At 40.4% G+C, this 71,750-nt stretch overlaps 2 protein-coding genes and 1 long non-coding RNA gene across 4 annotated transcripts; 1 reads left to right on the top strand and 2 right to left on the bottom strand.

Annotated features, from left to right (window-relative positions):
• Nucleotides 1–6,336: 6,336 nt before the first annotated feature.
• LOC135457824 (uncharacterized) lies at nucleotides 6,337–17,232 on the bottom strand. 2 transcript variants are annotated; one of them, XR_010442776.1, is made up of 3 exons: nucleotides 17,189–17,232; nucleotides 7,147–7,294; nucleotides 6,337–6,473 (listed from the first exon to the last, which is right to left on the bottom strand). It is a non-coding gene; the product is annotated as an uncharacterized LOC135457824 (long non-coding RNA). The 2 variants fall into 2 exon arrangements; XR_010442778.1 differs by lacking the exon at nucleotides 17,189–17,232 and adding an exon at nucleotides 9,131–9,216.
• Nucleotides 17,233–26,100: 8,868 nt separating this feature from the next.
• Nucleotides 26,101–53,585, top strand: FAM3C (FAM3 metabolism regulating signaling molecule C). Its single transcript, XM_064702714.1, has 10 exons — nucleotides 26,101–26,257; nucleotides 38,154–38,216; nucleotides 42,428–42,532; nucleotides 43,631–43,660; nucleotides 44,056–44,179; nucleotides 46,675–46,733; nucleotides 48,266–48,316; nucleotides 48,802–48,886; nucleotides 50,827–50,953; nucleotides 51,962–53,585. The coding sequence occupies exons 2-10, from the start codon at nucleotides 38,204–38,206 to the stop codon at nucleotides 52,049–52,051; spliced, it is 684 nt and encodes a 227-aa protein (XP_064558784.1). The 5' UTR covers nucleotides 26,101–26,257; nucleotides 38,154–38,203; the 3' UTR covers nucleotides 52,052–53,585.
• Nucleotides 53,586–56,477: 2,892 nt separating this feature from the next.
• On the bottom strand, nucleotides 56,478–69,340 carry WNT16 (Wnt family member 16). The gene is made up of 4 exons (XM_064702713.1): nucleotides 69,122–69,340; nucleotides 68,784–69,031; nucleotides 66,040–66,320; nucleotides 56,478–59,549 (listed from the first exon to the last, which is right to left on the bottom strand). Exons 1-4 carry the CDS (start codon nucleotides 69,205–69,207, stop codon nucleotides 59,085–59,087), a joined length of 1,080 nt encoding a protein of 359 aa, XP_064558783.1. The 5' UTR covers nucleotides 69,208–69,340; the 3' UTR covers nucleotides 56,478–59,084.
• Nucleotides 69,341–71,750: the final 2,410 nt, after the last annotated feature.

The following is a 71,750-nucleotide window of genomic DNA, read 5'->3' as shown; positions in this document are numbered from 1 at the left end:
TCTTTCCCAGAGCTCTAAGCTTGTTACAGTCTCTGGCATGGGCATTTGAAACTCTTTTAAATCATATATAGCTGTCCTCACTGCACATTCAAAAAGCATCCCATATTTTCATTTGGGTTTTCTGGGAATAAAAGACATGCGTGCACACAAGGAATAGTGCCCATCATGGTTATTCATACACAGTTAAACTTACAGCTGAACTAAGTTAGATGTTCACTATCTGTCAGGAGACAAACTTGTCAGAAAGCTAACTCTGCAAATGAAAAGGGTGCAGTTTTTCATTGGATTAAGAAATTTAATCATGATCCAAGACCATCGGGCTGTGAGGCATGCTAGAGCAAGAGAGCTGTGCAGCTGCAAGCCTGGGAAGCAAGGGCATGAGCAGCTCTGGGAGGCAATGAGCCGTGGCCAGACCACACCTGGCCTGCACCCTGACTCACCAAAGGTGGGACACAGGCAGTCACAGACTGACTGCAGGCTTGAGCTGGATGAATGCTGCAGCCTGGTGCATTTTGGACAAGCTGGGTTTACTGCACACTTGCACAGCAGCTGTATTGAATTTTTGTGCCCTGGTGCCAGCCCTGGGGGCTGTAAGGGTGGCCTTTATGAGATGAAACCAGGATCTGTCCCTGCATTGGACAGAGACAGTTCCAAATTTCTCCAAAACTGAGGCACCACATGACAGACAGCTGAGCCAGCTCACTATGCTGGTGGCACACCTACAAAAACATATTTAAAAGGGGGTTAGAAACCTGCAGAGCAGCAGAAAGAGAGAGGATTGAGAAAATGTGAGAGAAACAGCCCTGGAGACATCTGGCTCAGAAAAGGAGAGGAAGGAGGTGCAGAGACTCCCCTACAGCCCCTAGAATACAGTGGAGCAGATATTCACTGTGCAGCCTATGGAGTTCCCTGTGCCACAGCTCCTGGATGCACCCTTGGAGAAACCTGCAGCTCATGGAGAGCCCACATGGGAGCAGATTTCCAGGAAGGAGCTGCAGCACCCACGATGGAGCAGTCTGTTTTTTAAGGATTATACTCTAGTGGAAGCACTCTTGCTGGAGCAGCAGGAAAGTGTGAGGAGGAAGGAGCAGAGAGAGAAGCAAGTCCTGCACAGTCTGCAAACCTCCTGTTCTCCATCTTCTTCACCCACCTGCCCTACTTGGGTAGGAGGAAGCAGAAGAGTTAGAAGACTGGGAAAAAAGGATTGAAGTTGAAGCTGGGAAGAAGGTCTGGAGTGGAGGGGAAGGTGCTTTGGTTTTGTCTTTCTTTCTCATTACTTTACTTTTCTTCTTTCTTTTTTTTAACAGGCAATATATGAAATCAACCATCTCTAAATCAAGACTGTTTTGCCTGTGACAGTAACTGCAAAGGATCTCCCTGTCTTTATCCATGAGCTTTCTTACATTTTCTCCTTCTGTCATGTTGAGGAGAGAGAGCAAGAGAGCACCTGGGCAGGTGTCTGGCAGCCAGCTGAGGTAAAATTATTCAGTTGCAGTTATGATATTCCATTAATTCAGTTGATAAAAAGTTCAAAATTAGCTGGCAGTGCATGCTTGCAGCCCAGAAGGGCTCTTGTACTCTGGGGTGCATCAAAGGAAGTGTGGCCACCAGGTCAAGAAAGGTGATTCTCCCACTCCAGCAACCTGGTCTAGGAGAAGGTGGGCCTTCCTAATGCAGAGAGATTGAAATGAGATCTTTAATGATCACTTCCAACCCAAACCATTCTATGATTCTGTGATTTCTCACTGCTTCCCAGTGTCTGGGAAACAAGCAGGGCAGTAGGATCTAGTCACATTTTTAGAAATCTGACAATCATCAAAAAATATGGTGTAAAAAGCACAGAAAAATGCAGCAAGAAATTATAAGAAATATAGAGTTGGTCAGTCTGTACCAGATAATAAACAAGACACAAGATTTCATTTAGGAAAGAGGTGATGTAAAGTATCATGGACATGGGAACTGCCAGCAGCAGCCCTGTGCACTGCCTCTCTTCCACTCCTAACATTCACAGCTGCAGTCAGAGTCATCTGCTGGGGCACCCACCCTGCAGCAGGAATGGACAGGTTTCCCTGGGGAGAACGAGGAATGGGCTGGAGAGTTCCTAGGGGTCTGCATGGAGGGATGGGAGCCCTGGGATGCAGTGTATCCTTGTTCCTGCACATTGACTGAACACCTCTGCGGGTGTTCAGAGCAGAGTGTATCACAAAGAGTCCACATGGCCCTGATAACACAGAGTAGGAATGTTTGAGAAAGAGGTGGGTGTTTCTTGACCTTACAGAGTTCTTTATTCAAGTAATAACTTTATTATTGCATAGTTTGCAGAAACTTTGGACTCAGTCCAAGCATTTGGCATTTTTCCAGCAGGAGGGTTTGTTGCAGATGCACTTTCCTTGCAGCTGAGGTTATTGTAGGGGCGTGTTAGTTATAAATCTGTGCTGTTTCCCTCTCTTTCTAATTTTCTGTGTACAGGTGTAGTAAGAACAATAACAAACTCCTTGAAAAGCTGCAGTTAGGTAGGGACATTCTCTTCACATTTCTGCAGAGTCTGTTCTTTGGTTCAGCAACTACACGACATAGGCTTAAAAATACATGACAATAAAACAACTGCAAAGCATCACTTCAAACAAACGAAAGAATTATTTAGCTCTGTGAAACTACTGTGTTTAGGACAACAATAATATGAAACTGCAGGTGCTGAATCTGCATTGTTCAGGTGAAATGCCAAAAAACCTTACAGCCATCTAGAGATACGGTTGCACTCACTGAAGTTGGAAAAAATTTTCATGCATTTCAGTATGAAGAAAGTTAGACTTGCCATGTCCAATATGACAGGTAATTATCAGAACATGTGAAAAAATGAATTTGCAGCCTACTATCCTGTAGCATTAAAAAGATGCACTGTGCTTTGAAAATTTTAATTACTTCTTTCCTTTTTACTCATTTGAACAGCTGAGTATGCAGCAGTTACTGTAAGATTATTTTAATTGATAATTCCTTTTATACTAACTATACTGAAGATCAGTGCAACTCCAGTATTCTGCTGATCATGCTCTCTCTGGAAACCTGTTTCAAATCAGCTTCCTTCTCTCTTACATAACCATTAAAAAAAATGAGATAGTAAATCCCAGCATTCGTATGCCTGTAATATGTCCCATTGAGGGCTCCCTATTCAATCTCAGATTGTTCTTCCTTGTGTGTGTTACGATATCATGTTTCATTTTAAGTAAATGGCAAAATATTCCAGATTCACAAAGGGAATGGATGATACTCTGGGACAAATCTGGAGCCCCTAAGAGTAGAGACTATAGGCTGCTTCCTTCAGACATGGATAGACATGCATTGGGTAAGCCAGGGAAAAGCAGGATGGCAAGTGATGGCCTTAAGACTACGTGGTTGAGTGCTTTTCTGGGGAACTGAACCTTCCTCAGCCACAGACTGCTTTTATGATTCTAGACTTTCTTACATTTAACCTGCTGTCTTGGCCAATAAATGATCTTCATGCTTTGAAAATTTAGGGCCCTGATGTAATTATTGTTAATAGAAATTGGAATATATTGTGTGTTGATAATTTTGGTTCTCATTTCTCTGCCTCTGCTTATAGAATGAGAATAATGATACCACATAATGAAATAGTCAGAGTAATTAATGGAGGTAACTATGATAATGCTTTTGAATTACTTAGCTTCTTCTGTTAACAGCAATCATGAAAACTCTGTAAAGAAAATGCAATTTCTTTTTAATCCAAACCATGGTCTGAGGTAGGGAAACACCAAAAAATGTAGGTAGAGTTTCATATTATTAAAGGCAATCACAATGTCTGTACATTGAAAGAGCAAATTAAAATTGCACAGAGATCCTCAATTCTATCATCCTATAGGTTCCAAATGTGAATTATATTTTTTCTTTTTTTTTAATTCTCCAATTCTAGACCTGATATTTAACTTTCATTCCTAGTGCTCATTCAATCATGTGAAGGTCTGGAAAAGCAGATGGTAATTATAAGAGGCTATGCGAGAAAGAAACACAAATTTGGAAGTTTTTTTCTGATACCAAGATATATATGTTAGTTATTACAGTGTCTTTCCTTCTAATTTTTTCCATCCTCCCAATGCTTTTCTGCCTTTCAGATTACTAATCTGCTACTTCCTAATTCCCTTCTAGCTTCCAAAGCCTCTCAATGAATTTACACACAGCAGTATTTTGTTTTGCTGTACTGCAGAAAATAGGGTGCTTGCAGAGCTAAGAATATTCTTCTCTTACAGAGATTTAAAATGCAGTCAATCTTTGTCAAGCATGGCAAATGGTGCTTTCCCAACTCTAATTAACTTCTGTATCAGATTCTTCCCTCATCTAGCCATGTTTCTCAACAAATTCAACCATTATAGGCCCTGAGCATATAAAATTTAAGAAATAAAATACTGAAAAAAACAGTAAAAAATCTATATAATCTACCTAGATAATGCTAGCAGCCATGCCTGAGGTCACATGGGATGGCACAAACTGCAGAGGATGCAGAGTCCTGCCAAGTTTCTGTCCCCACCACAGAAGGGAGGATCCCTCTCTGCACCTGCACAATCCCTGATCTGCTGATGTGCCTGCACCTTTGTTCCCCCTGTCACGCTGCACTAAAGGCACCTGAAAGGTTTTGGTCTGAAAGAGGGAGGCAGTGAAATTTTACATGAGAAACCTTTGCTTTGGACTTCCTTTGGGACTGGTAACTCATGAAACCATAATGTTATTCTAGATAATCAGGCTCAAAATATTCTTGAAAAAGAAGCATTTTTATGTAATACTGCTAATCCACTCATCCTACGCAGCTAGCCAAAATTGGTGGAGTTACAAGTTACTCTTTGTAGAAGCAAAAGTGGCTGGCAATGGGTTTCTTTTTTATTGTTCTCATTATTTCCAAACAGGCATCAAGCCCATACCTTTGCATTGAGGAAAAGGAAAGAAATAAAAATCGGTTATTCATTAATTATGAGTTTTCTTTTGGTCTATACACCCCCCTAAACCCCATTCATTTATTGCTAGCTGAAGTCATGCCCTAGAGCTGGAATCAACCTTTGGCCTCTCTCAACCTCATTGTTCCACTACGTTCCTCCTTCTCTTGAAAGATCACAGCTCTACCAATGACAGCACTCACATGAAGTCCTTCCACTTTCTGCAGTCAGATTTTTGCATTCTAATAAATAAAAGTGATGCCAGAAAACCTGGTTTTGACTGAGAGCTGACAGAGATAAATCCCCACATCACATAAATTAGCATAAGCTATCTAAAAAGTTTCAAAATATGATATGACAAGCTTGCACTTATCTTACAGTAAATGTAGAAATCATAGCACCAAAAATAAACTTCACCAGCATGGAGGTTTCACTTTTATCATAGTCATTAGATCATAAAGACACCTCAGTTCCCAAATAGCATTACTTTTAAGTTGCAGTATCACAGAAGTAACCATTTTTAAAAGACAGTCAAGTAAAAAAAAAGAAAAAAATCAGAGTAATTAGCCAAGCAGCTGTGTCTGAGCTGAGAGATTCAATTAGAAATTTAATTATGCAGAGCTTGTTTATACTGATATGAAAAAAAATTCAGTCCAACCTTGGAAGCCTGTGGCTTTTGTTAACATTCCTATCAAGACAACTTAGAGAATAAAGGCTTTCTCTCAGCAAACAAAATCTTTTTCTGAGTAATTATTACCACACTTCGCTTGTAAGCCATGATTCTGCATGCCAAGTGACTGATAGAGATATAGAAGTAGCCTTCAGAAATGCTCTGCTGGGAGTGCTGCTTGATTTTGAAATCAATTAAGGAGCAGTAATTAAGAGCAAGAACAGGAATTTTTTTTAGCTATCTGAGGAGGTGAAATGGTATCAGAAGACATCCCTTTTTAATCTGCCTGTGAAATGATTACAGTCCCAGTATTTGTTATCTCTTGAGAAAGTGATCAGCTCTGTTCCAGCAGGGCAGAATTGGGCACCCCTGCTAGTACAACTTCTGCAACCACAGAAGGATACAGAACAAAAAGAATAAAATGCCCTTTTCAAGTGTAACAGTGCAAATATTTTCATGGATGTTACAAAATTTGGATGGTCACTTGCACATTTCATCTCAGCCATTTTAGTCTCCTAACTGAAGTGCCTGTTGCTTAGGGCCTTATTTTACAGCAAGAGAGAAATGTGTTTAAAAATGATTCAGGCAAACCAACAGCAAGCCCATATCTATTTATTGATTGGAGAATGTTTGTTGGACAATTCATTTAAGGGTCCAAAGCTTTTTATGAACACATTTATTATTTCCAGAACTGTCACGGGACAGTTCCATCAGCCATATGGAATTTCTTCATTCATATTGTTCATACAGATATAGGAGTGCTTTGTAAGTACATTGAGCCCTCAAATAATCAGATCACACCTCTTCTTGTTATTTGGCATAGTAGCACTTTTCCAGGGATGTAGGACAGTCTATACTTGGTCCTGAAGCAATATTACAAAAAAAATTTTACATTATATTTTGTTAATATTATGTAAGACAGATTGACTGTAGATTTGCTATTCTATCCTATTTCATCCAGTCCAATAATATTAAGCATTACTCTTTTAGATGATGCAACTCTGTGTTAGCCATTTTGCCTAGCAAGTCATATACCCAGAAATTTCAGATGCATGTAGAATACTGACATTTTACTTTAAACTAAAGACAGAAACTGCTGTGTAAGTTTAGTTATCTAAAATTTACTCCAGTGTCATGCACTGTACTGAACATTTAGAAAGTGGCTTGATATTTTCTGGCCATCTGTACAGGACCAAATGTACCACTGGTACAGAAGGTCCAGCTCTGATTGTTTCATAAGCATTCCATTCATTTGGTTGAAGAATCATAAATGTAGTCAAGGAATTTCAAAGGGCTAAGAGACCATCAGCAAAGTGGGACATGAACACATATTTTCTCAAAACCCTATTATGTATGAAAAATTTACTGTTTTCCATAATACAGTTATGACACTTCATGGTATGTTTATAACTTACTGTGCATAAAAATTGCCAGTAAAAAGTCTTTCTTCATTTGTAGCTGCTGTTCAATATAATCTCAGATACCATAATATCTCCCTCTATTTCAAGGGACAAATTCAAGTGCAGAGGCACTTACTGTGGAAATGAGGTCTTCTTTATTCTGAACGTTTTGTTATTTTCCTCCTATTGACTGTGCAGCACAGAAACCTTTTGCACATCTGGAGGTTTTCTTGTTGTTCACCATGGCTCTCTTGGCAGGCTAACAGCCTTAACCACTCTAGTTCCTAAGATAATAAGATGACTTAGGAGACAACACTGTAATTACAGAACTTCATATCAACTTTGATGTGAAACAAGAAGGGCAGACCACAAGTTAAACTTTCTGTGGTGACCGTATATGGAGGAACACAAAGAGAACACACTCACCCAAAATCAATCCCAACTCATCCAAAGAGCAATGGAGAGATGGGCAAATTAACTTTTGACTCACACAGGCTGCTTTGTGACTGTGCCCATTATCAGTGACATGCTGGACAGTCAAGGGCAAGGCAGAATTGATTGCTTGGTCCTTCCCAGTACATTGATAGACATGGGTCTAATAAAAATGTCTAATAAAAGCATCTCATACACCATTAAATTTTGGGTCTCAGGGAATTAAATTAGGCAGCTAGCTGTTAAAAATCTCTATGACTCAGAAACAGTGCTAATAAAGTACAGAAATATACCCATAAAAATAGGAATAGATATGGCAATGCAACTTCAGGAGTGCAGATAAATTCCTCTTTGTTATCTGAATCTCTTTGCTCATCTGAGTCAAGTAAGGCTCACAGTGACTGAAACAGGTTGTAATACAGTCTGCTGAAATTAGTTCTGCAAAATAAGTTACATGGATTTCATCCAGCTTCCAAGAGAGACGTGTCTTCATCCCAAAATAAATCATCACTGCTTCTGCCACTAACAGGCATCTGTGCTGGTATTTTCAACAGAAGAGCTGAAGGCACTGCCAGCAGATAGGGAATGGAATCTTCACTGCTCCTTAGGGCTGTCATTTGGGACAGGCACAAGACATGTGCAGTGGTAGGGAGCAAAGAGTGCCTGCATGTACTGCCTGAGAGCCTGCAGCTCCCACTGACTCTGCCTCATGGCCATCATCTGTCCTTCCACAGCTTTCATCTCTCACGTGCTTTGAGCAGTGTGTGTGTGTGTGTATGTGCATGTGCGTGTCCTTGCTTCGCAGTTTTTAAAGTACCAAAGCATTCCTTCCCTTTTTCTTTCAAATGGATTACAAAATGAGCTGAACCTGCTAAATGATTTACCAGCACATATATAAAAGCTATTCTTGCTTCCACTATTGTCACTGGGCACAAAGCCAGATTCTTGAGCCTTGTTTCAGGAATGGTGGACTTCCATCTGGAGTCAACTGTGTTTTTCTAATTACTGACCTGTTGGTGTGATATGTTTTATAGATTTGATATTCTGTATGTATTAATTTTGAAGAAAGAATTAGGGTATAAAGTGCTTAGTATATTCTAGGTATGTATGCAGGAACCTTATTCTACTATTTAAATACAACAATACCAATTATGTTGTATTGCTGTCATTATTTGTGATCAGTATATTGTTCATCCACTTTTTGTGCTTTTGAGATTTCATTCAAGATTACTACAGTCCTATTAATCAGCTTTTAAATTGGTATTTCTGCCAACCTTTACTAGGAAAATTCACGTGATCTCTAATTCAAGGGATTGAATATACTGAACAGAAAATAATTAACTGCTGTCCTCAGAAACAGATAGAGATAGACTTGTGTTAGCCTTCTCTGAGAAGCAGTCCCTGCCAAGGTTCCTCTTCAGCAGCTTAGAGCATTCCTATCCCAAAACCTAGGTGTTTTGGGGTAGGCCTTGCTACAATCAAAATTTAAATGCTACCATATGCTGCAGTAAAATATGGTTAAGTGCAGTGTATAGTAAACACAAAATAAAGAAGAGCTGAAGATTCTTAGGCAAATTACTTATTTTATCATATAATAATAATAATAATAATAATAATAATAATATTGTAGTAGTAGTAGTAGTAGTAGCTCTTTATTACAAGAACCAGAGGAATAATTCTTAATTTACCAAGTTTCATCTGGTTGTCAGGGAAAAATTTCTACAGAGGCTTTGATCAGCACCAGCTTTTAACTCTCAAATGCATATAGTATCACTGCAAAAAAAAAAAATACTGAGGTCATGTATGAAGGACAAAAGTTTTGGTATCTGTGAGGTTCTCCATCTTTTCATCTGTTTGCCGTTTTTAGACCACCATCTTTCAAAAGTAGTCTGCTTTACCAACACAAGGAGTGTTTTACATACAATCTGAAAGAAAACCCCAAACCAAACCAGTCTGTGAATTAAATGCACTTGTTTTAGTGAGTCTACAAACTTTTGGCCCCATAGGAAAAATATGCATCCAAATAAATATCAAAAAAATAAAAATCTTTTCTCAGAGATAAAAAAATGGACAACTTTATAATATTTATTTTATCCATATCCTCATCCTTATTTTTACAGTATCAACCTTGTGTTCTCAAAAACAGGTTTCATTTTCACAGATACTTCTCAAGTATACCATTTCCAGCAGTTAAATATTTAATAAGAAAAGTCAAGGCTACAGTGTTAACTGCTGAAACCTGCTACCACCATATTAATATTCCTTTCATCAAGCAACAGTTGCAAAAAATTAATTAGATTTTTTTTCCACGGTCTTATATTGAAGATCTAAAAGGCATAGTACAATTGGAACTAATGAATTTTTTAATCTGGAGTTTAAGTGAAAACTGAGACAGTTATCTCTCACAGGCCTAGGTTTACATCACAATAATCATCAGGGCTGACAGTTTCAGTTTTGCCTGTGCTGGGGATCAGAACAGCTTACAAGCTCTTCATCCTGACTGGAGTGCTTTTGCAAACCAAAGTGGAAAAGCCTGTATCTGCACAGACTTTCATACCTCAAGCCACTGCAGTTCAGGTTGAACTGATATTGCTTCACAGTATTCTTTATCAGTCTAGTGGGGAAAATCATATGGTAGTTCCTGGTGTTGCAACAGCTATGTTTTGCAACAGAAGTTATCTCCAACTAGCAGTGTGCGTCAGCAAAAAGGAAGAAGAAGCAATAATTATATTAGTTTCTCAAAGGACCCTCTGAGGGACTTTTTACAGGAACGAGTAGGGATAGGAGTAGAAAGAGTGTAGGTTTAGATTAAATATTAGGAAGAAGCCCTTCACTTTAGAGGTGGTAAGATACTGGAACAGGTTGTCCAGACAAGTCTTGCATGTCCAATCACTGCAATTGGCCAGGTGGAACAGGACTTTGAACCTGTTCTAGTGGAGGGTGTCCTTGCCAGCGACAGGGGGCTTAGAAGTGAATGAATTTTAAAGGTCCCTTTTAACCCAAACCATTCCATGATTCTACTATTGCTCATCTTACTCAAAACTAGCCCTTCTACACAATGGAAATGATTACAGTAGAAATATTCTGTACCATGCCTATATGTGTGCAGCCTGCTCAAACTCAGGAAGCTCTGTGGGCAGGTGCGGTGGTTTGCTTGCATATGAAGGAAACAAAATTAGTTTTTAGCAGCTACTGCATCACCAACTGTTTCAGTATTGAAGCCTAATGGTTTGGTTTTGTCTGATATACAGGTTTACATTTTATTCCTTGCTTTGTGTTGTGGGAGAGAGCTCTCAAAGCATTGGGACAAAATTACAGCATTGTGTCCTTATAGGAAGGTGGGAAAGTTTCCAACACACTGGCTATCAAGCATGTAAGGCAAGTAGCCACAGTGATGTCTCTTCATATGACACATTTTCTATTCTGATCATGTGGCAAATGCCCATCTTGGTCACAGGGGTTTGAGGGGGAGGTCATGTTGTTCTACCTCAGGTCTTAAAGAAGTAACAATTTATGGATAGCCATTTATTCTGAATGTTGATTGTGAAGTTTTACAAGGGTTTTACCAGGGTATGAGACTGAGATGAGAATACTTGTTTTCTTCCTTAGTGTTGAGCACCCTGACCCTCTGATTTCAAACTATCTTGCAGCCTTTGGGAAAGGATCTACACTGCCAGAAACCAGTGATATTGCAGGCATGTGTTGAGCAGCATGTCATTCTGCTGGTGAACTCAATGGAGTCAGAGGAAGACTGTCATCTGTTCAACCCTGCCTACACCCCTGCAATCTTCTGTCAGACCGACATGGATCATCTGTGTTTGCATATGCATGGAGCCTGATGGACCCCACAACAGAGCTCGTGCAGACTGAGCTTCAATGCATGTGCTGCAAAACCAGTGTTCAAAATGAGTCTTCCAGTGCATGTACAAATCAGTTGCACAGTGGATCCCACATGCTATAAACCTCTCAGGCTGTGCCTGCACATACAGCACAAGTAGGCACTAGAGAGGCGGCTGTATGTCCTGGACTTGTGGACATGCAGACTCTGAGATACTTAGAAATCCTTGACAAAGGGCAAAACCCCAGTGGTTCAGAAGGTGATTCCTGAAAGCAGTAACCAGCTGCTGAACTGGGTAAAGCAGGAGTGTGCAATGCCTGGCAGAGCTGTGCTGCTGACTAGGTTTTTTTATGGTCCCAATGCAAGCTCAGGTGTAATGCCAGACTGCAATGTAATTGGGGAAGGATGACCTCTTACATTTCAACTAAACCAATTTAGATTCTTAGATATTTTCAAAAAGCTTGGAAACTATTTAAACATTATATACACTAGACTGAGACTAGGAAGTCTGAGGGGATGTATTGGACTGGAAAGAAATTATGTAAGAATGTAAGAAATGATGAGGATAGGTGTTAACTAAACTTCCGCTGATATCTCTGACTCATCTGGGTGGAGTTCTTCACTCTATGCCAAACTGACCTGAACCTAACTTTATACCTCTTAAATGCCTTTTCGGCTGCGTTTTTCTGACTGACCAGGTAGTCACCTGATTGAAACAGTTGACTCAGGAAAAATAACTCCCTGTCTTGCTCTTGAACCCAATATTTACTTTTTCTATCCTGGAGAAGTTTTAAATTCTAAGACTGAAAAATCCTATCCAAGAGCAAGAAAAGTCACCAGTGGAATTCCCAAGCACTGCAACATACAGAGAAATGAGACCTATCAAAGCAAGCCAAGAAAAATACTAGCAGGAGCCTAAAGATACATAGATTCCAGATTAAGTCAAAACCACACAGAGGTTTTGCTTAACAAAAAACCCTAGAGTTTTATTTAAAAACAGATCATTAAACACAAATGTTGCAACAGAGTACATGAAAATGTATCCACAGAGGGACTAATTCAGCTTAGCTTGAAGTCAAAGAGAGGAAAATTGGAGACCGGGTATTTTGGAAAGAAAATCAAGAAACAAGATCACACTTGAGGCAAGAAATTTGAAGGGTAGGTTAGCCTAGGAATGCTGTAACAGGGAGAAAAGCCTCAGTTTTGAGGTAGGCTCAGACACCAGCCTTTCATCTGCCTCCCAGTCACTCTGTATTTTCCATCTATGGCACAGCAGTTATTATCCCATAACATGACTGGATGTTTGCTTAAGCAAGAAATAAAGTTTAATCACCACATAACAGATAGCTTGATACTAGATAGAACTCTGCCAGCAGCTCTTGTTCACATTTGTTAAACTTTTGCCTCATGGGGTTCATAGAGTCGTGTTCATACAAGGTGTTGGCCAATAAAGGTGACAGGAAGTTTTCCATGATTTCAAAGGAGGCAGGATCTCCATGATAGTGATCACATGGCAGTGTATTCAGCATGACAGTGAAAGTGAGGATACTTTAAAACTCAGTATGTGCAAGGACTATTAAGTTACTAGTCAATAGTGAATGCACTCAATGCCTTGTCTTTGCCAAAACACATCTATCCTTCAAAAGGCACACTCTTTTGCATAGTTTGGTCCCTAAAATGCTCATATTCTCTATTTTTGTCATGTGACTGGTAAATTAGCACTATTTTACAATTTCTTGAATGGACAAATTAAAACTATATACTTGAATGCTGTTCCACTGAAATTGATATGAAAACTTTCCTGGATGTTGCATAATACTGTGATTTCATTCCACCTCAGAGGCAGTATCTGAACATACTCTGTCTATCAGTTGTGACTGTTGACTGGAAGACAGTCAGATTTTTATTACCTTCAGCAAATATTTACATTCTACAAATGCATAAGGGCCATTGTTACTTCCATTAGGAACCTAGAACCAATCTTTTTCTTAATAGATGAGTCAATGATCCCTTTAGTTCTGTATTTGACAATGGCTAATACTATATATTTGGAGAAAAAAGGTCAGGAAAAACCATGAACAGAACATATTTTTTCATGGTATAGGCTAACATAATATCCTGCTTATTTGCAATAAAGGAACTTCCAGGGTCTTGGTTTCAGTTAGACAATTGTTGAATGTTAATCAAATAAAATTTTCGAAAAGACAGTTTTAATTAAATCATAAAAATGTAGAGGTTGACTTGCTCAAAGGAGGACTATAACTTGTCTTACTTTAAGTCCTCCCTCATTATACAGGTTAAAACAGCAATTCCATTATTCTCTCAGCTTTTTCTTCAGGCTGGACAAACTCCCTGACATGCTCCTACCCCATCACCATGTTAGTGGCTCATACTCAACTTCACATTCACTGTGACCACCATGAGCCCTTCAATCAGTGCTGCTACTCAGCCAGTTAATTCTCAGTGTGTGGGGTAATCCTGCTCCAGGTGCAGAGCTCTGCACCTCTGCTCTTATAACTGTATGAAGTTTCTGTTGGTCCTATCATCAAGTTTCCAAAAGTCATCCTGGACTGAATCTCTACTCTTTGGCAGGCCACCATTACCCTGATTTTGTGGATTGTTAGTAGTTTTCATCACAATTAGTAATTATAATCGTATATTGACATTCTGCATCACAAAAGGGGTGTTGGAGCTTTTCCCAAAACATTTCAGTGTGAAAATACCTAACAACTGTGAAACATATCAAGAGCAGGTAGCCTTTTTTTCAAAAAAATCTGGTGTGGCTTTGAAGTCACTGCCATCTCCATAGCTGCTTTCTACTCTCCTGTTTGTGTAGATCATCAGTTCAAAGAAGCATCAGTACACAGGTCCTGTTGCTTCGTTAGGCTAAGTTTGAGACAGGAGCAAGAGCATCCCATAGGACTGGAGAAGAAACAGACACGTACTCACTCTGCGAGCTGAGCTGTAAGGGCTGTAGTTCCCTTGACTGCAAGACTAGCACATGGGAAGTGAAAAGTATAAAGAACAGGCAATGAAGTTGTTATTTTCTTTGGCTGAAGACAGAATTGGAGGATCATCTAAGGCACAGAAGAAGGCGTTTAATTTTAACTAAGACTATTAATAGAAAATGCTGGACTTTGAAATAGGAAAACAGATTATATTATTATTTTTTGTGGTTCTAAAAAACCAGTAACATTTCCATATCAGTTTTTTTGCTTCTAAAATGCAATATCATGTATTAGTACTTGAAAGGTATATTGAAAGAAGTAGTCAGTTATTAAGTACTGTGAAGAAAGGGTTTGCAATAGCAATAGCTATATGCCCATATCAACATGGGAACTACTGACTTGTCTTATGTTAGGGTATGGCCTTTGCACATCTGAGTATAGTCAGCCTGTCAGAACTTCATTAATAACAGTGTAATTTTATACAACAGCTTGTGATAAATAGATATGCACATGCTTACAGGATTAGGCTCTGATCTGGAATAAAGACTCATTAGAGCATCTGGAAGAAATGCAATTTTGCTTTATACAATAGAGGATTTTAATATTTCAAAATTTGGCATGAAACCAAGAAGTGTTAAGTCTTTTCATGGCAGGATGCCTCGGTTCTGGGGAAGCCTGTTAGCCTCACCCCCACATGTCTGGGGAACTGGGATTGCCAAGAAGCCATGAAGTGGAGGGTCCTGCCTTCTCAGCTCTCAGCACTCTGTCAAACCCAAGGCAAAGCAGCCTGGAAGCTCAAGATCTCCTAGAACCAGCCAAACTGCTGTTAAGAGAACTGGCAGGCTCATTTGTCTTGGAAACCTGCCTAGATTCCATTGGAAATTGGTCAAAAATGGAAATTCTTTTGTGGAACATTTTGATTTCAATGGGTGGCATACCCTGATGAGGAAATATTTCATCAGAAGTTTTCTAGCCAGATTGTTCTCCGTTGGAAGCAGATAAAGCTATTTTTATGGTGTTGTTTTTTGTTTATTTTTATTTGCAGGGTATTTTTTCCACTCCAGTAGGGTTTGGTAGGATCAGGTTAATGAGCAAAGCACTGAACATTCCATGGCATTTGATTCTGAGGTTTTGCTCCAGGAACTCCTCCCTCGAGCTGAAATCTAAGTTCCAGCTCCATCATTCAAGCTTCAGTTACTGAAATTGTTATCAACTGAAGCTGATACCAGAAGATAACTAATTGATCTCTATTCCACATTTCAGAAATGTCCATAAAAGCTCTTAAGTTTAGAGCAATTAATTGAACTAGAAGCCTGCCTCTGATTAAAGACAGGCATTAATACCAGATTAGTCCTAAATACAGGAAAGGGATATTTCCTATGGAAATCCTGGTATATCTTTCTGTAAGCAGTTTTTATTCACTTAGCTTCTAATAGTGCTACAAGAAATAAAATCTTGTAGTCCCAAAAGCAGATTTAAAAACGTAGGATTTTCTGGTTATTTCAATTCTAAAATGGTACTAAGTATAAAACCATGCCGTGACAGTAAATATATTTTATCAGTAGGTGGTCAAATGTCAGACTAATGTCATTTGTTACTGTGAAATCAATGAGAATTATGTTAATGAAGAATAAATGTTTCTTCAAACACTACAAAGACTAAATATCTTTCCTCAGTTAATCATCAGAGGCCTCATTATGCTAAAGAAAAAATAAAATTATTTAGGTGAGTGATCTAACCAAGTCAACAGGCCATGCAGATAGGAGAAATGTGGTGGCTGTAATATGGTAGGAGGGTTGTGGACTCTGTCCTTTTTGAGATTTTCAGGTGCAATCTTGGCAGATAAGACCTGGATAAAACTTCCATGACACAGGTGCAGTACTGCTGGAAGAAAAAGGCACTCAGCTGTGTAATGCCAAAATTCCTGTGCTGCTCCCAGCAATCTATCCTGTCCTGGTTCTAGTAAAGAACACTGCTCCCACTGGCATTCCTGATGATGGATATTGCATTGCTAAATACGGAGCTACAACCAACCTGTAAGAGCCTGTGAGTGTTCTAGAGAACAGGAATATATTCAAAAAGACCTTGACAGAGAGCAGAAATTATGTAAAAAAATCTACAACTTTGAGTTCAGAAAATCAGCTGCATAAATATAGGACTGGAAACTCTCAGCTGGGTGGCAAATCCAGAGATGAGGATGCAGGGGTCATATACAGCCACAGACAAGCATCAATAAATGAAATTGCTGTGGCAAAAATGGAAGAAAATATCATGTAAGGATACTCTGTGCCATAGATAATTTTATGTTAGTGATGCCTAAATAGGAAAGGTGTATTGAGGTCTGGCTACCATGTTTCAAAGAAATTGCAATCCAGAGGAGACTGAAAGTCTGTAAAACATTTTCTGTAAGGATTAGAGGGAGTGTGACAGTTTTGTTTAGGGAACACTGAGAGAAAACAGAAGAAAAAAAATCTTCAAAGAAGAGTAGCACAAACAAAAACAGCACAGGCAAAGCAAACACATGGTTCTCTGTGTGAGATCACTGTAGATGAGAGGAAGAAATGAACATGCTCTACAACCAGGAAGGTTTAGGTTAAACATTAGGATCATAAACATAGATAGGTAACGGCATGGATGATCCAGAGAGACCAGACTCTTCCTCAGCAGACGGAGTGTGAAGGAAACCTTCATGATTCTGATGGGAAGTAGAATAGTGAATTAGGAGACCCCTTTCAGCTTCTTCCTGGACTCTATGAAAACTATGTGTATCTTTATCTGATCAACTAATCAGTTCTAGCAAATTCTTAAAGGAACAGATTTAGGGATAATTTAAACTGTTTTACTCAGAGAAATATCTTCAGTGAATTGTAACAGAAATACAGCACTAGAAGCAGGAATGTACAAAAAAAGAATACTGTTGTAATCATATTGTTGTATATCATATTTCTAGAGTCTCATACCTTCTGGGCAGTTTTCTCACAGCAGTGTTATTGTTGCTTCTCAGTCAGGGCTCCTCTCCAGCTCTCCCTGAATGCCCCACCCCTTTATCCCAGCTACCTCTACAGGCTACAGCTGCTGCCCATTTACAGTAACTAGAATCAGGGCAGGGTCACTTATACAATACAGAGATCTTTTACTGCAATACATATATTTACTCAGGCCCCTATATTTCCCCCTTTTCTTTTAACACATTTTTCAATTACACAGTTACAATGCGCACATCTGTCCCAGCTCTCAGCTGTACAATACACGTATCTGTCCCAGCCCTCAGACTGCCACAGCTCTCAGCTGTCTTGTGTGGCGAGGGTGTATCTGGCCTTAGAGGTCAGTGTCTGGCTAGCAGAGGAAGGTCGACACCCAGCTGCAATCCTGCCAGCACCCCTCGGCGTCTAATGGCCTCAGGCTGTGCTGGCTGCGGACGGGTCTCGCTGCTGCCAAGACGAGTAGAAAGGAGCTGGACACTTGGACACTCTCTGGGGGTAAAGTCGGGTTTATTGGAGATCCCAAGAAGCCAACCAGGGCGTGACCAAGAGGAGAGGGAGAAGCGAGGTTTTAAAGGAAGGGGGTGTCTCAGGGAGTGGTTTTTACAGAACCAATGAGGGAAAACAGGGGAGTGTATGAGACATAACAGACATTAAGGAAAAACCAATAGTTACTTTGTAGGGGAGGAGCCCTGGGACCACAGCCAATCATCACCCAGAGTGAGTAGAAGCTTCTGGCAAGTAGGGAGGGGTGAGGGTGATTGACTGGGCCCAGGGAGGAGAAACCAGGTTACATATATGGGAATAAGGGGAGGAGGAATTACATAACATAAGGAGTGACAGAACCAATGGCGGGAGTAACTATGGTAACAAAATGAGTGGCAGGGCTATGGCGGGAAAACTGGGGAGGGCAGAACCATTTACATAAAAATAGGGGGAACAATACAGCAAACAGGGAAACAATACAATGAACTTAACAAACACACCACAACAGTCTTGAATACATTGAAGACATACATATCCCTAGATCTTTCTGTCCCAGCTCTCAGCTGTCTTGAATACATACATTTCCCTAGATCTTCTCAGGCTCCTTTCCTCAAAGGCCATGCTTCTCACAGCTCTCTGCTGTCACAGCTCCTTGATTCAAAGCTCCTGCTTCTTTCTTCTACATATCTGTCCCAGCCCTCAGGCTGCCACAGCTCTCAGCTGTCCTATCTTCTATCACGTCGGGGTCACCAATGGTTGTATTCATACTGTTGTATATCATATTTCTAGAGTGTTTGGGTCACCAATTGTTGTTATTCATATTGTTATCATCATATTTCTAGAGTCTCACACCTTCTGGGTGGTTTTGTCACAGCAGCTCATCACAGCAGTGTTGTTGTTACTTCTCAGCCAGGGCTCCTCTCCAGCTCCCCCTGAATCCCCCACCCCCCTTTTATTCCAGCTACCTCCAAGGGCTACAGGTGCTGCCCAATCAAGGACATCACAGCTGCAGCCCATTCACAATAACTAGAATCAGGGCAGGGTCACTTATACAATACAGAGATCTTCTACTGCAATACATATATTTACTCTGGCCCCTATAGAATACTTTGTAATGCAAATCTGTTACAGTAACAATTCTGTCTAGTCTAAGCTGAGTGACTTTTATTTCAGCGTGTCTTGCTTAGAAACTAACTGTGCAACAGCAGAACAGACTTTCACTCCTCCAGTGTTTTCTTTTTCTCTCCCTTTACGCTGTTTGCAAGATAAAAGACTGATTGCAAGAAATAAAAGTTTAGAATTCAAGTAATGCCTAGATTATTTTAAGTAGTTAATAGATTTTCCTTTTAACAAGACTTATTGCTGAAAATTAAAACAAAATAAGAAAAAAACCCCAGAACACCCCTCCCTCTGAAAAAAACCCTAGCCAACCAAACAAAAAACGCTATCCCACAAACCAATGAACAAACAAAGAAAAAAGAAATACAGAAGAAAAAGAAAGACGACGTTCTGGCAAATGCAAATGCTGAAACCCAAAATTGCTGTCTGTTTTGTTTTAGGGGTGTTGCTAGAAGGGACTGTTAGCATTTTATTTCAGAAGTGCAAGACGTTTTGTGCACATACACTGCAAGACACATGAAAGTCACATTGTGTAGAGCTAGTGAGGTTTCCTACAGAGACACAGGGTCAAAAGACAGGCCATGGCCTGCTGTGCAGACCTGATGGAAGAAGTTCATGCTTTGGAGAAGTTCTCCTTCCTCTGGATGTTGTGCACCTCTGCATTTTTAGAGAGGGAAGGAGGGCTACGGGGATCCAGGAGATTTTTCTCTCTGGACAATCTACAAACTAGTATTCAAGTTGAAACTTGAACACAAGTTTAACAAACTGGGTGAATAGACCCAGCAAAAGCAGAGCACAAAACACAACAGCACCAAAGGGTGCCTGCCTTGGAATGACTTACAAGCTGCATCTTCTTGTATTTCACAACATCTTTCCTTCCTTTGATATTTGTACAGCACATTGCTGCAAGTCAAAACAAACATTATTTCAGTGTTATTATTTGAACTAAAATGTAAGTTATCTGTAGTTGCATGAGGTGTCAGTTCTGACAGGGTACTCTGCTTATTGATACCATTATCAAAATAGGCAGGTTCTCATACCATACCTCTTTGGCTATTGAGGTAAGCCTCCTTCAAAGACATCTGAGTTTAAGTGACCTTATCAACTCTGTAGTAGAAGGAAGTAACCATTGAGAAATATTTTTTCATCCTAAACTGCTGAGCTCAGAAAACCACCATGACTGTGGTGAACAGAAAGGCTTCACTGCATTTGTTTTATTGCTCAGAAAGGCTGAACCTATGTTCCAGCCAGAAGAGCTTTTGAGACAGGAGTTGGTTAGCTGCAGGAGAAGCCAGAGTCTGCTTGCATTTCCCTGTGAATGTTATTGTGCCACTTTGAGATGCTCAGCAATGCTCACCATTGCTACACAGATATAGAGGCATGGCCCCAGTGTGAAGATAGCAAGTGAACAGTATCAGAGGGCATATGGGTTAAATGAGGAGCCAGCAACTTCTAAGTCAGCCCAGAAATTCTCATGCTTCTGGTTCTTTTGTCCACAACTGCAAAGCAATGCTTTCTAACCTCAGCATCCAAACTTCCAAAACTGCAGTAATTTAGTCTCAGAGTACTGTGTCTTCTGACCCTTGAAGAGATCACTTTTGCTGGGTGATCTTGTGAGCTCTGCTGCATCACTGTGTATCTGACTCAGTGTCAGATACACAGTGATGGAGTTTTTATTTATTGCTGCAGTTTCCAGGAATCCTTTCATTAGTTTTGAGCTGCCTGTACTAACTTGAGCCTAGTCTGGTCTCTAGATAAACCCCTTTGACCTGAAGCCTTCTGCATTTTGGTCTTCTTGCACCCAAAGCGTGTTTGCTGTCCAAGTTCTCTTTTTCACTTTCAAGGACATTCAGATGCCTCTGGTACCAGTTCTGTAACTCTGTGGTTAGAGCTAGAATCCCCTTTTCAGGGCTGTTCCTATCAATCTAGCTAAGGATGCAATTTCTTTTCTGTGGTCTAGCCAAGCATGACAGTAGAAATGGAATGATCACCAGTGCCTCTGCACTTTTTATCTTACTCATCACTTGAAGCTTAGATGGATGGGTTCTGGTCATTCCATCCTGGTGAAAAATGTGTGAGGTGGCAGAATCCTTCATTATACAGGCTGCTTTCTATTTCTGGATACACAGGATTTGTTTTTATTATAGTAGCACCTAAGGGCCTAACTGAGTACATGCAGATATTTGCTGAGCTGCCCTGTCTTTCTGCCCCATCACCCTGAGAGGTTTCTCAGAGGATGAAATCGTTCCTTGCCACTAGAAAAACACAGATATGGTAACTACTGGCAATGGTTTGTATTTTGGAAGACAGAGGGAGTGGTTATCTTGATTAAGCACTAAGGTATGGGTGGATGTGGAGAGACTGTCCATCAATTCCTCTCTCATCATTTGTGATGTGTTGCAAAAACAGAGCACATTCCTCACACATTCACACAGGTGGGGGGAAAGAAGGCTGAAATCTCGTGGGTTCTGGCAACAGGAGGAAGGCTCCCACTCCTCTCTGCAGATCTGCACTTACAAAATACTGTGTGCCTTGGCAGCAGGCTCCCAGAGCTTGGTCCAGGAAACCAGTTGCACCAGCTAAGCCTGAACCTGCAGCAACACTGGGTGGAATCTGCCAGTGAGAGCAGGGGCAGGGCATTTCTCCGTGCTATGGGTGAGAAGGTGCCCATGGGCTGACCTCACCTGCTGGCAAAAGGCATTTTCTTCTTCCTAGGGCATTTTCTTCTTCTGCAGTATCTCAGATACTGAAGATAGATTTGTGGAGCCTTAGACTATTATCCTGTGCTACTCTTCCACGTGGGCAGCAATAATATCGACCATGGGAAGCTGTGAACATATTAGGCATAGCTCTATGGCTCTGGTAGCAAGGGTCAAGGACATGGTGGGCCAGGTGCTTTTCTGGTTGATCCTGCCAGAGAAAGGAAGAACAGGTCTTGAGGAGGAGCGGACAGACACTGCAGATCATCAAACAGAATCATGCAGCTGGCATCAATAACAGGGATCTGGTTTTCATGGTTCTAAGGTCAGCAAGAGCCAGGAACAAACTAGGTGTTTCTGACAGAGGGGAGCTAAAGCAGCTCTGCCATGTGACTGACAAGAGTGGTAAGAGCTGTAAATTAGGAATGGCAAAACAACAGGGAGAGAGATGGTGGCCTACAGTCAAGTAGGGAAGTGGGTGTGGGATGTGGTGTAATAAACAGAACAGAGTGAAAGAGGTCAGCTCAAGCAAAGAATACACAGCAACAAGAGAGTGCCAGTGGTATGGCATTATGGAAAAAGCTCTCATATATTTTCCTGGGACATCAGCTCAACCTGGTGCCTTGTCTGACATGCTTGTACATGAATGCATACAGCATAGAGAATCCTCAAGGGGGGTAAGAGGTCTGAATGCAGTTTCAGAACTACAACCTCTCATTGGGATCACTGTGATGTCATGGCATAGTTCACACATGAGGGTGGTGCAGCTGATGGAGACAGGATACAGGCAGTTTAGTGAGGGCTGAGAGGGAGGGGAGGAACTGACTTTTTTTGAGAGAGCAGCAGTGATGCATGGAGCTCTGCCATGGGAGATACAGGATCTGGTTGAGGGCCTGTGGATCATGAAAAATATCTTGCTGAAATGAAACATTAATAAACTTGGAAGAAAACACCATATGTTTTCTATGACAAAGAGTTACATTTGGAGGAGGGTTATTGTGTCGAAGAATTCTCATGCTGTCACAAGATGTTCAGAGTGGTGCTCATGACCTTTTACAATGCAGCTCATGAACAATAAAATCTGTAGTCTGTCTTTCTCAGGACAGCTACAATTTCCAGCTGGTGATGCTTGTTCCTGATCTCCATGAGTACAACCTCAGTCGGAAATGTTCCTCAGACGCTTCTCTACTAAAAGGATGTTGGGAATTTAGCTGCTAGAAAATGGAAAAGTACAAAACCATGGCTAATTCCAAGTCCTGCACCTGTGTTGATAGCATGTCCTTGAGGCTTAGCTGTAGTATAATAACAAACAGTGAAAGAGGCATGAGAAAAGAGAGATGTAACCCCTAAGGAATGAGGAAGAGTTGATAGTATAGTTTAACCAATAGATTGCTTAGCTTACAGAATATTCATAAGCTTATTACTCGCTGTATAAGTGTCTGATGCTCTCTTCAATAAAACGGAATTTGCTTATCACTCATATTGAGTGTCTGAGTCTCCCCTCACCGACAAATGGCTCGACCCCGGCAAAGGCCTCATTCTGCGACAAAAGTGGAGCACTGATTTAAGTTCCATACTCACTGTTACCCAGACATCTCATATCAGACTTGCTGTTTTGGCTGCTTGAAAATTAACTTTTGATAACAACAGGGTGGAGTCACAAAAATATATGCTGAATGTATATATTTTAAATTCTACCACATCACTGAACAAACACTAAAGAATACATTCTCTTTCAGACACACACCCATACCATTTATACAAAACTTGATAACACCAATCAGAAAGCCAACACAATGTCATGTTAAGGAAGATCTTTTCATACATGTTCTCACCTGTTTGGAAGTGGTAGGAGAGAACAAAGGAGTGAGCTTAATGTTGTACTTATACATTTTAGTTTCTAATTATGTAAAAGACTCACAACTTGGTGAAAATCATATCTTCCAATTTCTTCAAGTCAAATTGCCTGTAGCATTCTCTAAGGAACTGCTCTTCTTTTTTTTTTTCTTTCCTCTCTATAATATTTAAAAGAGGGCTTAGGGTTGCATCTTACTTATTACAGCACTGTAATACTGGTGCTATCAAATGCAAAGCGTTTCCTATGATTGTGCTACTGTGCTGAGAAAAGTAACTTTTATGCCACAGATATTCCAAATTTTGGAGAGCCCATAATCTGCCCATAATCTGAGTCTGGCTCATTCAAAGTGCCATGGAAAGATTTGCTAGGGCAGAAGTGTTAGTTTATAGCATATGAACATGAAGTTTAGGCTTACAGGGAAACAGTACTTTTAAAAGTCACCAGAAATTGCTTTGATACCAGAACTGAGAATCAAGACTGATGACTAATTAGAAGAACATCTCTTGCCAGAGGCAATAATTAACAGAACAAAGGTAAAGAACCTGAAAGGATTTGCTTCTGTATTTTACTTTATTTTAATTTATCTCAGTTATCTGTAAGATGCTAAATGAGGCTTGCAGTACATCTAGTTTTCCTGTAACTACATAAAGGAAATGTTTTCATTTTCAATAAAGCCTAAAATCATAGTACAATGCCATGATTTCACTTAGTAAAAATATGTAGTTATGAGAGAGACAGGAAAGTTGAGGTCATATGCTAGAGACACTAGCAAAGAAATTTGTCACATATGCAAATAAGGTCAACAAGATCATCTCTGTTCAGGCCCAATGCACCCAAATTCTTAAGGTACTTTGGTTTCTGATGTTTGCAAAATAAATAGGTACAGTATATGTTTTTCCTAGACAGTGTAATTATGAAACCAAGTTATTTCGCTGATTTATCTTTAAATAAATATAAACGTTTTTGAATTAAAAATTGTAAATTTAGAACATATTAGGTCATGGTGAAACATTTAGAATATGTGTGGCTATGAAACACATTCTGTTTCATGATAAACTTAATCTACAGAAGGAAAAATGGTCAGTTCATCACAGACAATAATAAAAAGCGAACTCCTGTAGGTATAGATATTTATACTTCCTATGGAAGACCTCTACTTAATGGGAATAGCAATTTTAATATATGAAAAAAGGGATAATCAGAAGACAAATTAGAAATAAAGAAGGAAAAGAGGAACTGTGTGCCTTCTTGAGACACTGGGAGGGCTGGCATATCCCTTATTCTTTGGTTCTGTCAGCTGCCACGTTTCCAGGGAAGAGTGACTCCACACCTTCTTGTGGCACCTTTTCAGCCAAGTAAATAATCGATGGGATTCAACTGCAGCCATTCTCAAGCCTTAAACTTCTCAAATAAGCCTCAATCTTCTCAAATAAGTTCTCAAATTCATTTCTTTGACTTTGATACAGATGTATTATGAGGTATTGGTTATTGTGCAGATAATATTATTTCTTCTTTAAATAATTTGATATTGCTACTTATGTAATCTTTTTTATATGTTTGTTTCAATTGCAAACATTTGCTTATCAAAGGAGTTAACCTCTGTTAGCACACTGACTTTACTAATCTGCTAATGTAGACAGTGCCACCTAATTATTCATCAGGGGAACATGGTTAAATATAATACATTAAGCACTAACTGCCAAAGTATTATATATCTATATCATCTTTTAGAACTAAAATCTATAAATAGCTCCTTTTTTGTGTAATGCTCCCACTGAGTACTCCTTTGCTTAGAGATTACAGTATGCCTGAAACTTCATTGTTGAGAAAATTTACTAAAGAAATTACTTGACTGATGTTCAAACAACCATTTCATACCAATGACCAGCCTCAAAGCATGCTATTTTAAAACCAATAAAAGAAATATCTATTGTCCAGAAGTCGTTAAAATAAGTCATTGCTTTTGTCTACCTGACACTGATGATGTGCAATATGCCCTACATTTTGGCTGTGGCTTTGTTCTCTGCCAAGAGAAGTGCCACGCTGATTTTGTAAAAATGCTCTCTTGCTGGTTTGACAATAGTGGAATTTACAGGGGCTGGAGCTCTGCTTCCCCAGCACTTTCCATACCATCCCAGCAAAAGTCCAGCTGAGTTAGACCAGTGGAAATCTTCCACAAAATAAAATGCTGTTCTTCCTGCTTTAGTCCCTACCCACTCCAACCACCCCTAACTCCCTACCTACCCCAACTGATGGCGAGGTTAGAGGAAAATCAGGGCCAAAAAAAAAAAGAAAATATAAAGAAGAGACAGGGATTATCTTTTCTTCTTCTGCAATAACACAGATTGCCTCAGTCCTGCTGAGCACAGTGTTTTTGAAAAAAAATGTTGGACTTTATTTTAAAACAGAAAATGCCATTTCTGTTCGGTAGCAGAAGAGAACTTCTGGTGTGTTTGGGGAAAAAAAAAAAAAAAAAAACAAAAAAACTAAAAGGTGTGTAAAATATTAAAGAAAACAAGCAGAAACATCTCGGTGTCCTTGTCGCTCCCAGGCTGGCTGTGGGGCCCGCCAGGCGCGCTGTGTGCGGGGGGCTGCGGGCGCGGCGCTGTGCGCGGAGCGCGGTGCGCAGAGCGCTCTCTCCGCGGCGCTGAGTGCGGGGCGCTCCCGGGCTCCCCGCGCAGCCCCCGCGGCCCGGGGCGGGCGGGGCGGGGCGGGGCGGAGCGGGCCCGGTCCGCCACCGGCAGGGGGCGGGTGCGCCCTCCGCGCCTTCCTCCGGCTGCGCAGCGGCAGCAGCGGCTCCGCTCGGTTCCTGCTCGGGCCGGGGCAGCCTGCGCGGCGCGGCCGCCGAGGGGACGCTGCGCGACCCGTCCGCGCCCCACAGCCCCGGTAGGTGCTCGCGTTCTCTGCGGGGCTGCGCGGGGGCGGCCCCTGCCCGTGTCCTGCCGCCCGGGCGCGCATCGCTCTCCTCTGCGCGGGGCGGCTGCCGGCTGCCCGCCCCTGCCTCCGCTGCTGGCTCTCCCCAGCGGAGCCCCTTCCCCGGGCCGCCCGGCCCTTCCCCCATCCCCTCCCGCCCCGGCAGGGTGAGGTGGGCCGGGGCTGCGAGTCAGAGCCGGGCGAGGCGCAGGCCGGGGGCTCCGTCCCGTCCTCCGCCGTCCCAGCCCAGCGAAGGGCTCAGGGCCAGCTGGGGGGACGGCCGTGGGGCGGGAGGAGAGCGCCCGGAGCTGCCGGCGGGGGCCGTGAGGGAGGAAGAGGCGGCAGCGGGCGGCGGCGGTCGGGTCGGCAGGACGGCCCGGTCCAGGGAAATAAGGGAAACGCTGGCAGCGTGGCAGCCCCTTACCGCCGAATCACAGTCAGCTCGGTGGAAACGCGGTGGTGGTGGTGGTCCCTTGGCTCCCTCTGTGGCGTACGGGGCCGCAGACGCTGCTGGTCCATGAGTTGTAGGGCTCAGCTCTTGCTTAGTTAAAACGCATCGTTACAGAGGGCAGCTCTGAATTCCTAAGGAAGTTAGATGTGGTGTTTGCAGAGAGATACTGTCGAAACAGCCTGTGTGTGCCTTTGGTTACTGGCCTCTGAATTGCTGAAGTAGGAAAACATAAAGAAATTTTTTTTTCCTCTTAGATAAATGCTACCATATGTTAAGTCACGTGTTTGGCTGAACCACTAAGGGGCTATGTAACTCACCTGATTTGTTTATTTTTCTATTTTCTCACATTTAAAAGAGTTTGAATCACAACGTATTAACTCCAGACTTGGGTGAAGTCTTTTGCATATACCAGGTATTTTAATATTCCATGTGGCCTGTTATGCCGTACAGACTTGGAGCCCGTGGTAGCTCTTTGCTGATGAACGCCGCTGACGGCTCCTCTGTTTTACAAAATATTTATTTAATACTAATTGGGGAGTTATTTAGAAAAAGTATCAAAACCACAGACCCGCACCAGAAATAGCTACCTAATGACTGTCATGTTGTTTTCTCTTCTTAAAATCTTTCGAAACTTCTCGAGGTATGAATATCTTCATTAGCACATATTTTCCCTTAGGGTTTCTTTTAAGTATGAAGAAATCTTTTTGAACCGTTGATTTGCATAGTTGTTTATGTGGCAAAACGAGTTTTGTGGCTTGCTTTAAGCCTGCAGGTAGGCTCTTCGCAAGCTAATGGCTTGCTATTGTCATGTAATAGCATCTAATCCCTGCAGCATGGAGGGAGCACCTGTTGGTTTCGGGCCGGCGCTTCCATCGCTTTGCAAAAGCCCTGACCACTTCACCCAGTGAGAGTGCGGAGTAAATAGATAATAATCGTTGTTTCATGGAACCACGAGGTCCTGCCCATCCCCTCTAAGCGCAGTCCGAGTGCTTCAGGTTATGTGTGCTCTACCTAACATGGTTTGGGTTAAAAGGCGCCTTAAAGACAAAATATTTCCAGCCTCCCTGGGCTGGGCACCTTCCCCTAGACCAGGTTGCTTAAAGCCCCATCCAAACTTGGCCTTGAGCATTTCCGGAGATGGATTACCTGCCAGCTCTCTGACAAACCTGTGTCAGTGTCTAATCACCACCCCAAGAGCAACCTCAGAGGCACACTGCTCTAGTCCCTTGGACACTGGGCCACTGACTACAACTGAGAACTATTAGTGCTTGTAGAAGGGAGGGATGATGTACACAGCCTAAAATTTTAGCGGAACTTTGGAAAATTAATATTTAAAAAGTGAATTCCTGAATGTTTGTTTTTCAGGGTTTGGGAGGAAATACTAACATGCAGGAAACAGATTTTTAATTTTTTCAATAAAATCATAAGATTTATTGATGCTGTGCCAAAATACCTGTCTGCTTGCAAATTATATTGCAGCCTGAAGATTAGGTGTCCATAAAATGATTCCACAGCGGACACAGACAACTTGCTCTTAAATATTTAAATTGATCAAAGAGTATTTGTTATTCAAATAGAACTTAGGTTCTGGTTTTTAAACTTGTCGTTCCAGTGAAGTCAGAGAATTGACATTTGAGTGTAATGGCTGCAGGTCTTTCGAGTTACATTGCTAATCAGTATGTCCATGAGTCATTATATAAGTCATATGTGTGTTTGGTTCTGGGTTTTTCACTAAAATTTGCTGAGACTGTGTAGGACTTGAGGCATAATTATTGTAAACCTCCATGTTTCACCTGCCAGTGGCCAGCTGTATTAGGCCTGTGACAATTGTTTTGCTGTCAACGCTATTGGAATTATTGTAATTGTTGTGCAGTTTAGGAGGATCTATCTGAAAAGCCTCAAGTTGTTCTAAAACCAAGATTGTACATAAATTCTCAAAAAAAAAGTAATTTGCATGAGTGTCAGAAACCTAATAGTCTTGCAGTGAGATCATGACATGGGTGAGAAAAACTAGCAGCCCAATGCTGCTGCACTTTGCCTCTAAACAGTCTTGAAAGTTGTCCTCTAATCTATTATTAAAGTTATTAGCTCTTTTACTACATGTAGTTTCCTTAGTGAGCAAAATCACGTGAGCTGGAGCAGCCTGGCAGGTGAGCTCACCTGTCTTATCAATTTTCATGCTTCCTAATGCTATATATGCCTGAGGTCTTGTGGCATGAGTATACAGTAGAGAGGGGTGATGAGGAAGTAACTTTGAACTGGTATTGCAGCTTGAAATCTCATTTCCTAGTATTTCTTAGATTAAGCATCTGTAACCTATAAATAGGTGTGCCTGGCTTCTTGCTTCATCATCTAAAATTCTGTGACTGACCATGAATCCAAGCACAGCCTTCTCATACTTTTGTTAAGGGTATATGCATCCTGAGAGGGCCTTAGGAATTTTTTTGTTAAATAACTGAATTTTTTTCTGGGTAATTTGTAACTCTGATCCCGCCCTGTAATTTGTTTCCATCTGCTTGTGTCTCGGTGTTATCCACAAATTTAAAAATTTTATCCTTCTTCAGTAGTTCATTGATGTTTATAATAAGTGGTGGATAACTATTATTAAATGGTATTTCACCCAAGGTTCCTGAAATTCAATCACACTGAAGTTGTCACATGAACAATAGTTGCTCTTTTGGAATTGTTCAACTATTTTTGCTCCTCATATACAGTACTATATTTTTATAATACAAAAATAGTTTGTATCCTAATCTGCAGACTGAGCTGCACCATAGCATTTTCCAGCCTTGGCCTCACATATCCTCAGTGCCAAGAGAATGTGGAATTGAGGAGAACCTCTGTAAGACTATCAGGAGAGAGGGAGCTGCTGGAATAAACTTTGCCCTGCATTTGATGTTGCTGTTGAGTCAGTATTAGTGGCAGAAAGTTGCACAGTATGTTTACCTGTGCAAATACGTGTTAGCTCTCATGACAGTCCAGTTAAAATTTTAACATTGAAATTCATTACAGCCTCCCCTCTATTCATAAGACTTACTGGCTTGTTTCCTTCCCTTGTCCCACCCAGTCCTCAGCTGTCTTTTGTCTGAGGAGAAGGTAACCATCTCCTCTTAGCGAAGGTTTTTATTTTATTTTTTATTTTGATCTGTTTTGGTATCATCAGTTAGGTGAGTCATGATTTCACAAATGTTGAAGCTGGTATTTGCTAGTATTGCTGCTGCTAGAAAGCTGCTGAGCCTGGCACTTAATTCTGCTTTGGATCAGCCTTCACTTTCTGGGGGAGGTGGTTGATGGAACTGTCATGGCTGCGTGTGTGCTTGCTGGTCAGCTGGGTATTGGTAACATGTGAATGGTTCTGGAACTGCATTTGGGTTGATTCAGGCAGAGGTTTATTAAAGGAGTTCCTGTAACAGATAATTTCTCAAAAGAGCGTGATCCAGAGGGGATTCCATCAGGAGTTGTTAGAGTGTGCAGTGGTTGCATATCAGCATCTTTGTGTCAGCTGTGCATAATCTCAGTGGTAAGGTCACTGTAATAAGCACCTTCTGTCACTGAGCGATGCCATTCCTCAAAGGAGTTTATATGTGCCTAATGTGGTAAATTTCTGCATAGTTAATGACATACAGTGAATTGCTATGCAGCATAATTTTAGATTTCCCCACTCATGATGATGCTTAGATTATAACATCTCAAGGGATAGAAAATGTCTGTGTTGGATTTTAGTTAGCAGATAAATGCCAGTTGTTCAGTAAATATTAAGTGTACAAATTATGCAAATATATAATACATAAAAAGAACACATTGTCCCTAGGTTTGTTTTTTTTTTCCCTGTGAAATTATTCCTCACAGATATGGCTTATGGTTTTGGTAGCGATTGCTGTAAGATTGCAGCTAGCCAGAATGTCGGTTGTGGATCTTAATTTCTCAGAAACCTAGAAACTACAGGTTTTGGGGCTGTTTTGTGTGTCTTCAGTAGGAAGAGGTGAGTCACTCTAGAGCTCTTACGAATCATGTCACTGACTGAGTTCCTCTCCATTTTCAAGTACGTACCAATGACGGCTGATCAGTGCTGCTATGGACCAGGAGCAGAGACCTGCCTGTGCCACAGGAGCACTTTGGTTCGGGGTGCCTCATGCCCATGGAGGTTCTCAGGCACCAGCTGCAGTCTCATGGCATCTCATGCAGTGTGATGCCATAGCAGTGTCCTGTAGGCATAGCATGGTGTGTGGAGCCTGCTGCTGCCCTTCTTCCCAGAGCTGGTGTGCAGGGCTTTCTCCACTCTGTGCTCTCCTCAGCCAGTGACACGCTCTTTTCATCCTGCAAAGGCCAGAACCTGCCCAAATACTACCTCACGTGGGAGATGAGTCAGTGAGAAGGGGCTCCACAGCGGAGCATGGATTCCAGTGTCCCTTAGGACAAGAGGAACTAGAGACACCAACAATGCTGTGGCTGTTATTGGGGAGTACCTTCCCCCAGTTTCCTCGTGAGATCAGCATGTACTTTGCTGGGATGAAGTGGAGAAGTAAGTTGGTAAATGAAGTTCAGCAAGTTGTCCTTGATGACTTTATCTATCTGAACTTCCATATGTGAAATTATCCAACCCCATGAAACACAGAGCTAAGATTCTCTTTAGTAGATAGTCAGCAGCAATGGTATGTTTGTATGATTTACTTCATCACCTATAAATAGTGTGGATTTTAGGGACTGTAAATCACATTCTTAACTATATGGATCAGTAAATTTTTGTAATGATTGAGAAGAGTCTTCAAAGTATGGATTGAGTGCTTATAAGGTTAATTTTTTTGTTGTGTTGCCTTTTTTTTTTTCTTGGATTGGTTTGGGTTTGTTGTTTTAATTGTAGAAGGAATGTGGGTTAAGTTTCATTCTCTGTGGGAAGAATGAATGCCTTAGTACTTTTATCTCAGCTTCTCGGGATTCAGAAGAATTTTTCAGTGTTTGAGACTGTCTAGTTTCTGTGTTGCCTAAGGTGAAAGTACTGGCTTGATGCCACTAGCAAAAAGCTTGTATGGACAGTGATTTGACATGTCATTTGGGAAAGATTTGTTTTGCATGTTAAGTTTCAAAACACTCCAGCACAATGCTGCTTCTCATATGTATTTCCTTTGCTAAAAGTGAAACCACAAAGTGGTAGTCACAACACAGGACATGCAACAGTAGCTGGAGTATCTATTTATAATTTTGGAATAAACTTGGGTTTAATTTCCTACATGTATCTACATTCATTTGTTGTAGATGTATTTTGATAGAAGTAAAATAAAATCTTGTATTTACACGCAAACACTTTGGGTCTGATTCCGTTATCTAGAATACCAAGATAAATCTTGATATGTACATGGAAGAACATGATTCTTATAAGAAGTCTCATTTTTATAAGAGATTCATAATTTTACTTCATAGTACCATTTGTCACAAAGGAAAAAGAAAATATGTATTCCTGAGTCTCTAAATTTTTCTGTGTGGACAAGCGCTTTCCCTATGTGGAGTTCTGCCAGAACCTCAGAGGATTTGTATGGATGTAGGAGTGCTGCCTGTAGGGAGCAGCCACTGGGGTCATAGCCTGTATTTCCAGAAAACACAAATGGTGCATGACTTTACAATAAAACTGAGTTATACTATTTACTTTTTAAAAGATATGATTATTTTCCATGTGTGTCCTTCACTAATCTCAAATTAAATTAATTTTGTAAACATATTGGAAAAACTGTTCATAGCCGAGCAGAAAAGTAAGCAGTCATCTGGGTAAGAAAATGCATCCTGCATTTAAATAAAATAGTTTTAAATGATTTTGAGTGTCTCAGCTCTTTTGTCCATGGCATATAATCCAGATTGTCAGAACCACTGGTTTAAAACCAGAAGTCACATAAGAATGCTAATGCTGTCCTTGACGTATCTAATTCACTGTGTAATATTGAGTAAAAAAAACCCACTGCTCTGAACTGCTTGAACATAACACACTGAAATATCTTATCAACAGAAGCTGGATTAAACACTGTTGTTTCATTGATTATATTTTACCAGTTATGAAAAGCTTATTTTTTTGTTTGTTTGTTTGAAGGATTTTTTGCTGTTCTCTGGCAGGAATAAAATGCACGTGCTAAAAAAAAGCCAAAACCACCAACAAAAGACAATGTCCTAATCTGCTGAAGTTTCTTGGAAATAAAATAAAAGATCAAGTGATTTTTTTTGTTTTGTTTTGTTTTTTGTTGTTGTTGTTGCTTTTTTTTGGGAAGGGGATTTTTTTGAGTATTGGTTTTTTTGGGGTTTTTTTTTTTGGTGCTAAGTAATTTTGAATACTTGTTTGACTGCAGTATAGTGTATGCTGCTCATATTAACAAATAGCAGATACATACAAAACCGGGTATAACATTATTTGACCTAGCTAGAAAGTGTACAAACACTTAAGTCCTGATCTGGGGGAACAATTTCACCCTGAACTGAATGCAAAGCATTTCAGGCTACCACACATTTAATATTATATAACCTGAGTACAGATTTGCATGTAATAGTGTAGAAATGCTGGTTTAACATTGTAGACTTGTATCTGTGTTAAGAAAAATTGACTCTGTTTCTAGACTTTTATAATGATTTACAGCCTCCTTTTAATTTTTATATTTATCCTTGTAACTGTAAGATTGTTTTTTCTTTAATGTTACAAATACAAATAGGTAAGCAGCGCCCAGGGAGTACTGAGAACAGTTATTCTTAGCATTTTTTTTAAGTTATAAAAATAGATATTTAAAGTAATAATGTCTTTAATATTAATTTTAGATTTGCTATAAATATAAGTGTTTTAAAAATATATATATTTATTTCTGTAAAAATTTAGAATTACACCTTGAAGATAAGAGATAAAGATGTCTGATCCTGACTTCTCTTTTTCACAGTTCCTTGCAGAGCAGATTTGATTCTTTTATCCCTTAGTTGGTTTATTTAGGTCATGTAATTCTTATCTAGATTCTTCCATTTGGGGATTATGCATTGAGATAGACTTAGAAAAAAACTGCACATGGGTCCTAGTTAAAAGTCAAGATAGCACATAGAGCAGGGTATTTTTTGTTTATTTAGGCAGAGCAGAGTAATTGCTTTTTGTTCCATACACAGCAGTGCTATCAGTGTAGTTCACAATGAACAGTTACACTTTTGTGGCAGTACAACATTGTTGACCCCAATATTAGAGAGCTGCTATAATCTCTTTTTCCATTGCTGCTGCTTATTTTGCTGCACTTGATGTCAATTTTGGAGTATATTACTTTCTGCTTTATTAAATATCATTGTTGATTTTGGGACCTCCTCCTAATCAGTTAAGGTCAGAATTCAAAATTATCTTGACCTTCTAAATTCTTGCCCCTCATCTTTGCTTGTTTTTGTGTGCTCATTTTGTAAGCATAATCCACTAATTTTACCAGGTTGCCAATGGAAATACTATTATCCTGGGAATTAAATAGGAATTATTTATAGGATCAGGGAAACTGATCTACATGTTTCATTATCATCCTTCAAAACATTAATTATAATTGTATTTGAAATCCCCTTTAAACCAAAGCTTGTGGCAAGTGGCCACAGCTTTCTGCACGGTGAGTAGGGCAGAGGCTGTGCTCCTGCCCCAGTGAAGTGTGTCCCATGGCACCATCTCTGGACAAGAGTTGAGAAAAGCCTGATGAAGAATTAACCAAATTGAATTGCATTCATTTGAGACTGAAATCTGCCTTTCATTCAGTGTTGTGTCAATGAGGCAGGATTAATAGGAACTGTTAATTTGTCAATTATCTCGATGCAGTTTCCTCTTGCACAATGAATATAGGAGAGAAACTTGGATGATGACCGCTCTGTCTGACACATGAATGCATAAAGGACTCAGTCTTGGTGTGTTAGAAACTTTATAACATCTAACAAAATTTGATGATAATTTGCTTAGAAGGATTGTAGGCTTGTAATTTTCCTAAAAAAGTGGTTATAAATTTCCTTCAGGAAGGACTTAGCAGGATTCCCTCAAGAGACACAGGTTACTTTTAAAAGCAAGCATCTGCTGGTCTGCTTATTGAAACTAGTTTTGGTATGAACAAAAATACATGCAGTAGCTCTGTGGAGTTATCTATTAATTTTTTTTGTATTTTTGTTGAGTATGTCATAGCACACAAGTGGAGCAGAATGGGGGAAAGCCCTTTGTTTTTCTCTTCCTTTTTTTTTTTTTTTTTTTACTTGTAAGCTACTGTTTTCTATGCCTTATGGAGAGCATTTTAGACTATCTTGGGGATTATGATACACAAGGATACGGAAAAAAAGCAACCAGTAACCTCAGCTCAGAGCTGTCTTTCCATATATCCTCTCCCTAGTAGTTTCTATTCAGCATAAATAATTTTTTTCTGCATGGATGGATGTGCAACTCCGTGCAGGGAACTGGACAATGGCATGGCCAGCACTCAAGAAGAATTTATAACCTCTAATTTCTTGTCTTCTCCTGTTCAGGTTCTTTTGTGGATAACTTTTTGAGGCACTGCTGCACAAGAGAATTTTTTGGTTTTTCTGCTGTCCAAGCTGTAGACCTTGACTGAAAAACTGCCTTAGTTCTGTGCTAAGAAAACAGTCTGAAGGAAAAGAAAATCCATATTTAAATCACGTAATGCTTCCCAAACCCAGCCATTTTACATTGCAACGTGAAGATGTTGATGTTGTCTGTTGCCTGTTCTGTGGTGTTTTCCTTGGCCCATGCATATCTGTGGGGTTCTGCTGTAGTCATGGGGACTCTGCTGTCAGCCCTGCTGTGAGCTGCACATCCTGCCTCAGGCTCTAATTAGTGGTACAGGGGAGCCTTTTGGTACTGCCTGACACAGAATGGTGCAGTAATAAATGATTATCTGTATTGCTTGGCACTCACAAGTCAGGAGGATACTTAGGTTCTAATTCTGCTGCCTCTGCTTGATGGAATGTTACATCAAAGAAGAGAAAAATAGTGTTTGGGTTATTTTGGCCCATTTCTAAAGCAATCAAAGGAATGTTGTTGGTACTGCTTTTGTGCATCTGAGCTTGCTCAAGCTTAGTTGTGATCCTGTGTTCTTTGTTTTTAAATGATCCTAAAATTTGCACTATTAAAAGTTCCACACAAATTTTCTAATCAGTTCTCCAGTTTGTTGTAATGTATGATACTGAACATGTGGAGTAATGGTCCCTAAGCATTTATAAGGGTTCACAGCTTATCATGTTTTATTCCTATTCTGTCTTGAAATACTTCAAAAAAACAATCAAGATAATAAGTGTAGAAAAGGGCTTGATGTCCATAAATTATTTTCCTGCTGCTGGAAAGTGCTGTGCAACTCTTGTCTGTACTGTAGCACTACTGTATTATTTGGTAAATCAAACCTCATGATTTTTCAGTATGCTGTAATTTAGGAAAAGAATCCCTACATTTTTGAAATTCCTTTCAGGTTGAGGCATAGCATACTCATTTTTCCTTTTTCTAAATCAAAATGCATTCCACACTTAAATAATGCATGTTCTTATTTGTTGATTGCAGCAAATAATGATCCCTGAGACACGTGAAAGGGGATATTGGGATAAAAGCAGTCAGTGTGATCATGTGATTGTTTCGCTTAGACTGTTCTTTCTGGTTTTGTTCATATTTTGTTTTCATGCTTTGAATTCATGATGTGTTTTTGTTCAGAGTAAAACAAAGAAAGAAACTTCTTTTTTTCAGTGCAGACTTAAAACAAGCTTGTAGCTGTTCAAAGTACAGGCGGTGTTTATTGTAACATTGATATATTTCTGGGTGTCTGGAAGAAGAAGCCTAAAATAACTCTTTTCACAGACTTTGAAATGAAATTAGTTTTTCTGCCCCGACAGATTCTTTTTTCCCCTTTTTACAAGACAGATAAATACTAGCTTTCACTGAAGGAAGATATTATATGAGGATATATGTGTGGCTACAGCTGAATGGATATATTATGGTCTATAATATGCTGTGAGATTTCCTTTACAGTACCACGTTAGCACTCAAAAACATTTGTCTGCTTTTAAATTTAGGTGATAAGTATTTTGAAATTCTAATAGAACAGAAATAAATATTTCTGTATTTGCAGGGTTTTTTCCTGCTTATTTCTCTCCTGACCATTTTATTGTAAACTTGAAGGGATAGAGCAAAATGACTGAGTCTTTGGCAAAGACACAAATCACTGACTTGAAGATACTGAAATAAGAGAAGGCAAAAGGTTTTCTGCAGAATACCAATTTTTTTCTCCCTAGTGTAGGCCACAAGAACTATGTGGGTGTTTTGGTGCTTGTCATCAAATAATTTGTATTTCTAATGACAGCAATTTTTGTTATAATTTCTAAAGGAATGTTTTTGATGGTTTTCAAAGTCATGGCATAGGACTGCAGAGGGTTAGGGATGCTGCAGCTTTTGTGATGGGGGTCTGGGACAGCTGCTTGGATTAGAGGGAGAGCTGATGGCGTGTTTGCACATGTGGCCTTAGTGTAGCTGATTCCCCGATTCATGGATCTTGTTGGAAGTCGAGCTGGATGTGCGGGCTCAGTACAGCATAGGCCCACCAGGGCTGAGCCTGAGCACAGAGCAGAGCCAGGGGCAGCTCTGGCTCTGCAGGCAGAGGGCAGGTTTGGTATGGCCTCTGGACCCTGCAGTGCAGGAGGAGGTGGGAGCTTTTGTTCAGAGCCTCTGGAGTTTGTGGCCCACTTTGACTCTGTGTGGTGACATGCTCTTATCAAGAAGCCTGTGGATGCTTAGGCACTGTTTGCTTAGAGTGGTTTTCAGTTTGTTCTGAAATAATTGTAGTAGTAGGGTTGGTGCTTCTGTCATCGTTGACCATAATGTTATTCCTCTGCCTGTACCTTTGAGTGACAAATGTGTTGTTACATTTCTGTAATGCAGAGATTAAAGTGTTGACCTTCTTCAATTCCATTGAATGCAGCTTTTGTAGTATCCTAGAGACCAAAATGCTTAAATCTTTTCTCTCCAAAGCACAGTTTGCTATGCTGTTTGCCAAATAGACACTTGCACCCAGAAGCAGGTAGGCTTTTGAAGGAGTGCAGGTGGAGTTGTTGACTTTTACCACATAGCTTTAGGAAACTAAAGACTGCTTAGCTAGAGCTCTGATAAGTACTTAGGTCACAAATTGAAGGACTGAAAGTTAAACTGAATTTATAGGGGATTAGATGAAATTAGTGTTTTTTCAGAACACTTGTTTTGTGGAGAGACAAATGAAATCAAGACATCAGAAAGCCATCTTAAATCTTCCCTTAACTATGAGTGTTAAGAAATAGGTATTCAGAACAGTCGTCATTAATTATAATGACTATTGGGGTTTTCTGCTCATCACAAAAATGCTTTTTTGGCTGTAATTATGGTGAAGTAGTTTTGAGTTTTGTTTTTTTGTTTGTTTCCCATAGGTGGCTGCTGCTTTAATGCCATAGTGTCATTAGCTTGCTGAACACTAAACATGAGAATAGCAGGTAAGTGTGCTCTGTAAAATCAGACTTTGGTCATTTATGAAACAACTGCTATGGACAACATCAACAAGTTGTGACAATAAGGTTTTAAAGTTATAGAGTCATAGAATACCAGGTTAAAAGGGATCTCAAGGTATGTCTGGTCTGACATTTCTTGTCAGGTGTGTGGTCTAGACAAGATGTCATGTGAAAAGTGGTGATTTCCTCAAACTTTAAGTGTTTGATTAGTCTGTCAGCACACCAGGAAAGGTGAGACCCTTGTGCCTGACTAATCTGTGTCCTGTTATAGGGACCCTTCAATGATATTCCTTTTCATTTGGGTGGATCTTGAGTGACTCTGGTAATGCATACTTTTGTTACTCATTGGTGTAAAATTCTCTTGCTTCACTGTTAGAGATATAATCAATAAAAATATAGAGCTCATGCTCAATGAGGGATGGTCATATATTGAAGGCAGGTAGCTTTGGAATGATGTTGTGAGTTAATATTACAATTAAGTTACAAAGAACCTCAGAAGAGTGATTTGACCACAGTTGCTGGTTTAGCAGAAAGATACCTGCTCCTATCTCCCTTGGCTGACAGGTGCTGTGCAGGTTTATCAGCTACCAAATACCATCTGATTTCAACAGAGGCTGACCAAGGTGTTTCTACTCTGCTTCACCTGTTAGCACATGCTTGAGGTTGCAGATTGTGTATGTATGGAATTGTTGTGGGATAGGTTTTGAGCATACTCACAGCATTCCATCCAGGAAGTAGCAGCTGTATTTTGCCCTATAATTTTCATACTGCTATAACTTCCTCTAATTTGAGCCCTAGCCCAGCACTGTACAGCCAGATTTTAAAATGGCCAGTGCTGGGGAATCCACCACTTCCTGAGGAGATTATTCCAATGGCCGATTGTTCACATTGTGACAAATTTTCAGTGTCTAACTGGAATCTTCCTCACAATAACTTGTACCCGCTATCCCTCTTGTTTTTCATGTGATTCCTTGCAAAAAGGGAGTCTCCCTCCATCTTTTTTGTAGCCACCCTTGAAATACTGGAACATGGTGCTAAATTCTCCTGTCTTTTCTCAAGGCTGAGCAAACCCAGCAGTCTCAGCCTTTCCTTATCTAGCAGGCTTCCCAGTCCTTTGATTATCTTTGTGTTGGACTGCCTCTAGATTGTCCACATCTTTGTCTTTTTTCTTTTTTTTTAATAGCAAGGTCCAACACTGAAAGGGGTGTAACAAGTGCTGCGCAGAGAGGAATAATGACTTTATTTCTGTCTTCTGGTGACACCCCTGTTGATGCAGCCCAGCATCCTCTTGGCTTCTTTGCCAGCACCCTCCGTTTGTATTGAGTTGGTTGTCTACCAGAATCCCCTAGTCCTTTTCCACAGCTGGGTAGCTTCCAGTCTGTTCTTTACTCCTGGATTATGATTTCTGTGGTGGAAGACTTTACACTTGTACTTGTGGAACTTCTCTGGTAGTGTTAGCCCATTCTTCCAGCTTACCCAGGTGCTCCTGCAGGTTCTCCAGGCTCTCCATTTGGACATGCAGGCTCTCCATTTGGACATGCCTCCTGCAGGCTCTCCATTTGGACATGCCTCCTGCAGGCTTTCCATTTGGACATGCCTCCTTCCACTCAGTTTGTTATCCTCATCAGACTTTGTCAGGGGACACTTCACTTGGCTGGCATAACAGGCATTGCTGTTCTACTTTATTGGTGTTTAATGAAACTTTGGAACTGGGATGGTGGAAGAGCAATCACCTTGTTAAAATGCTGTAGCTGATCTGCAGTGACTGCTTAAGCTGCCATGACTTGACATATTTTGGCTGCTGTTTCTGTGAGATGATGAAGAAATAAGGAAATGTCAAATGGTTGTCTTAAGCCACTTCCCCACCTTCCCAAAATTGCTGTGTGCTGTTTTAAGTGTCTGAAACTTTCTGAAGAGTTGCTGGGAGTTTGAAAACTCTAAGAGCCTTTTCATAGAGTTAAGTTACTGTAGTACAGGCTTTAAGAAACTCATTCTACTTGACAGAAGGGATAGTGGTTGTAAAAATAAGACATTTGCTAATATAAAATTGAAAGAAAACATTTTTTGACATTTTGTCACAGTAGAATAGCCTGTGTAGCAATGGAATAAATCTGAGTTTCTGGTGCATTGCACTTTTATCAGTAGTTACAGTGTTATTTTGCAGAAGGAGAAACTGTTGCCTCTACTAGAAGAAAATGGCACCTTTTCCAAGATCTTGTTAATGCATACAATTTTTGTCACTACTCCTAATTTTGCTTTATTAACCACAATATGTATAACTGGAAGCAGTCTGCTAAAGTGAATCTGATAAAGAACTGGAAAATGCTGCAATTTTTGGGTACCTGATTCATCTGGAAAATTACTTTCCACACATGTTTAAGTTTTTTTTTTTCTCTTCCATCCAGCAATTTTTTTTGCTAAAACTGCAAAGTAGATGTGGCAATTCCTACATGATATTTCACCTGTATCAAACATGCCAGTTTTGGTTCAAATGCTTAAGGAACCTAGGAGATTTCTTACTGTTCCTTTGAAGGGAGCACTTGCAGTTCAGTTGAAAAGCTCAGAATACAGGGTAGGGGGGATGGTTGGTCCTCAGACTGAGTTCTTGTTCATCTCACATGCTATATACTAAAACATGCTCTCCAAATGCCTCTTGCTAGATGACACATTCCAAAATCTGGTACCATCTTGTGGTTTTAAGCAGTGTTGCTTGAAAAACCTTTACCCCATTTCTTAACATATGTTCTGCTCATCTGTTTCTCCTGTGCTTGCACAGGTTTTCCTTCCTTTCAAGTGCAGTGATCTTTGGAATTCCAGCATAATATTTTTAAGCTAGGTTTGCACCTTTGTTTTCTTACATCATAATGTGTACGCTCACACACAAAAAAGATCAAACTACAAGCAAAAACCCTTGTATCTTTCTTCATCTTGCTTTTCTTTTTCTATCCACTTATCTTTTTTCAGCCTTTTGGGAGGATTGATTAGCATCTCTCATCCTTCTCACGGCTGAGTAATCTGTCTATTTTAAGATTTTCTGAGCAGCCTGTCACAGCAGCAGTCTGAGATCTGCAGGAGTATATAAGTTTGGTTTTTTCTAGAGTATTTGGCTGGCATCTGAGAAAAAGAAGCCTGCTTTAAGGTTGATTCTTCCAACCAGTTTGATATACTGTGGTGAGATAGGAAGGCAGAATGTTGATCAGATGCCTCCTCACCTGCCTTGTACTCTGTCAGTGTTTTTAGTCAGTATTTTACAGTCAGTTAAGAGTGGAGTATTCTGTAAAAATGTACTGCAAATTATGCTAAAAATGGTGAGGTTTGTGGCTGTATCACATTTCCATTTCAGATGTAAGCTGCTGTGGTTGTGTGCACAGCTCTCCTCCCAGGAAGTAGTTTGGCCGCTCAGCACTGCCAGAACTTAGCCCTGTAAAACCTAGAACTGCCTATTTCAGTATCTTAAAAGGGAGACAGGAGAGGTATTGCTTTTTCTTACTTATTTTAAAATAGGCTTTGAGTCATCAAACTTGCTTTCTGAAGGTCATTAATGTACATTTCTTGAAAAGTAAATTAGAATGGTTGTTTCTGGTTGGCTGGTGGTTTGGGGGGTTTTTGTTGTTTTTTGTTTTGGTTTTTTGGGGGTTTTTTTTGTTGGTTGGTTGGGTTTTTTTAATGTCACACTCAGAGCTGACTGACCATAGTAGCCAAGCTGCAGTACATAAACAGATCCCTAATCACTCAGTCTGGGCCATATATTAAAACAGAGGTAGCTCCATTTGAGAGCAGGGGGAAACACAGTATTTGTGAGCAGTGAGGAACCAGGTACTCATGGCTAAGAACATGCAAGTGGAATGGGGAAGGTGGGAATTTTGCCTTCAGACAACAGCCAGGTAGATTGTCTTAGTTCATTTGGTGAAGCTGGATTTTCATGGAAGTCTGATTGGCTGCTGAGCTGAGTTGGTGTACTAAAGGGTCAGAGAAAGCATGAAGGTAGAGAAAGTTAAAACCAGAGTGCATTGCATAACCTGATGGATTGGTATCCATCCATAATATCCATCCTGTTTAGTAGGTCCACAAATGATCATCCTGTTTCCAAGTTCCCCAGAGTGGAATCTAATACACATTTCTCATGTTGCTAATTTTGGTAAACTAGTGTTATCACTTGCAGATAATTTTTTGAAACATTTTCTGTTTCTTAACAGGTGCTGCAAAGTTGGTAGTAGTCATAGCAATATTTTTATTGACGTTTTATGTCATATCTCAAGTGTTTGAAATAAAAATGGATGCAAACTTAGGACACATATTTGGTAAGTGATGACTTTGTTTTCTCTGGACATTTATTAATATTTACATGAGCCTTTATCAAGAATATAATGTTAGTTTTGCCTGAGCTCTTCATTTAATAATTGAGTTTATCTTTAGTATGTGTGCTTATTTTTTTACATATAATATGTGTATTGAATTATTTTCTGTATGAAATAATAATTTTGATTCTTTTGACTGCCAAGGATACAGAATTTTACCTGCCTTTTTTTTTTTGTTTTGTTTACTGGAAATGCATTCTTAGTGTAGAGTAATAAATTAGGCAACTTGAATCATGTTTCTAGAAATCTGTGCTCTGCCTTACTACTGCTAAAGAGATTTAGAACTTGTTTTGGAGGGTTTTTTTCTCTTGTGTAGGTATGCTACTGTGTTAGGTTGAATGTGCAGTAATCAAAACATTTCAGATGTGCTACGCAGATAAAGATTAGAAGTTGAGATATCTCAAATTTCAGAGTCTATTTTGAACCAGAATTTTCTTTCAAGGTGTTTTTTATTACCAAAAAAACCCCTAAACAATGTTTGATACATGGGTGGAGTTTGTGTTCTTTAACTCTGCATTATTGCAGCATGAGCTGCCATCTGAAGCAGTCAGCAGAGACTTCTCTAGTAATCATTGCTGGGACAGAGGTGTCATTCAGATGTGTGTGTGGTGGGGCACTCGTGTCTCTTTATATCTCAGGAAAGGGAGTCCTGAATGGCTGGGTTGAAATACACCTGAACTGCAGGCTTCCGGTTAAGTGAAAACAGCCCCACAGTGAAATTGTAAGGAAGGAATTGATTTCACTTCAATCCCCTGAGCTCCATGAATTCTCAGAGGTTTTGAATCTCTGGGTTTTTGACTCCACAACTCTCTGAGAGCCATAAATGAAAGCGGTGCTTCTGAATGAGATTCTTAATCACTTTCATTCTGCTAATGCACAAAAGTTGTTTCTTATTGCAGCATAATATTCAGGTGGATTTGATACTTCATTTCAACCAGCCTGTTTTTCTGGGGTACAGAAAGACATTACATATATAGGGTATGACATAGCAGATGACACTTTAATAGTAACATCTTGTAAAATTTTCTTTTTTCTTTTTAGCTAGATCAGCGTTGGATGCAGCTGCACGCTGTGAGTATTCATAGGCCTGTATTACTGCTGTGCCTTGCTTTTGCTAATAACAGAAAGACTGATGAATTTTCATAGTTCAGAAAGTCTTAATTACACTTCAAATGCAATCAGAAACTAATTTTCCTCTTCTCCTGATTTTCCTAAATTTCTGGTAAAGTCTGTTTTGTAGTTTTGGCTTGTGGCTTTTGATGATGGTGCCAGAGCAAGCGGCAGGGTGACAACAAGAAGTTGGAATAATGAGATCCTTCAGGAACTTAGATTATTTTAAACTGCTCTGTTACTACAGATGTGATAGCGTTTGTGTTTGCTCTCTTCCTGGAGTTCCATCAGAATGTATTTGTCTGTTGGCCTACGTGTGGTGTTCTCTAAAATCTTGGTTTATTTCCTTTTGAAAGCTACAAAACCTCCAAGATACAAGTGTGGGATCTCCAAAGCTTGTCCTGAAAAGCATTTTGCATTCAAAATGTCAAGTGGAGCAGCAAATGTAGTTGGACCCAAAATTTGTGTAGAGGATAATGTGTAAGTATTTTTGCCTGTTGTTTCTAAGTGTGTCTTTCAAATACTTAGATCACTTGCACACAAAATCAGCAGTTTAAATTAGGGTTTTTTTGCAAACAGTATGCAAACCAACACATGTCAAAGTTTGTGACATGAAAAGGTCACGTTGCATTATAACCTTATCTCTGATGAAGCACTTAATAATGCTCTGCAGTAAATGCAGAAGTGTATGTTGTTTTAACACATGCAAGGTAGCTTGCACTTTGTTTCAGGTTTATAGACTTAAGGGTTGGTTAGACTTTGTCAAGTCAGATGCACACTTGTCTCTAAGGAACTTGTCCTGGTGCTTCTGATAGCAATTCAGTGAATAATTGTATTGTCTTTTGCAAGTAATCTTAAACCATATTTCCTCAGTACCAATGTCAGAACATATTTTCTACTTTTCTTCTAAGGTTGTCTTCAAAAGGGAAAAATAGTATTTTAATGATTGATAGTTATTTAACTGTGCTGATGGTAGCTAAAGTTAATACACTTCATCCATTTGTGAAATGAGGAAAACAACTGCTTGAGACAAAGTTTTAAGTCCTCTTTTTAATAATGTTTTTGACACAGTATTATCAGTAATACTGTGCATAAAGTATTTAACTGAGTACTTCTCAGTAAACCCCCATAATGGGAATATTAATATTTATTTTTAGACTGTGTTTTTCCTCTTTGGGTGATAATGAGCAGGAACAACCTGAGTGTGCAGCTTCCTATAACATAATCTAACCCACTTGATTTTGCAGGTGGCATGTCAGAAGAGACATAATGTTAGTGTTGTTGGAAGGAGATTTTTTTAAATATCAGCCACACTTAACACTTTTGCTTTCCACTTGCTACTCCAGTTTAGCTGTTTCTCAGCTCACACTATATTAGTACAGATAGCACATACAGCAGCTGGTGCTAATGAATTCTAGAGCCAATGGCAGCTTCTCTGTGAACAGCAGAACCCCACATAATAGAGTAACTAGCATAACACATGTATTAAAAAAAATCACTTTACTCTCCAAAGTAACTGTAAGGCTAGTCTCAAGTGATCTTAAGAGAAGACTATTTTTAGCATGAAGTAGCATTCTTGTGTAAGGCTGGCTTAGCTCAAGCTTGCTGGCTGGTGTGAGTCAGTTTGCAGCAGAGCATCCAGGGTAGCTGGGGAGCTGCAGGTGCTCAGCAGGGGCTCACCTGGGCACCCACAGGCTACAGGCTGCTCCTTCCCTTTCCACTCTTACTGGTGACTTGCTGGGTGACCTTGGGCAGGCTGATCTAATCTCAGCCTGGTATTTCTGCTGGTGTTACAAAACATGCTACTGTCTCATTCTGGTTGCTTAATATAGGGAGCTTAATATCTGTGAACACTTAAGCTGATTCAACAATTAAAAGTTGTGGGAATGCAAGTAATATTTTAATTTCAGGATTGTAGGGTTGTTTTGTTTGGGATTTTTGACTCTTTTGTTTTAATGTCTTGCTGACTGTTTAAACAAGAAGAGGTTTTTCTATTTCTGTCCAAAAAAAATAAAAATCCTCTACTAGATCTTTTTCTGAAGAAAGTGATGAAAAAAAAGTAATTGCTGGAAAAAGTCCTCTAAGTGGGCACTTCAATACACAGCCATTGGATTCTAAAGTCCAGCTTTCCTTGGCAAACATCTTTCTGAATTCCTTCAGAGGGCAACTGGTCATGTCTGTCGGTATCCACCAAGAAATTTGATTGCTTTTAGATATCTCCTGCATTGCTCATAAGAGGTTTTATTTCTTTTTCAAAAGCTCTCAATTTGCAGACTAAATTCGTGGAAGAATTCTAAAACTAATGAAGGGCTGCCCTCCTGTGAGAAGCTGTTGCATTGCAGCCTCTTGTGTTTGTGATGATGCACAAGCTGTCTCAAGGGTATAAAGGAATATATCAGAGCTCTGAAAAAAACTCATTTCCTCTTGAGTAGCTTTTTTTTAGGGATATTCTGTGAACTCACAGTTGCAAAAAGGTTTTTCTTTTTCTGATTACTTTGTGTTCTTCATACTTCCCAGACAGGACAGCAGGATTGAGTTTTCATTATTTGTTAGCTTTTAAACTCATTAACTCATTTTTGTTCATTGTGTGCTTGCAAAAAAAAAACCAACCTTAAAATGTTGGTTATGTGCCTGTGATGAGCTCCACAAATTAATATTTGGTTATTTTTTAAAACATTAATAATATAACTACAGAAACATCGCTATTTTTGTGGCACTTTTAATATACACATGTACTTTGAAACCATGATTAAGCAATCAAATTAAATCAATACAGCTGGGGGTACTTGATGTATTATTCTTAATTCAGTGCTGCTTTAAGAACACAGATTAGTTCAAGGAGATTTTGCTTCAGTTAAGTACTCATGAACATGTGGTCTTTTAACTATGTCTCTCTTAGAACTTGATCCTATTTAAAAAACAGAAATATTTCACATCAGAAGATTGCTTGATTAAAAGTATTTATTTTGTTGCAGTTTAATGAGTGGAGTAAAAAATAATGTTGGCAGAGGAATAAATATGGCCTTGGTCAATGGTAAGTGACATTTTAAGTGGGCAGATTGTCTTCATTTTCAAATTGTTTCTGAAATTTAAGGTGAAATACTATGGGATGGTGAAAGGCAAGCACCAAGGAGAAAAGGAAGTACTCAGCTTATTTGTACTGAGATAATGTCAGATATTGGCACTGACACCTTGTTGCTACAAAGCAGAAAAACTTGGTGCATTTTTGTTTCTAAAAATGGATTGTAAAAATAGTAATGTGGAATGTGGTGCTGACTGTCTTTTTGATACATCACGTAAATTCCTAATGCAAAAATAGAAAAAGACATGAGATGCATGCTACTTCTTTTGACCTTGTGTATTGCCACCACTAATTATACTGTAGAATGCATTCTTCTGATGCTCTGTTTTCAGTGAAACTTCTTTAGCATCTTTAACAGTTTTGTTACTACACACAAAGACCAGTTCATTATTTCCTCACTTGAATCAGTATATTTGGTCTATGGACTTTGTCCATAAATGCATCCTGTTAAGTAATTGTGTTTTGGGTTTGTAATTTTCATTAAAACCAAACAAGTTTAGCTGTGTTACCTTGAAAGCTGGACTGAATGTCAGCACTGGTACATTTGTCTTTAATGTGTAGGAAACGTTTCCTTATAGCACTGAGATAGCACTTTGTCATTTCACTGCAATATGAATTCCTTTTATTTGCAGATTGCACTCAGCTTTACACCATCTAAAGCATAATTTGAACAGTACTTCCTAATCCTATGTTGCTTTCCTGAATTGTCTCGATCTATTCAAAACCAAAATACCTATGTTTGTATTTTATAGCTCCAGTCTTTCTCTCTGTCTTCCAAACTTTAAATGAATGTATATATTAAAAAAAACTCCACCTTCCATCAAATACTCCTTTGTAGACAGCATAATAAGAAAAGGTAATGAGATATACTATATTGTCTGCTTTTTTCTATTTATTCTGGATGTCTAAATCTAATTACAGTAGGAAGTCTATAGCAAAACATGGAGTCTAATTTTAATCCTTGTAACTTTCCATATGGCACAAAAGGCAGCCTATAGCTATCAGTATATCTATTTTTGCAAAACCAGCTTTAAAAAAAGGCAGATATATTAACTGCATATTCTCTGTTGGTTTTAGAGCCTGTGGGTGTTTTCATTTATTTTAGATTCCACTTGAAGCAAATCAGAATTTTGCCTAGAATCATAGAATGGTCTGTGCTTGAAGGGACCTTTAAGATCACCCAGCTCCAACCCCCTGCCATGGGCAGGGACACCTTGCACTGGACCAGGTTGCTTAAAGCCCTAACCAGCCTGGCCTCCAACTCTTCCATGGATCTTCTCACATTTTTCCTTTTATCTTTCCCTGCACTTTTTCACAAACCACTGCACTGTTTCCATAAAAGAGATGCTACCATAATTCATTTATCCAGTGTCTTTTGCAGCACTTTGTCTGAAAGAGCATAAGAGGAGTTGGGCATGTTATCTGAAAAATAATTTTGGCTATATTTGATGGCATCAAATGTTTCTTTTTCTCTTTTCCTTCAGGTAAAACAGGAGAATTATTAGATACTAAGTTCTTTGACATGTGGGGAGGAGGTAGGTGCAATTACACTGGTCAGAGAGAAACAACAAATGTGCTTTTTTTCTTCCTTCTTGTCCAGACTCCATTTGCTGTGTGTTTTAAGGTGATAGTTAAGGGAATGCTTCACCTCTACCTTTATAATTGTGAGGAGAGTGCAACTTTAAAGAAACATAAGTAGTTGAGGTGGGAGGGAAGGGTGTGGTTAATCAAACAGACTTGTTCCCCAAGGTAGTTCTCATTAGTGGTTATGTCTTTACACAATAAGGATTAAACTCTTTCTATAAAATAGGAGTTCTCAGATGCATTTTAGCTTTCTCTCAGTCTGCATCTTTTTATAAGGACATATTTACAAATTTTATATATATTCTATATATAAATATTATATATATTATCTTTACAAATATTCTTAAAAGTAATGCCTTTGCTGAAAGACATTGCAGATGTTTAAATTTGTAATCTTGGTTGCTTATTATTAAACAGTTTTATGTTCTCTCTTCAGATGTGGCACCACTTATTGAATTTCTGAAGACCATCCAGGATGGAACAATTGTGTTAATGGCAACATATGATGATGGTGCAACCAAGTATGTAATTGATTTTAAACAGCAAATGTTGCTTAAACTTTTATATGCTGTTTTATACTGAAAAATTGCATTATCACACAACCACTTTTAATAAGATTTTGTCCTTCCAAGATGACAGATTTGAAACTGCTTATTAGTTTTATAATGCAGATATGGTTTGGGCACAACTAAAACTAAGCAGATATAGGTGTGCTGATTTTTCTATTGCTGTTGGCTCATTCTGTCTTAGGCTAGTAAATTCAGATAGATCCAGACATAGGAACATGATTATGAGAGCATACTTTGGTTGAAAGGGTCTGTTCCATCCAGCACTTTCTTCAGATCAACTCCAAGGCAGAGTTTGGTGGTTACGGGATGGCAGAGACCTTTCCCAACAAGCCTTGCCTGTATCCTTACATTTAAAGTGACTAATGTGAGCCTTGTATTTTTTGGCCTGAGTGTTTTACTGTTTCGCCCTAAAGCTACTCAATTTATTAATCTAGATGTAGCCTCAGAGGGTTTAGGTCTCCTGAAAAATTGTCTTCCAACTTTCACAACTTGGGTCAGTTTCAATAGATACTAAAATTTACTGTTGAATGTGCCCTACAATCTACTCCTCACTTAAGTCATCCTATCCAAAGGATTGCTTTTCACAGTGAAAATGGAAACTTCTTTCCTTTTCCTCTGTTGTTTTGCTAATAATTAACTTTTTTGTTAATGTAGTCTACATTTTTTTTTCCTTGTTTGGTTCAATTAGTTGTCTACAACTTGTCTGTATTGATATAGAAGCAGCTTCCCTAAGTTCTGACTTGCAGTGTGCAGTCTTTACAGTAAATGGTCCAGTGTGTTTACATTCACTGCTTTTAGGAAAGGAGAAAGTCATTTACTGGGGTAATAGCTAAAGTTGGATCTTCTCTCTGTTGTTCTGTTCACTTGTTTTGTTACTTTATATTTTACCTTTTCCCCTTTCTTCTTTGATATTTTAGATAATAAGAAGGGTTAGTTTTGCTTCAGTAAGCATTTACAGCTGATGATTTTGAAAGAGTGTTTGCAGATAGAATACAGGTAAACAAGAAGTTGTGTTTGGCCTTGTCTTGCTGACAGACAGGGTCTACTGCTTTCTGACAATACTACAACTACCAACTGGTAGTTGATAGTAAATATTAATGCCAGTTCTTGGAAACAAAATTGTGAAGAATCAAGCTGCCCTAACGCTTGAGAAAGTTGGCGTGTGGGTTGGGCAAATAACCTGCACAGTATTTAATAATCTTCATAATTTTGACTAAGGTGAGTCATACAGCCATATCTCAATAGGTAGAAGTAATCAGAAGTTTTGTGTCTTGTTTAGTAATCAGTCACATTTAGTAAGTTAAAGGAAGAAATGCAGAGCTGCTATTTGGAGATTTTGGAATTATATCTTATCCTACAAAGTTGTTTTCCTTTAGATGCTAAAATTATCCTACTGGAGTTTACAGGCACTGAGCCATGCTGGAGGCAGCATTCTGAATTTTGAATTAACTGCCCCAAGCAGATGAGAAGTTACTTCAGATATTAATTTCATTCTTGTAATCTAAAATAGCTTTTACTTCATCTAGACTTCAGCTTGAGCCTGCAAACAATGTTCACTTTAAAGGCTGACTTTTTTAGTTGCTTGGAGAACTGCTAACAGAACTTAAGATGTACAAATTCTCACAGGAGAGGGCTCTTGGCTTTTGTTGGTGTAGTGCTAGGTTTATATCCTGGTTCCTTGAGATTATAGTATGGAAGAGCAGCTCTCTTTGCATCAGGTGATTCCAGAACCAGCCTTACCTGATTCTGAGAGATAGATCTTGCCCAATATTGACTGACTTAAAGTATATTAAATAGGATCAAAGCAGACTGGTGCACTGAGCAATGAAAGCTCTAAGGGCATGTATTTTATTCACATACTCTGGTTCACAGACTTCTCTGGTTTGTTCAAGGCTTAACGAGGAAGCACGGAGACTGATCGCTGAATTAGGAAGCACATCCATCACTAACCTTGGCTTCAGGGACAACTGGGTCTTCTGTGGTGGGAAAGGAATTAAGACTAAAAGTCCATTTGAACAGGTATGTGATTCTTTAACTTCCTGGAATTTAACAGCTGGCATTAATAGAGGCATAGCATGTTTTATAAGTGCCATGCATTTGTTCAAGGTGGGTATCTATTGCAGTACTTGCACACAGTCTTATTTTCAGGTATTTTCCTTTTCCTCCTTTTAAACATACAAAAAAAAGATTCTTTGGTGACTCATAAATAAGAAAAAAAATATATGATGTAGATCTTACTATTCCAGTAACTAGATAATTCATATTTTTAGTGAATCAAATTAACCTGAAGAATTCAAAGCTTGCTGCCCAAGTTTTATTCTATTTTAGATGCACTAAGAATGGTGAACTTCCAAGAGATAAGTGGGTAGTTAAGGTGTTGGTGTTCCCAGCTGTTAGCTTTGCTCTTCTCTCAAATTGCTGCCATCACAAAATTTGTGAAATAGAATATATTCCCATACTTTAGCTGTTAAAATTCAACATGTGTCATTGTTGCCTTTAATTACTGGTAGAAGTAGCTTTGTACTAGCAGAGTAAGGATGTGTTTTCTTTTGCTAGCTTTGTAAGGGAGGGGAAACTAAGTGCAGAAACAGTGGCAGACTCTTGGAGGCAATAATGTCTTACCTGACTGTAGGTGGTTGTTTGGTGGACAAATAAAATGTTCTTTGAAATCTCACTATTTGTTTTCATTGCCTTGTAAATTTAGTATCCTTGTTTATTTTTACCTAGTGGTTCATGCTTTAATGCAGTTGGTCATTTCCTTCCTTCCCTCTTCCTAAGCAAACATCTATAATAAAATTTGAAAATGTTTTCCCTGTGTGGCTTAACTTTTTACCATACACTTTTCTGGGCAAGTTACTTTAAATGGTGAATACTTACAGATTGTTATGTTTGATTCAAAGCATGGAAGTTAATAATGTTTTTTCTTTGTCCATGGCCTGAAAATGAGTACATGTCTTAAAGGTATGAGTTAAAGCAAAAGGATAAATGACTTCACATTAACAGCAGATTGATATTTTTCATTTATAGCATATAAAAAATAACAAGGACACAAACAAGTATGAAGGCTGGCCAGAAGTTGTTGAGATGGAAGGCTGTATCCCTCAGAAGCAAGACTAAATGAAAACAGAAGAAAAGGAAAAAGAATATGGAAGACAATGCACTTTCTGCTATTATTAGAGAGAGGGCTATGAAGGAGACTGTACTGTAAAAATTATTTTTAAAGCATGCAGCCATCTTGTCAGTGTGTGCATGAGCACTGACATTTTGAATATTGGGATTATTTATTGCTGACACACATAGAAATTCTTTTTGTAAATATGTCCAAATAAAAGAAACATCAAATCATTTCTATGCAGGTTTCTTAAAAGCACAGTATTTAGTTTGCCTGTGGTAAATAATACTTGTAGATAACTGGCTAATAAATAACGTATGTGGACAATAAACAGATTGTGACAAATGTACTGTCCTCGTAACAGTGCAGTGTTGCTGTGACTATGTAAACTTGGTGGAATATTGCAGATTTTAGTAATACATTAATAAGGAGCTTTAATTTTTTTTATCTTCTGCCTTTTTAATGGCATCATCAATTTTTATTAAAACTGTTTGGTTATTCTAATACCAAGTGCTCCAAAAGTTTATTTTGTAGTCCTGTATCAAAATTGAGTAATCAGCAAAGGAAAACTACGTGATAGTGTAAGACAGGTATGCCTTGAAAAGCACAAGAGAATTTTATTTTCTATCTTTAGGGGATGAACTAAAGTAAATATGTAAATAGTATGTGTGATTTTTAAAAGCAGCTTGGAAGCATTTGTACTTAACTTGAAAGTGTTTGCTTTATAGAAGGGACTGGCACATTAAGCAACAGTACTGTGGCTAAATTTTTCATTTTTTATTGCAGCTTTTGTACTGCTGCTTAACCATTGATTCTCCATTCCTGTGGCAGTTCAGCTGTAGTGGATGTGTGTAATGGAGGAGCTTCCTCTTTTGGTTCTAACATCAGGAATAAATTTCCCATCACAAAGAGTTCCCATCACTGCCTTCTAGTGAGAGCTGTTTCAGGGTACACAGCTGTGCACCCTCACCACCTACAGTACTTCTCATGAGCTGAGGCAATCTCTTCTTCTGGAATGTCAGAGAGAGAGAGCAGTGTGTCTTGGGTTATGCAATGTGTGACTTGTAAACTTAACTGACAATGTTTCCTTCATCCTTTTTTTTAATGGAAAAAAAGGATCAAGTTTAAGTGGCCTTATTCTTTAGCTGATATCCGAGCTGTGTGAAGACCTTGCTTTCTTTCTAAACGTGTATTTCTTTTAAGTGGGGCCAGCTTGAACTTTTCCTGAAACTAAATTATACCATGCTAACTGATTGTATCCATATTCACAAAATTAGGGCTGACCCAGAACTGGCTGTAATCCCCTGCAGCTTTGTGTTATGAATTCTGGTATATTCCTCAAAAACTTCAAACTAGTGCTATGTGGCAAAAGCCACAAAGTATTTTTCAGGAGCCCACAGTGAGTTTGACAGAGGCATTGGAAATAGTATTATTGTGGATGTTTTCTGAGTCAAATTCTGTGCACTAAAATTTTCAAGCAATATTGAGAATGACCTTGTAAGAAAAATAAATAATCTCTGATACCGGGGTAAGACTGGATTCTGAGTTGTTCTCTGTGTTTAACTAGCTTTTTAAATAATGTGGATTTCCCTTAATATTAATGTGAAATATCTATAAATGCACCTGACACAGTGCAACTGCTTTTGTTAAATCTTCCAGATTTTCTGGTAGAAGGATGTGTTAAAATCATATGTATTCTTTCATTGAAGTAAAATCCCCTTTTCTAATCAGCTTGAAATTCTATTTCATTACTTAAGGCTGTAGTGAAAAAGTAATTGTGTAATTCCTGGAATTTTCACAAAAATTCAGTTCTGCTGGTGTGTATGCCAGTATTGCTATGCTGCTATCCAGAATAATACCAAAATAATTTTGAAGTTACTCAGCAGGGTTTTAAGAGGAAGAAACCCTATTTGGCTGCATTAGTAGTTTCCTTGGACTACATTTGTCTTCATTATTATGGCTTTGAATGCCAGTGAATATTTCATCTTTCTTCAAATTAAAAAGTTAAAATTTCCTCTGCAAAATTAAATGGAGAATGTGTGCCTTTATTAGCAGTCTAAGCTGAGTAATGATACCATGATTCTCTTAACCCCTTAAAGTTGTACCTGCAACAAACTTTTTAAACAATGTATTTTAAAGCAATGAAATGGTAGAATTGTTTTTGTTGCATTTTAAATAATTTGAGTCTTAAAATTTTGATGGAAATCTTCCTCTTACTCTCAATGCCTTGTCCTCAAATCTGTATGGTATCGTATTTAATGAGACTCTTGCCAGATATTTAGAAGCTGTACTGGAGTGGCCACAGAAATGGTGTCTCCTTGCTTTTCTCCATCATCATGCTCTGGTGACTTGCTGCAAGATCTGGTCCTGCCTTCTCTGCCTTGAGTGAGCAAGTTACAGTATCCTGCTGCTGAGATGAACTCTCTGAAATCAGTAGGACTTTCTGGTAATCCATCTGCATTTCACTTGAGTTGCCAAGCACAAGATGACTATTCTGGCCTCTCTCCAGCTGGGGATAGGAAATCAGTTGCAAAGATGAAGGTACAGGTGGACAAATACCTGTGTGTGACAAAGCTCCAGGATCCACATTTTCCTATGTGGAAGTGATGGGAACATGTGTAGCATCTTGCAGGCTTGTTGAGAACAGAGCAGCAAGGGAAGGGAAGAGAAAGGTTGTGAGGTATGTCTACCTTAAAAAGCAGAACTATGAGAAGAGGGGAAGAAGGACACAAGAAGGTTTCAACTTAAAGGAATACCCAGCTGGGATTCAAGGCACCTGAAGATGACTTCAATGTAAATCACAGCTCCTAACTGCTTTACTAGTGCTGCTTTATATGGATTAATAGGAGTCCTAAAAAAGAAACTGAAGGAGGTCTCTGCCTTGATGTACCCTCTGCACCTTCCCTAGTGTCTTTCATGATCCAGCTTTTTTTTATTTTTTTTTCCCTCTGGGAAAAGCAGATGCTTTTACAGCCTTAGTTTCCTGATTGCCACTTTGGAAAAAGCTTTATTTTGCTCAGCATGTTTTGCTTTCTAGATGTCTTACTGTGGCACTTAGTTTCCTCAGACATTGAATTAACTGCTAAATGCTTCATGTGTATGTAATGTCTCCTGAACTGTTTGGGTTTTCTGCAGTCTGAGTGTTTTTCAAGAATGAGTGTATTAATAAGAGGCCAGGTGGGTAATTTCAAAAGGGGAAAGAATTAATACTGCCACTGTAAGTGCTGACTGCTCTGAAAAGATGGGAAGGACTGTAGTGCCTCCCTAACTGACTTGGATCATGGCTAAGGTGGATGCTAAGCAAGGGACTTTTTATTGATGAAATCCTCTTCAGTTTTAAGGCCACACCCTAGCCTGAATGCAAGGGGCCTGTTAAAGAAACTTGAAGAAACCTGTAAGGCTGGATGGGAACTTTGAGGCTGAAGCAGAAAAGTGTGAGAACAGCTCTTAACGTGTTCAGTGGTATCACGAGGTGTCAGTGGCTCCTGATGCTCTGCAAGGGATGTAAGTGATGTTGCTTCTCAGCCTCTGAGCACCAGGCCAGCAGGGCACAAAATCCTGAGCTTCAGCCACACCCTGCTCCTGGCTCCCTGGGGGCTGAAAAAGTGAACAATGGCAAGAGAGAACATGCTCTACTTGAGATGCTTCTTTGCATTTCTCATAGCCTTAAAGCCACTTTTAGCTCCTCCTTGCTGCCTCTGTTGTTATCCCTTTCAAGGTTACAAAGATCTAAGGCATCCTTCATAGACTCAGGTTGAAACAGATTCCTCAGACATCATTTCCTGTGCTTAACTGTCCATCTAGGTGGGTTGGCTCATGTGCTGTCCCCATCTTCTTAGCTGAAAACAATTACTTTTTAGCAAGTTAAACATGGATGACTGTCTATTTAGCTATCTTTTTACATTCTTCCTAGCCCTATGTTCTCCTCTCCAGAACACTCAAACCAGTTCCTTTAATCTTGTATTTCAGTTGCTATAATCTCTAAATCTGTAATCACCTGTTGCCTCAGAAAGCTCTGCTCCTTTCTGAGGGTGTTGTCCATAACGTGATATAGGCTCAGGCTCATGCAAAGACATGAAGAAAGGTGTTCCAGATTGAGGAGGAATCATAACTCCTCTTTGTGCTTGAGGGATGGCAGTGGAAGAGAGTGCTATCTTCTGTGGAACATAGCTTGCAAATGTTTTTGCCTACCAAATACTACATCAATCTTCTCTAATGATCCTTTCCAGCATTGAATGTTTAGCATTTTTTGTATCAGTACAGTCTCAAGTTCCCAGGTCTTTGTACCCCATTGAAAAACTTGGTGGATTTCTTCATTTATGTCTTAGTTCTCATAGATGCCTCAAAAGGACCTAACCCACCATGTATATAACTACACCTTGTGTTGAGTTTTGTAGTATATTAATAAAATGAGCATCATCTGTTTATTGTCATTGGAAGTATGCAGGTATGAAAACTCTTGTTTCAGGTAATTAGAATATATAGGGAGAGAGGCAGGGATCAGCAGAGAGCACTGTAATAGTACATCTACATTGTCTACTGTGTAAAATGCATGGAAATCACTCCAGCCTCTGGGAAGTTTCTGATCCCTGGAGGCAGCCAAAGCAGCTGCTTAATTCTCTTTCTCCTGCTGATCTTGCAATCAATGAACAGGAAAAAAACAAAACAAAAGCCAAAACAGCAAACTACTGAGTTTAAATAATATTTTATTTCAGGTGTCAAAAATTGTATTATCCCAAGTATGGTCTCAGTAGAGAGTATGATACTGTTCTGTCAGGACTTCGTGCCGTTTAGTCATCTCCCATCCATGCTGCCAATCAGTCCTGTGGCACAGCCTGAGGAGTCTGTGGGTTTATTTTCACTGCTGAAACAACCCGGGCTCACAACTCTCTCTTCAGGGTCTTCCACAGTGATACGTTCTCCCTATCCAAGTTTTCACAGAGAAGGTGTTGAAACCTCTTGTGGCAGTGCCTTACTGGCATGCTGAGCACCCTTCCCCACAGACAGCAGATTTTTCTGTGGTCCCAAGATAATAATTTGGTCAGGCCAATGGAGATGGACCATGGAGATGGTCAAATGTGGAGTAAAGTTCCAATTAGCAGATAATTTTAGGAACTGATGTTCCTAAAATAACCCACATCAGGCTGTGAAATACTGCAACACAGAAGATTTTGTTTCCTTCTTCCTGACTTACACATCCAATAAAGAGTGACAGTTCAGAATCTGGTCACCATCTTTCCTGGGAATATGACTGATTACTAGGAAATGAATTCTTCAAAGTAACTTTGAAAGCCTCAGCCAAACTGTCCCAAGTTTCTAAAAGCTGGCTGTTAGTATGGAAGAAGTTAAAGGATTGCAAACCCTTCCAAATTCCCTGGATTTCAGTGGGAGTACTTACTCTGGAGCTGGGATTTCAGTGTTTGTAAAATGCATTTAAGAGAATAATAAAAAAGAAAGTATGCAGAATACTAATTAACTGACCTTTTAGAAAATCATAGTATTTCTCATCAGTGTGTATGAACTGCAATAGTTATAACCACCCTGATGATAAAAACCCTAACATTTATGCAGTTCTCTGACTAATTTCCCCCAGCACAAGCAAACAAAATTCAATTGAAGGTTACTACAATATTAACAAATATCTAACCAACAAATCTCAATGGCTGTAGTCTTCTCACATTAGTTGTGGAAACCTTTTACATAACTTGCATAATTTAAATATTTACAAAATATAAACTTTCTTGTCTTATCAAAAATAGTTCTTTGCACAATTAAACAACAGTAATCTTTTCACATGATGCTTTTTATGCCAGGCATTAAATCACTGCATAAAAATAAACAACCTATCACAGATGTAAAATAAAATTAAGCCAACATATGGAGACAGTGAAAGTGTTATCATTAACAGTTTAAATATTTTAGTGGTGTGAGCCAATCCATAAATTATATTGTGCATTGAACTTATTGAAGATGCAACCTAATGAAAAATTCTACATGCTGATTCTATAAAGAAAATCTATTTTAGAAAATCCTTTGCTTTATGGCAGATTCCTTTGGGGTAAATCTCATGTGGTTAATTTCTATAAAGATGGTGAACCACCAGTGAGATGGTTGAATGTGGCAGATTATTGCATAGAATTCAAGAGTGGGGTGACAACCAGCTGTGTTGTAGTGTGCTATGTTAGTTTGTTCAATTACAGCTGATTCGCAAAATGTGTGCTCAGATACTCAGGAAATGCCTGCAGAGGGTTTTATTTCCTTCAAATATCAAACTATATTTCTGTCCCCTCTCAGGCCTGTCCCTTGTGTATTTAAAGGACAGACAACCTTTTAAAAATCCTGAGGTTGCTGTTTGGTACCCCATTCACATTCACTAGTCTGTGCTCGTGCCTCTCTCCTCTGGGCACAGCTTGACCCTCCTTTTCCAGGCAGGCACTGCTGAGCTCTGCAGTCACACACGGTCCTCACTTCCCAGTGCTTTTCTGCACATTTTGCAGGAGGCAGTTTTGTGAACGGCTGCAAAGCAAATGCTTCGTGCTCAACAGCTGAACTCTTTCCCTATCAAAGTGGGTCTTTCTGAAGTCTGCAGAAATGATCTGTCTAGTCCCAGTTTTAAAAGCACAGACATAAGGACTATGTCGAATGTGTTTTACAAACTCTCTTGACTCTTCAGTCTCTGGCTAATGAGATCTTGAGATTTCTCCACTGTGCCCACCCACCACACATGGATCTTCAGGACATTGTGTCTATTAAATACTTGAAAAGTTTAGCATCTGTCTCTGCTCATGGAGTAACACGTTCAAATGTGTCATCAGGAGTCCTTTTTGCTGTTTAAGCTGTCCCTGCACGCAGCCCGATGTTTACTCAGCTGTCCTTTCAGTCGAGGCTCACTTGGACTGCCCGTGGTGCGGCAGTACCTGTTCCCCTGAGGCCGATCCCTCTGAAATCCCGCATGGTGACAGTGGCTGCTGCCCCCGTGGCAGGAGCTGTGTGCAGCACGCAGGCTGGCTGCTCCGGCCGTGTTTCCTGCGCTTCAGCTCACTTGCAGGTGTGCACGTCGGTCATGGTCTCGCACCTCCTGCAGCGCACGTAGCAGCACCAGACGAACTTGCACTCGCAGCGCTCCACGTGCCGCACGACGTGCGTGTTGTACCCGCGCCCGCAGCACAGCAGGTTGCAGCCCTCGGGGCCCTGCGACGTGCGGTTGCACTCCCTGCCCTGAGTGCCAGGGATCCCCAGTTTTTGGTCTTCCACGCAGTAATTGGGCGATTTGTTCACATACAGCAGGTCCTCCTTCCCAATTGGTATTTTTCTCTGGCTTTTCTCTTTCCTGCGTAGCTTTTTTTTCAGTCTGTCCGATATTTGTATGCTGTTTTCGTATTTCTCCTTTAAAAACCGGCCAATCTTTTCAAAGGATGACATGGTTTTCCAACAAGTTTTCACAGCACAGGACCCAGAAACACCATGACAACGGCAATCCACAGACATCAGCTTTGCTACAGCCTGAAAGCAAAGGGAGAACAACGTTTGGATGTGCTCTTTCATTCATCAGGAATGCTGCCTGACAAATGTCTCAAAGTATTTAATATTACAGCTGCCACTGCCATTTCCACAACAGGAAAGTCAGAGAATGTGTTAGGAACCAGGTTTCCAGCCCTGGACCCCCACTATGACAGGCACGATCTTCAGACTTGCTTTTCATTTGCAGTTTGCAATGGCCATAATGTAGCAATATTGATCACAACAGTGATTTCTGGATGGCTTTTCATTCTGGAGGATCCTAAATACCTGAATGACGTGTCCTGTGTTGCTCCTCCCACTGCTGGAATGCAAAAGGCTCTCATGGGCAAAAGGATTTAGTGGGGAACAGAAGAGGAAAGCAAGGATAGGGCAGGTCATGGCACCCTTCCTATTTTGGAAGACACTGACTGGGCAAGTAAGTGTCCTGTTATGTTGCCTTTTAAGAGTACTTTAAGTGCCTTCTAAGGGTACTTTACAGCTACTGTGAAGACCACTAAATATTGACAACCCTGTGTGTACCTAAGGCCACAGGAATGGCTGGAGTCACACAACAGAGCCAGTGTGGCTCAGCACCCAAAGCAGCACGGGAGAAGGCACCTCTGGGCAAACTGCTGGAAGAGCAGGAGGATGCCCACAGCTCCAGGCTTCACAGAAAGTCTGTCAAAAGACCCACCATGGCTTAGCAGAGGTGTCTTCGGCTCAGGTAATCCGTAGCAAATCTCAGGTCCTTCTCACTTATAGTCTTAAGGCCTGTTCTTTTAATTTAGACATAACTAGTTCTAGTATGAATTTCTAGTGTTTCCATTTTCATAATGGCTCCATTTAACACAACTATGCAGTTGCATTCATATTACTTTTATAACTGTCAACGTTTAAGCAAGGTTTCACAGTTATTGAAACACTTAAATTCTTGCCAACAAAAAATACTTAAATACTTAGATGAGTTACTTTTCCATCCCCATGCAGAAGCAAGGGCTGGGCTGAACAGTAACTGTCTGACCAACAATGTGAATCTGAAGCCTGTGTTAAGCTTTTTGTAACACGTAACAATTTTGGCTCAGTTTGTAGGATATCAGGCCTCAAACAACTGGAATCTGTAAACAAGCAGTAACTTCCTTTATTTTGAGACTGACTCAAACACACAGGAGACAATCAATACAATACCTCCTTCTCTAACATCATACAAAATCATACAATTAGTCTTGTGACAACCCTCTAATGACAAATAATAGAGTTTGTAAAAGGCACTGAAAAATCACACATGTGCAGATGTAGTACCAGATATCATAATTTTTGGTTTGTTTTACGTTTGCATTAACATCTTCTGGAGCCATCCTGTAGACTCATAAGGGCCATTGGTTAGTAGTGTGGAAAGCACATGTTGCTATCTTCCATTTTACTAACCTTTCCCCCCATATTTAATTTACACAATCAAAGCAATTGGGAAATTTACCAGTAAGTGTGGATTTTAAATTAATTCACAGTAAGTTTGTTTTGAAACTCCCCATGCATCAAGGCCAATGCATATTGAAATTAATCCTCTTTGAAGGAACCAGTTTTACCAAAACATGGGGGGGGAAAAAGAAATCAACACCCCAACTACATGATGTTTATTACATTTCATCCTGAGCCTTTGCTTATCCCTCAGCCTCCACATATACTATAGACTAGCTGCTGTCAGTCTATGTCTTTCTGAAACTGAATTAAACAAACAGAAAATCTAACATCCTCCTCTGGCTGCCCCTGAGACAGTAGTTTCATTTGTGCCAGTTCCTAAGCCTTGATTCTGCAGTGAGATGTGATACCTGAAATGCTACCAAGCCCCCTGGGCTTCTGCAGGACCAGAAAAACCTCGAGCCCCAGACTCATTTTGGTAGCTCAGTCAGCACAAATGCCATCTTCAAAATTCCAAAATTCCAAGGCATACAGCAAATTAAATGAGCTATTTCTATTCTGTGTGCTAAACTGGGACTTTTCATCATGGTCTGTGGTCACTGAAGTTTGGGATGAGTCCAGCATGGTCACTCCACTGGTTTCACTGGGCATTGAGGCCCCCTGGCACATTCTGCCCTAAAGGTGTTGACTCAGTCTTGAGCTGGCATTTGCATAAAACTACAAACATTTAAAAAAAACCACATGACCAAAGTGTTTGCTTGGAGTCACTTTTTTGGTGAATAAACAGGAACGATTTGTAGGTGGAGGTTACTATGGAAGCCAAATATGCAAGACATTCACAAAAAACATTAGCAAGGAAGAGCAGGCATGTGCCCTTGACCTAGAACAGCCTTTACAAACTAAACCTGGCAAAGAGGCAATCCTGTACAGGAAATACTTCCACATGCTGTGGGCTGCTTTTGCAATGGGAGATTTTTCTCCACTACTGGAAAAAATAACAATATTGCAACAAGCAAACTCTCACCCATGAGCACACACAGACTCTTTTAGTGGCAAATCAATTCTAGATGGTACATACTTACCATCTCTTCTACATAGACTAGTTTCTCTTTAATAGACACACTTGACCTTGCTCATATCTCAAGAATCTGTCAACAATGAAATCACTGGGTAGTCAGAATATGATTCATTAAGATGTAAGAGTGATTGGGGCAGATGAGAATTTAAAATACAAGGACAAAAAGTCTGTCAGAAGACAGATGACCTAATAAAATGTGAATATCAAACACAATATCAAAAGATAAATTTTACATGCTACTTAAAAATAGAAAGGATTTAATAGCATTTTTCCAATTTTGAATGATAAGTTATTTTTGTCAAGTAACTAGAATTTCAAAGTAGTTTTAAATCATATTGTGCTAGTAGATTTGAAATGTTACAGATGTAATCCTCATTTTCACTGCAGTACAATAAGGTACTCACTATGGTCAGAAGGACTCAGAAATTGTCAGAGGAAGCTCTGGACATGCCTGCTAGGTTCTAAGGGCCATGTAGGCAAATAGCCCAGCAGATGACACTCAGTGTCTTTCATTAAACAAAAGTAGAGGGAGACAGAGTTTCGAAACAGGAGCAGAAACTGATGTTTAACTCTTAGACTGATATCAGAATATAAAAATGTGGCATACATTAGCAGTGTATGAATGAATAGATGAATGAAAGAAACACAAATGTGATTCAGTATCTTGCTAACCAGCTGCTATAATGGGCAAATTTTAAGCCTGGACTCCAATATACTTTAAGTTGCCAGCACAGGGAGGTGACATTTTGCTTTGCCTGATCACAGAACATGCTACTGCATCTCAGTCTGTCATTTGAACTTCAATGAAAAATCTCCCATAATTGAACATCTGGCAATATTTAGGCATTAGGCATTTCCTGATGGTGCAAGCAAACCTAAGATTGTACCTATGGAGCCAACATGGCCTTGAGGTGGGACACAGCTGCAGCACACACCTGTGTCTCAGCAGTGCACAGTGACTGCACAGTTACTGGGACCACGACCTCCAGACTGACTACACAACCAGTGTTCTGTTCCACATTTTAGGTTCATATCGTGAATCTGTTCAGCTATTCATGAAATAGTGAGAGGATTCTCCATATGAAACAAAGCTCCATGGAGAGCTTCAGAGGAGCACTGTCACAGACACCTGGTGGATGGATGTGTCATTCTGAGCAAGCTGGGACAGGCTTTCCTAGGGGGGTTATGGAACTGACTGATAGCTTGTGAGAAATGAGCAGGGTGGTGACTGAGCTGGGCCCACCAGCATTGTGGTCAGCCACAGACCCATCTGAGCAGCTCCTCCTGCCCCTATTGCCACTCAGCCTTGGTGGTACAACACGCACAACAAGAGTGGAGGGCTAAGTGATGAACAGGGATGAACACTGCTGTTTTTTTTAAATCAAAACTGAGAAAAAGATCATTTTTAACTGTCTTCCCTTCATTGATCCAGTGCAATTAACAGAGGGAGCAGCACGGGGTGGGAATCTGTGGCTAGAACAGACAGATGGGGCAGAAAGCAGAGATCGATTTGCAGCAAAGAGTGTCAATGGAATCACACTTTGCATACCCTCTAATGCCAGTTAATGCTTAACACATCCAAGCTGAGCTTTCTGTTTGCAGACACTGCTCTCAGCTGTGAGACAAGGACTGCCAGTCCTTGTTTTGTCACAGGAACCAATGCCTGTAATCAAATGTCCCAGTTTCAGACACTGGTAGAACTGATATGATTATTCATGAAGACGAGCACATGTCCTACCAGAGGTGCATCACTTAAGAACAGTTCCAAACTTGGTGAGTCTCTTACCAATCCACAAGCATCAGTAAAAACAAACTCTCCAAACAAGTCCCATATCAAATAAATTTCCACAAGTGGAGAAGTGAGCAGAATTTTTCCAGCAGTGAAATAATACTAATACAATGATAGTGAACCCATAGTGCCTGACTCCCCACATCCTTTTGTTCAAGGAGCAGAAGAGCCCAGCTCACATATGCACACCTAAGCACGCTGAAAATTGCTGTGCTAAAGGATGATGAATGTTTATCTTGTAGCAGAATAAGGATGCAATCTGAACCTTCTGAGAGTTGGATTAGTGGACAATTCAAAAGACACAGAGTTTTAAAATTTTTATATGTTGACATGATAACTATGAGATGTGGAAGTATAAAATAACATTCTGTACTGAAATAAGAGAGAAATAAGAGAATTCTGCACATACCAGTTCTCTTACTAACTCCAAACAAACACAGAAGTACTGTCCCTGGAATACTGCTGTTGCAAGACACCAAACTAGGAACATGATAGGATTTATTACAAAAGGTCATAAAATATCAAAACATCCTTCTTGTAAGCCCCAAAACATGAAGGCCAACATTTTCCAGCAACTCCTAGTTAAGACTTGAAAATACAAAAATGAAGAGTTATGCTAAACTTCAGATAATATTGCTGCTAGAAATCCCAAGTACCAACAACAAACATTCTTTTTATTCTGGACAGTGATCAAAATATTTGCTTTATCCTACATTTTGCCATTAAATTACAAAATATTTATGCATGGAAGTTGACTATATATATTTCTTCCTTGATTATCTCACTCTACAAATATGATAAACACCTCTTTGCTCTTTCCTTAAGGAAATATTGTGTTCCTCTTATTAACATCTCTTCCTACAAGATATCAATCACCTTTCCTTGGAGGTGATTTAGCTGACTGACATCTAATTAAACTCATAGCTTTTAGATCTCATCTTTTACTTAGGTTTAAAGTTTGCTTCAACTACTTCAGTTACAAAAAAGGGTCTCTGTCACCTGGAATCATGGAATGGTTTTGGTTGGAAGGAACCTGAAAGATTTTCTGCTTTTCCAACAACATATTTCATTAAATGAAATAACACATATTACCCATAAAAATTACTTCAAATAAAGTAATTTTCAATTATACCACCATGGCTCTTATGATGGCTTACTATGGCTATTCCCTGTCTATGGCAGATGGGAAAGTTGATTACAGTAATACACTGTAATACAACAATTACAGTTGATACACTGATGCTGCTTCCAGCTACAGGAAATTCAAGAGTCACGATGGGGTCCATCAATATGTATAGTCAAAACCAGAAGTTTTCCCTTTCTTTTTTTCCCTTTAGTTAAAGCTGTGTCACTGAGCAGAAGAGATTTAAAGTATTATGGGCCCAGAGAGAGCTGTTAAAGATGAAATCTCCAAGGTAAAGAAGAGAAAGTAATTTTAAAGTAAAACTAATACAAATCTCTGTCATTCCAGATGAAAGCACTAGATTACAGGCTCACATTCCCCTGCATAGGCTATTGCTGCCCCCATTTTACATCCTCTGCTGGACAGGAAGGAAAATCCAATGTCACACACCCAAACACACCATTTTCCTCTGCAAGCCTGGGTTGGAAGTTCTTTGGACTGAAAAAAGCCATCCAAAATCAGTCTCCTTTCACTTCTTTGATGCATGTCCTAACCAATGAGCTACTTTGAAGGTGTCATTTCTATTCCATGTTTTTAAAGAAAATATTAACTCTTGATTTCTCCTCTGAACAATGTTAAGCTTGCACTCTCAGGTGAGGACTGCAGACTGCAAGATGAGTAATGAGGCCCTGTGTCCAGCTGGCCTTCTCATTCACTATTAGAGAGAATTATAAATGCAGGTCATGATAATAACAGAATAATCAGTGACAAAAATCATATAATAATATGATGATAACAGGCCTATTTCAAGTTTGTAGTTGAATATCAAATATCTAATTAAGAGAAATTTACTATTTAAGTACTACAGATCTATTACTTATTTTGTGGATTTTATTTTAACATACAGAAGTTAGTTGGTTAAGACCAGCTCTGGTTCTGAGTTTCTACACGTTTCTTTGGTGATGTTACTGCTGCTCTTGCCACTGCCCCACGAACACCTGCAGCCAAGGCCCCACCTCCTGTGGCTGGTGTCACTTTGCCAACGACGGTGATGGAGCGGCTGCTGCCACACCTGGGTGTCACCCACCTGCCTGCCGGCCTCGTTGTTGTGCAGGTCCATGGCCACCAGCCCGCTCCTGCCCGTCGCGTTCCTCAGAGGCGCGTCCAGGAACGTCCTGCTGAAGGACATTCCGTAGTGGATGTCGTCCGAGCAGCCGCCCCAGTGCCACCCCTCGCTGGCGGAGCCGCCGTGCCGCAGGGTGACATCGCAGGAGCACTCGGTCACGTTCCCGGCGCTGCAGGAGCGCGTCACCGAGTGCACCAGCCCTGCCGCCGTCACCGCCGACACGAACGCCGTCTCCTTGGTGCCTGCACAGCGAGGCAGGGACACGTTACCCCAGAACCGCCTCCGGGCACCCTCCCGGCGCCCACACCCACAACAGAGATCCACAAACCACAAACTGACCCCTCGCCCCATAATGGGACCACCAAACCCCACACCGTGACCCCAAACTGACCCCAAACCACACACGGGCTGCAGAAAGGGACTTTACAAACCAGATGATTATTAAAAGTTAGTAACAGTCACAAGTTTAAAGTCATCACAGCTTGGTCTGTAGTGTGGACTTGCTCAAAGCAGTGGATGTTCATACCCCAAAATTACTTCAGGACCTCTTCATATGGCCATGCTGTCAATAATGCTGTTTCTCAGTACTGGTACTGTCACAGACATTTTTTATGAAAAGTCCTTTCCTTGGGATTTTTCCTTCTGAGAAGCTGAGAGACCTCAGGAACAACATGTAAACATTGATTATCTGCTGCTGTGGAATGCAACAGGTGCATCTGTGATTGGCCTATGTTGGTTGCTTTTTATTAATGGCCAATCACAGTCAGCTGGCTCAGACTCTCTGTCCGAGCCACAAGCCTTTGTCATCGTTATTTCTTTTCTATTCTTACCTAGCCTTCTGATTAAATCCTTTCTTCTATTCTTTTAGTATAGTTTTTTTTTATATAATATATATCATAAAATAATAAATCAAGCCTTCTGAAACATGGAGTCAGAGCCTCGTCTCTTCCCTCATCCTGGGACCCCTGTGAACATGGTCACATGGTACCATGCAATTTTTGGTAACTTCTTTCTAAATTTGATTAGGAATTTTATTTGCCACAGAAATTTTCAAGCCAAGTAATAAATGAAGAATCAAACTCCAAATGAACCACATTCCAAACCCCTTACTCTCCACTCTGCTTTTCACTGTTCATATTGATTTGAAGAAGAAAAGGTCAGTCTAAATCTCAGAGAAGCTGTCATGATCCCAGGTTACTTTGGTACAGGGCCAAAACTTACCTCATGCTAAATTTAGCAAACATTGATGTTCTTCTAATTCACAAAGCTTGCAAAGAGTCCCAAAAGTCTTAAACGAGGCAGAAATCAGCACAAAGATATTTTGGCCATGTGCTTTTCCTATAAAAACTGGCCATGGGAAAGACAGAAGCATGAAAGGCCTTTACTTGTTAGACTGGCTCCTTAGGCCTGCCCCATTCTCTGAAACTTCTGGCATGATGTGGCACCCAGCCACATTTAACACATTACTGTGTAAGGCATACTCTAAGCAAATTGAATCACATTGAGTGGTCAATAAATGTAGCTGAAATTTTACTGAAATGGGCCAATTTTTACTGTTGTGAAAATTATTTATTTCCAGTCTCCAATGTTTCTGCTCAGGACCAGGAAAATTCCTATTTGTTTCTCCTGTTTGTATTAGTCTGTGGTGCTGGTACCATCATAAAGGCTTCCACAGTGCACACTAGTGAAGCTGTGTGGGTGAGCAGTGGCACTCATTTATGGGTCCTCTGGAACAGTCCTCTCTGTTGAAAAGAAGGACTAACACACACATGGCTCCATACAGTGGGGAAAACTCCCATTTTCTTTTTTTCCCCTTTCCTTTTTGGAATATGCATCACTTTTTATTCCTCACTTTATGTTTTCATGGTTAAAACTTGGGGGGTTTTACACTGCTTTAGTACAAAGATTGCATGAACACAAAGTGAAGTACTACAAAACTTAAAATCACATCCATCACACAATCAGTAACTAGGGAGCTAAAAAAAAAAAAAAAGTTGCAGGATCCTTGCAACTCACAGGAAAGTCTTGGTGCGACATTTGATACAAAAATCCTCATCCTTGTTTTAGTGGAAATTCTAGCAATGTCATAATTATTTTAAGCAAAAAAAAAAAGCACCTTTGGTCTCACTGTGCTGATCATTATTATATATTATATTTATAATAATAATATATTATATATTATATATTATATATTATAATATTATATATTATATATTATATATTATATATTATATATTATATATTATATAGCATTTCACATTGTATCTGCCCTGAGCAGACATTTTTACCTGCAAGTGATCTTTCTTAAATGATATGTCATAAGCCCGCTTATTTAGTAACTACGACACAAGGGGATAAACCCAACATAAGTCTGAGAACAACACTATTTCAATACAGTTAAGTGGATCTACCCACGGGCAGTGCCATCCACGAACTTACTACGCGAAAACTACAAGAAGCTACAACAGCGCTGCAAAGAGAAGCGCAGGTTTGTTCTGCTCGCTGCATTTCGTGTGCCCGCGGTACCTCCGGGACGGCGGCGGGCACCTCCCTGCCCGGCTGCGCCCGGCCCAGCCGACGGACGCGCGGACGGTCCCCGCGTCCCATTCCCGGGGGCGGCCCGGTCCCGGTCCCGGCCCCGCCGAGCGCAGCGCTCCCTGTGGCGCTCCCCGGGGCGGTGGTCTGTCCCTCGGTCTCTCACTCACCGCTGCTGAGCTGCTGCCCGGTGCCGGCGGTGCCGGCGGTGCCGCGGCGGGCGGCGGGCGGCGAGCGGCAGTCCCAGCGCTCGTGTCGGAACTGGCTGCGGCACTCCTGCAGCCCCAGGCGCGCTCCCTCTCGGACCGCGGGCATCAGCTCCGGCTTCTGCTCGCACAGCTCCTGCTGCCGGCGGCTCAGCGGAGGGCTGGCGCAGCCCGGCCTCTCGGGCCCGCCGGCGGCCGCGATGCCCAGCCACCTGCGGAGGCAGCGGCCCGTCAGCGCCGGCCCCGACGGGCTCGGGGGGACGGGCTCGGCGCAGCCTCCCACCCTGACCCCGGCTACTCACATCCAGGTGCTGCCGGCGGCGGGGCACAGGGCGAGCAGCAGCGCCGCCCGCAGCAGGCTCGGTGCGAGCGGAGCCCCGCGCCCCATGGCAGCCGCATCCAGCCCCGCCGCGCCGCCGCCCCTGCCCGCGGCCAGCACGGACCCAGGGGGACCGTACCAGGGGCACCCCTACTCGGGCTCGGCCCCCTCCAGGGACAGGGGACAGCTGGCGCGGCGAGCCTGGCCCGTCGGACGGCCCTGCCGGGGAGGCTGGGCTGGCAGGGAGGGCGGCGGGAGGGGACACATCGGGAGCGCTCGGTTCCCGTGAAGGTGAGAAAGTTGGGATTGATGTTTTCCCCGGCTGCTTCCCCGGCTGTGCCTCCCCGCCCGTGCATTGGCCGCCCGGGGGCCGGGGCGGGCCGGGGCGGGCCGGGCGGGGACGCGGCGGGGGCTCCGCTGCACAGAGCGCCGATCCGCACGGCTCCGCACGGCTCCGCACTGATCCGCACTGCTGCACAAAGCGCGGCCCCGCACGGCCCCGCACGGCCGCGCCTCCGCGGTGCTGCCTCTTGAGCCGTGAGGGCCCAGAGCGGCTGCGAGGGCGCAGTGGGGTCCGGGCACAGCAGAGCAGAGCTGGGGCAAAGGACCCCGTAGGTCTGCACCGATTTAATCCACAGAAATGAGAGAGATGTTAACCCATCGTAACATTCCCTACACTTTTTATTCCAATCTTCCTATGCTTTAGCAGTGTTAACTGAGTCAGTATTCATTAGGACAGCATTTGTTCACTCCTGTTAACTCCAGTGAGACAATCTTATCAACTTCTACCTGGATAGCTAGTCCTCAGTTACACATTAAAAGCAAATGAGTCAGCTAGCACCTGATGGAGAGCTGCTCTTGGCACTCTGGACCTTTCGAGTCCTCTTTGATCACAATATATTGCTGCTTCCTTCTGTGTAAGCAAAACACCTGCACTAAAAATAATCTGGATAAAATGACAGATCTGTAAAACTTTGATTTGACACAGTTGTAAATTAGTGAAATAGCTCTTGTGGACTGACAATAGCTCCAAGTGAAGAACACAATAAATCATCTCAATGACAAATGAACTTTTTTATGAGTACAACATCTTGGGAAATAATCACGTAGATGTGCTGTTTTCCCTTGCCTTTTTCCCCCATGAACGTGCAGAGATGTTTTAAGAGCACAGTCTGTGGTCTATAGATCTAGAAAATGATGCCTCCTTCCCACTTCATGCTTATGTATCTTCTCTCAAAGTGTCTCCCATCAACTCTGGGCAGATTGCTCATGACCCCACTAGTTATTTAAACCTTTCAATATAACTTATTTTCTCTGTTCTGAATTTTACTCTAGAGAACATCTGCTTGTGGTTGCAGAGGAACTTAGACCAGAGTGAGGGACACTGGAAAACAGGGAACCAGCCATGAAACAGGCCTGAACCAGCCAAAATGCGTGGGCTGTGTCAGAGAATTATCTAATTATTCCAGGACACATGGTTCATTTTATCCTCTCTGCTGCTTCCTGGCTCCATCTTCTAAAGTTAATTCAGAGCCTTGGTCTAGCAGACGTGGATTCCTTATGGGCTGCTTTATCTCCTCTATGAATTTGTCAAACCCACTCTGAAATTATTTTTTCCTGCAGGTTCTTTAAAAAAGTTTCTTCTCTGTGGTCGTTTGTTTTTATTTTGTTGATGCTGTTTTTTTTTTTTTAATTTATTAAAATTATCATAGATCTTTTGGTTCTAAATTCTTGTATGTGAATTTTTCTATAGTAGCTACAGAACTTTATACACAAATAGCAATGTAAGATTTAAATTTTAAAAATGTTGATTTCAGAAAGTCCAATCCTATTTGTAGCATTTCATATATGGCCCCTTAAATAAATAAATTACCTTTCTGTTGGGTTCTCATGGGGATCTGATTTTATGTACATTTTTTGCCACAATTGTCTTTGCCTAGTTAGGGAAACCCTTTGATCGTGTTTCACTCTGCAGTGAAACATTTGCAATTTGGAGGGCTGATGCTAAACAAAAAGTAAAATATATTGTAAGTGAATTCTTGACATCATCCAGTTCAATCTCTAGGAGTGACTGGAAACAAACTACATTTTTCCATGACCATCTGATTTAAAAAAGTTTGGGTTACAATGTGTTTGAATCCTAATCTCCCATCTGCCTTCCTTCCCATCTGTTTCCCTTGCAGCCTCTCCCCGTTTTCTGTCACAGCCGGGCTCCCAGCAGATCCCCATCCCCTGCCCTGCTGAGCTTTAGCCTCCTGCCTGCTCTTTGCACCGTCTCTGCTCTATTCCCTCAGCAGCACTCTCTTCCCAGGCAAGGGCAGCAGGTACAGCAGTGTTCCTGCAGTCCGGAGCCCTGTGTCTGCATGCAGGTCAGCTGGCTAACAAGAGCCTACCAGGGAAAACACTTTACCTTGCACATTATGTGCTTTGCAAATTGGCAAAGGGAAGCAATTTAGAAATGCCTCGCTGACCTACCAAAATTTATTGTAATTTGTCAAATGTTTCTGAAGGCTGAAATTCTAATTAGCTGATGCTTCAGAGGCCTCTTTGCTGGAAGACCATTCACTCCATCACAGACAGCAACATAAGTGGGATGCAGAGACAGTGAAGCA

The sequence above is a fragment of the Zonotrichia leucophrys genome, chromosome 1A, assembly GCF_028769735.1.
Source record: "Zonotrichia leucophrys gambelii isolate GWCS_2022_RI chromosome 1A, RI_Zleu_2.0, whole genome shotgun sequence".
Lineage (NCBI taxonomy): Eukaryota > Metazoa > Chordata > Aves > Passeriformes > Passerellidae > Zonotrichia > Zonotrichia leucophrys.
The sequence above is the reverse complement of the archived record's forward strand: the minus strand, read 5'-3'. Positions and strand labels throughout refer to the sequence as shown.

Coding starts and splice junctions, on each gene's coding strand:
- FAM3C (XM_064702714.1), top strand. Junction 42,533..43,630: donor AAACTTAGGACACATATTTG/GTAAGTGATGAC, acceptor TTTTCTTTTTAG/CTAGATCAGCGTTGGATGCA. Junction 46,734..48,265: donor AAATATGGCCTTGGTCAATG/GTAAGTGACATT, acceptor CTTTTCCTTCAG/GTAAAACAGGAGAATTATTA.
- WNT16 (XM_064702713.1), bottom strand. CDS start 69,207: ATGGGGCGCGGGGCTCCGCTCGCACCGAGCCTGCTGCGGGCGGCGCTG. Junction 69,032..69,121: donor GCCGCCGGCAGCACCTGGAT/GTGAGTAGCCGG, acceptor CTGCCTCCGCAG/GTGGCTGGGCATCGCGGCCG. Junction 59,550..66,039: donor ACAACGAGGCCGGCAGGCAG/GTGGGTGACACC, acceptor CTTTGCTTTCAG/GCTGTAGCAAAGCTGATGTC.